The 72,089-nt window shown below is 36.9% G+C and overlaps 1 protein-coding gene across 1 annotated transcript; it reads left to right on the top strand.

Moving 5' to 3' along the window:
• Positions 1-13,648: 13,648 nt before the first annotated feature.
• On the top strand, positions 13,649-54,705 carry LOC131034992 (eukaryotic translation initiation factor 4G). Its single transcript, XM_057966624.2, has 7 exons — positions 13,649-13,989; positions 25,105-25,235; positions 47,562-47,702; positions 48,197-48,288; positions 48,939-53,719; positions 53,810-54,004; positions 54,127-54,705. The coding sequence occupies exons 1-7, from the start codon at positions 13,841-13,843 to the stop codon at positions 54,509-54,511; spliced, it is 5,874 nt and encodes a 1,957-aa protein (XP_057822607.1). The 5' UTR covers positions 13,649-13,840; the 3' UTR covers positions 54,512-54,705.
• Positions 54,706-72,089: the final 17,384 nt, after the last annotated feature.

Genomic DNA, 72,089 nt, shown 5'->3' with positions numbered 1-72,089 from the left:
AATCCAATGAAAAGAGAGATTACCGAGATGACAGACAGAAAGATAATCATTACAGAGGACATCGAGACTTCAGAAGAAGAGATAAAAAGACATGTCTAATAGCTGATGAGGAATCTGATGATGATAAATCAGATGAAACTGATACAGAGGAAGTTTTTTATGTGGCTATCAAAGATGGATCAGATGAAGAAAGGTACGAAGAAAAAGCTTTAATATCTCACATAAGTACTAATGATTCTTGGATCATAGATAGTGGATGCTCATATCACATGACAGGTGATAAACACAAGTTTGTTATATTAGAAGATTATGATGGAGGTTATGTAAGATTTGGTAATGATGCACCATGTCCATTGAGAGGTAAAGGATCTATAACACTTCTTGACAATGCTAAATGTAATGATGTTTATTGGGTTGAAGGTTTGAAATAAAATTTGTTGAGTGTAGCAAAGCTAAACAATACAGGATACCGAATAGAGTTTCAGAAAGGAATTGTCAAAGTTCATGACAAGCATGGAAAGTTAGCAGCTATTGGGACACAAACAAAAGGTAACACATTTCACCTTGACTCAACTCGGAATAAGTGTCTATATGCAAAGATAGATGATACCTGGTTATGGCATAAAAGGTTTTGTCATGTAAATTTTGATAATCTGATCAAAATAAGCAAGAAGCACCGAGTAAGAGGTCTACCGAGTCTTGAGAAACCTAAGAATTCTATGTGCCGAGGATGCCAGATGGGTAAGATGACAAGATCAAGCTTTACAAGTAAGTCCTACACTTCTAAGGGAATTTTAGATCTTGTGCATACTGATCTTTGTGGTCCTATGAAAGTTCAGAGTTATTATGGTGATAAGTATTTCATATTATTTGTGGATGATTACTCAAGGATGATGTCAGTAATGTTTTTAAAAGAAAAATCAGAAGCTTTTCAAATGTTTAAATGGTACAAGGCAAGAGTTGAAAATGAAACAGGAAGACAACTAAAATGTCTTAGATCTGATAGAGGAGGAGAGTTCACTTTTGATGAATTTAACTTATACTGCAATGATCATGGTATAAAGAGGCAAGTATCTGCACCGAGAACACCCCAGCAAAATGGGATAGCCGAGAGAAGAAACAAATCAATTGTGGATTGTGCAAGAACCTTGATGATAGAAAAGAAGGTACCTCAAACATTTTGGAGAGAAGCAATCAGCACTGCAGTTTACACCCTGAACTGAGTACAACTGAAGAAAGGAACTTTGAAGACACCATATGAAATCTGGTATGACAAGAAACCTAATGTAAGTTATTTTAAAATCTTTGGAAGTAGATACTATGTTCACAAAGATGACAAAAATGGTAAGTTTGATCAGAAAAGTGAAGAAGGAACATTTCTTGGTTATTCTTCTAGAAGCAAAGCATTTAAATGTCTGATCAAATCATCTAACAAAATAGTAGAAAGTGCAAGTGTGAAAATTGATGAATTTGCAGAAAGAAATGATGAAGGAAACTCCAAAGAACCAGAAGATTATGAAGGATTTGTATACATTCAACCGAGAAGTCCTACCGAGAAAACCACTGAAGGAAATGAAGAGAATATCCAGTTACCGAGTGATGAAGAAGATCATACAGAATCTACTGAGCCTATATTAGCCAAGTATGTTAAAAGGAATCATGCATCAAGTTAGATTATAGGAGATAAGAATGATCCAATGATGATAAGGAATAAACTGAGACAGAACACATGTCTAATATATGAATTTGAACCAAGGATAGTGAAAGAGGCATTTAACAGTGAAGATTGGATAAATGCTATGACAGAAGAGATTGATCAAATTAAGAAGAATGACACATGGATACTGGTCCCAAGACCAAAGGACAAAAATGTAATCAGTACAAAGTGGATTTTCAGATACAAGCTAAAAGAAAAAGGCGAGGTCATTAGAAATAAAGCAAGACTAGTTTGCAAAGGTTATGCTCAAGAAGAAGGAATTGATTATGGTAAGACTTTTGCACCTGTGGCAAGACTTGAAGGAGTAAGAACATTGTTGGCATACGCTGCTTACAAGAATTTCAAAGTATATCAAATGGATGTCAAATCTGCATTTCTGAATGGTATATTAGAAGAAGAAGTTTTTATTGAACAACCTGAAGGATTTGTTGAAGGAGAGAATAAAGATCAGGTATGTAAACTGAACAAAGCTTTATATGGTCTGAAACAAGCACCTAGAGCATGGTATGAAAGATTGCACTCTTATTTAATCAAGATTGGTTTTATAAGGACAAGTGAAAACAACAATATGTACATGAAGAATGATGAAGACAATGGAATATTGATCTCAACCATATTTGTTGATGATATTATCTTTTGTGGAAATGACTCTTTATGCAAGAACTTTGGAAATGAAATGAGCAAAGAATTTGAGATGTCATTAATCGGTGAGATAAAGTATTTTATAGGTCTACAGATACTGCAAATGAAAGATGAAATTTTCATTACTCAATCCAAGTACATAAAGGAAATCTTGAAGAAATTTGGAATGGAGGATTCAAAACCAGTAAGTACTCCTATGACTACCAATTGTAAACTATCAAAGAATGATGAATCTGCATCTATTGACGAGACACTTTACCGATCTATGATTGGAAAGTTGCAATATGTTGTTCACAATAGGCTAAATATAGCACATGCAGTAGGTATAGTTGCAAGATTTTCTGCAGATCCTAAGGAAACACATATGACAACAATCAAGAGAATTTTCAGATACTTGAAAGGCACCGAGGATTATGGCTTAGTATATCAGAAAGGAAATGACTTTGATTTAAAAGTTTATACTGATGCTGATTGGGCAGGCAACATAGATTATAGGAAAAGCACAAGTGGTAGAGCTTTCTTTTTAGGAGAAAGACTAGTGAGTTGGCTTAGCAAGAAACATGGATGTATTTCACAGTCAACAACAGAAGCTGAATATGTTGCTGCAGCATTGAATTGTACCAATATAGCATGGATCAAACAACTATTGGAAGGCATAAATGAGAAAGTTACCGAGCTAGTAACTATATTCTATGATAATACTAATGCCATTAACATTTCAAAGAATCCTGCTATGCACTCTAAGACAAAGCACATCTCTATCAAATATCATTATCTTAGAGAAGAAGTTCAAGAGAAGAAAGTGGTGTTGGAGTTTGTTAGCTCAAAGGAACAAATAACAGATATTTTCACCAAGCCACTACCAAGGGACACTTTTGAGTATCTCAGAAGTAAGTTAGGGTCCTACCCCTATCTTCTACTCATTGATCGAGTTTGGTGAAAGCATCAATTCGATGACTCTAAAGAATACCTTTTAGGAGTTGATGCTGATTTACATGCTTTAGGATGTTTTCTAAAGGTGTGTAGGAAACAAAAATAGGGAACAGGAATTGAAGACAAAATGCTCTAACCGAGACTGAGTTGATACCGAATAGCAAAGGAATTACTTCACATGGGAAGAAATTATGTATTAGTTTTCTTTTGGCATTGTTGTCAAAGGGGGAGAAGACTAATGACAGGGGGAGAGCATTTTAACAATCTGAGCAATCACAATCACAACAATATGAATTCGAATCTTTTAGGTCAAATCAATTGGTTTTGCCATCAATGCCAAAGGGGGAGATTGTTGGCATTATAACAGACAATAAGAGATTGTTGGCATTTCAATTAGGATATTGAGAAAGTTGTTGATAATTATGGATATAACTGATTAAGGATGTTTACTGTCTTCACAATATTGTTTTGTCATTGATTTCAAGAAATTGATTTTCTGATTTAGTATGATGTTGCCATATCTTAAGAAGTATGTTTTGAAGAGAATTAAGATGTCGGTAAAAGACACAGAAAGAATGTGATGAATAAGGGGAGTAATAAGTTATTCAATGGGCAACTATTACCGAGTTAGACAATGATGAGATCATGTTGTTTAGATTGTTTTGATATCCTACATATGCTATTGTTTGTAAGGTTAATACTATACTATGTTGACGAGCAAGGAACCTAGTCGGTAAACCCTAAGGTTATCGCTATCGGTTAATGAAGGCAGAATGTCTACTGAGTGAAGTTTAGTATTTACCGAGTTGCAACCGAGTAATCACAGAATGCATTGGATGAATACATGCGTTATTTAATGATGGAAGCTAATGAGCTAGTTATGATTAAATGATTGATACAATGTGTATGAAGTTTGTTAAGGATCTATGGCAATGGAAGATCGACAGGAAGATCTACATCTCAGATTGAACCGCAATACCCTAGCACAAGTTCCAAGGCGAGGTAAAACATTTTTAGATCGAAGGATACATTGAACCTGGTCAAGATTGTTTATAAATAAGGAACTATTGATAAACAATGTATGCAGGCAAGTGTAAGCATAGGGATGCTACATAGTGATTACCGAGCATAGAAGCTTGAAGACCTGTTTGAATAACAGAGTAAGGAGCCCATCAGAGGGACAAGATAAGTCCTATGACTAGATTGTATTGAGCAAATAAGAATCTACTTTAGCATTTTAGATTTAAAGTTGCAGACATACTCATTATTGTTATTTATTTGTAAGTGACAGAAAATCTCTTAACCGAGTGGACTTAAAAGTCTTATGTGTAAATCCTCTAGCAAGGTGACATTCTGATTGAGTGTTTGAAACCCTTTAACAAGATCACCTCTAACAAGGTGAAGATCCTAACAGATCTGAGGGAAATCCCTTAACCGGGTCACATCTAGCAATGTGTTTGTAATCTTTAACAGGATTTTCTTTTAACCGAGCATACTCTAGAAGAGTATATTTCTTAGTGGACTTAATAGGTGCCTTTTGTAAAATCCCTTAAGTGGGTGACATCTCAATTGATGTTCTTAAGTCCTTTAATCAGGCTACCTTTAATAGGCTAAAGGCACTAACCAGCCTTAAACAAAATCCCTTAACCAGGTGGCATGTAACAAGTGTCTTTGTAATCTCCTAGTAGGGATGGATCCTCACTGGGCGTACTCCAGAAGAGTACAAATTTTGTGAGTTCCTACTCACACAGTGGTTTTGTCCCATTTGGGTTTCCACGAGATAAATCTTGGTGCCACTATCAACTTTTCATACATGCATATTCTACTTTAGTGATTAAGTATATTGATGAATATTAAATAGATGCAGATTAGAGTTAAAAGTTTTAATTGTGAAAAATTGATCAAGAGCTGATTAACCCCTCCCAAGTTAAAAGTTTTAATTGTGAAAAATTGATCAAGTGCTGATTCAATCCCTATAGGTTTGGCCAACTTCACTAATTCCCTGCTAGAATCATCATGCAGACAATACCTGATCCCTGCAGGACCTAGATTCCCACGAGAAGTAGCATCAAAGTTAAGCTTGGCCCACCCTTTTTTTGGGACCTTCCATTTGCAGGTTTCTCTTAACTCCTTTTTATTAGAATTGCTTACTCCTACAAAGGGAGGGATATTTAGACCTAACCATCTGCCTCTCATTTTCTCATCCCAGTATGTCATATCAGAAAGTTTGCTAGGAAATTTAGAAGTCCCACTATTAAGGGTTTCTACTATTGAGGCTTCAATTTTATTCACAAGTTGGAGCCAATCCAATTTCTTATCCTTAAAGAGTCTCCTATTGCGTTCCTTCCAAAGTTCCCAAATAAGCAAAGATGGGGCAAGTTTCCATAGCCCTCCAAAGAGGGAGCGTTGATGTAGAATGGGCCATGCTTGAAACATTCCAAGAATGGAATTAGGGAGAGTCGAGCTCCATCCTAATTTGTTACATAACCAGAGCCAATAATTGGAGGCATAATTGCAGTTAAGGAGGATATGATCCTTATCCTATTCTGCCTTTTCACATAAAGGGCATCTACTGGGTCCCTCAAAGCCCATTTTCCTAAATTTGTCCGTCTTTAGAATCTTATTTTGGAGAGAAAACCATGAAAATAGTCCTGCCTTTGGCAAACACATCTTATCCCAACATAGGACTAAGGGGACATAAGTTCTTGAGGAAAGCTGATGACTAAGGAGAAGATTATAACCATCTTTTGATGTGTACTATCTCGATTTCGATCCATCCTAGACGAGTTTCTGATCCCATGTCGAAAGTGACCATTCTCTTTTTAAGGATGTCTTGGAGCATCTATTTTTCCCTTACGAGGATATCCACATGATCTAAAGATTTCCATTTCCAACCCTTAACTAGGTCCTTGTCAATTGGCAATATGTAATCCTTAACATACCTTCCCCATACGGATTCCAACATTGCTCTGAATGACTCCAGATCTGCACTCTTATGAAGGGCCTTGAAACCTCCCCAAGAATCTCTCCAAAAAAGGATTCTTCACCATTGCCAAAATTCCAAGAGAATTTGTCTAAAATTATTTTCCTGCATTCCAACATAAAATTCTAAATGCGAGAACCTTTCAGCGGAGAAGATTCCCTAAAGAGGCTAGTATGGTCCCTACCGCTAAGATATTTGTGGTATAAGATTTGAGCCCACTTGAGGTGGGGGGATCTAAACATTCTCCAAACTAATTTAGCCCTTAGCGCTCTACTCTGGTCCTTGATATTCTTAATCCCAATACCCCCATCTGACTTAGGCCTACAAATCTTATCCCAAGCCATAAGGGAGATCTTTTTCTTCTCCTTAGCCCCTTGCAAAAAAAAGGATCTAAGATGTCTATTCAATATTTCCTTTTTGGACCGAGGGAGGTTTATACATGATAACTGATAGATTGACATCGCTTCCAAAACCGATTTGACCATGGTAGATCTCCCAACAGAGGATATCCACTTACCTTTCCAAGTTGCTACCTTATTCCTAATCTTATCTATCACTGAATCCCACAAATTTGACGAACCATTGCCCTTATTTAGGGGTAGACCTAGATACTTGCAGGGAAGCCTACCCATATTAAAATTCAAAAATCTGTAGATGTCATTTTGTAGGCAGACCTTAGTATTAAAAAACAAGACCTCAGATTTAGATGGATTAATTTCCTGTCCAGAAGCCTTAGAGTAAGAGTCTAGGATCTTCTTAAATGCCTTTGCTTCTCCTAAATCACTGAGCCCATATAACATAGTATCATCCACAAATTGTTGATGCATGGTAGGATCTAGGTTGCTAGTAATTCTAATTCCTGAAATCTGACTACTTTCCCTTGCTCTAGAAATCACTCTACCCAATGATTCCATCATAATGATGAAGAGAAAAGGGGATAAGGGATCTCCTTGTCTTAGCCCCCTAGAAGAGCTAAAAAATCCTTCAGGAGTTCCATTAACTAACACTGAGAATTTAGGCGTTGAGAGGCATTCAAATATCAAGTTAATCCACGAAGAGGGGAATCCAAAGGCTTCTAAGCATTTGCACAAGAATCTCTAGTCCACCTTGTCGTAGGCTTTACTAATGTCTAGTTTTAAGAGCATACTAGGGGTTCCATTCTTCTGAACAGAGTGAATGGCTTCCTGAGCTATAATAATCCCATCATAAATAAACCTCTTAGGAACAAAACCTATTTGTTCTTCGCTAATCAAAAGAGGAAGGAGTTTTTGAAGCCTATTAGCTAAAGTTTTAGTAAAAAGCTTATAGATGGTGTTACACAAAGCAATGGGTCTGAACTCATCAAAATACTCAGGCTTTTCCTTCTTGGGATGAGGGCCAAAAAAGTATTATTAATTTCTTTGAGGATATTACCCGAGTTCTTCATGCCCTCAAGAGCACCCGTCACCTCCTCCCTTATGAAGGACCAACATTTTTGAAAAAAACTAGTCGGGAAGCCATCCGGACCAAGGGATTTGTCTGGATTCATCTGCATTAGAGCTGCTTCTACTTCCACTAAAGAGAATTTTGCAGTCAGATTATGAGTTTGATCCTTACGGAGTAATTTTAGAATACATTTTAGAAACTTGTCTTGGTCCGAGCAAAGAGAACTCCAATCAGAGTTGAGAATATTGGAAAAAAAGTCTACTGCCTCCCTTGAGATGATCTTAGGATCTTCCACCTCAGATCTGTTACTTATATTAATCTTAGAAATTCAGTTAATGACTCTTTTAAGCTTCACACTATTGTGAAATAATTTAGCGTTCTTCTCTCCCTCATCCAACCACAACTCCTTGGATTTTTTTTTCCAAAAGACCTCCTCTTTTGCAAGAATATTTTCTTGTTCAAGAAGGAGTTTCTTTTCTCTAAGAAACAAAGCTTCATCCATCTCTTTTCTCATCACTACTTCATTTACCTCCACTAACTCTGCTTCCACCTGAGCCTTCTTGTCAAAAATATTACCAAAATGCTCCTTATTCCACAAAATGAGCTTCTGCTTAATTATCTTAAGCTTATTGACTACCTTATAGATCCCAGACCCAGAGATCTCTGCCTCTTTCCACCATTCCTCTAATAGCCTAAGAATATTATAGTCTTTCAACCACATTTGTTTGAATTTAAAAGGACATCTTCTTGGTCCCGAGTCACCAAGAATGCTAAGTTGGATCAGAAAATGATCCGAGCCTGAGAAAGGTAAAATTGAGGCTTCTAAGGTATATGGAAAGCTGGTGAGACTACCCGTTACAAAGAACCTATCTATTTTTTCTTCTATATTACTAAAACCTAACCTTCTATTGTTCCAAGTAAAGGCATCCTTAACCATGTTAATCTCTATCAAGACACTACAATGGACCCAATCTACAAAGTCTAAAGTTTCTCTAGAGATTTTACCTATGCCTCCTTGTTTCTCACATTGATTCATGATAGCATTGAAGTCACCTCCTAAAATGCAAAACTGACTCAAGGAGTTTGTGGATTCCTTGATTTCCTTCCAAAATCTTCTTTTATCCTCATTTAGGGTTGGCCCATACACATTAATAATGGGAAAATCTAGTTTGTGTTTCAAGCTGGTAACCCTGCCACTAATCCAATTGCCTCGAGACTCTAATAATGAGAACCCAATATTGCGTGGGTCCCAAATAATAGCCAGATCTCTAGAGGGTCCAGTGGCTGGAACACTTATAATATGTCTAAAGCCTAGTCGTTTACCAAAGGAGGCTAAGTCAATTTTCTCTAATTTGGTTTCCTGTAACATAACTAAATCAGGACTATAGTTAGATAGACAACGTTTAAATATTCGCTTTTTGTTAGGGGCATTTAAACCGCTAACATTCCGTGATAATACTTTCATGGAGCTATGGGAAGGACCTTCCCCTTCCCTGCATGAAACATATCCATGAGTTTAACCTAGCCTTCAACTATACCATCATTAGCTCTAAGCTCCGATAGGAATTTCCTGCCTCTCTTTTTGCAGATCTTGGCACAATCCGGAGTGGCCTTTTCCCCATCCCATTGTTCAATTCCTAAGGCTTCAAAAGTTGCACCATTTTCTTTGTCATCTAACTCTATTATGAGGGCTTCCATATCCGTGACCTTAGGGGAATGGGTAAAATTCATAATCCCTTTCCCCAGCAACCTTTTTTGTAGTTCTAGCTCATCTTTGTCTACTATTTCATCCAGTAAATTCTCCAGGATATCCTCAGTGAGTGAATCACATAAATAATTGATAATATAGTTTACCTCTTCCTCTTTTCGAACCAAAACTACCTCTTGTTCAACCTTATCCAAACTATTGGGAGCTCCTAATGGTTGGGAGGAACCGTTTTCTCCCAAATTGCTCCTGCCATTCGAACCAACATCTTGTTCAGGGATAAGAGTCATATCTTCCTCCTCCCTAGCACCCCGATAAACAGTATCAAGATTAATTTCACCCTTTCTATCCTGAGATAAATTTTTAAATTCTTCCCTTACGACCACTTCAAGGGAACAACAGTTCTTCACTTCCTTAGAGTCAAAAACCCTCCCCTGCTTAGCCTTCAAAATATCCTCCTGGGATAGCAGGGGAGAGGGATTCATCCCCTTATCCATACTCTGGTCACCTATAATTTCCCCTTCTTCTACCCCATCATACTGCCCTGTCGCCGAAGGGTTATCCTTAATCACAAACCCTCCCTTTTCCAAATTGAAACAAATATCCAGCTTAGGGATTGCTCTAGGGTTTTTATGAGAGGAAAAAACTTCTAAGATCGGTTCGGATGCTAAGTCTAGATCTAGAATCCCTTTATAAAATTCAGGGCAAATCAGGAAAGATGATTATCTAGTTCCGATTTCAATAGGGCTGAGTGAATTCACACTAATATCCATATTAATTATCAATACACAGTTCAAATACTTCCTATATTTGTCACTAATCTCTACGAATTTTCCTAAATGATTGCCTATTTTCCTAATAATTTCCATATCCATTAATTCTACTGGTAAGTTGGGGATCAAAACCGATCTATCTACTTTCAATGACTCTAATTTTTTTGGATTGAAAGCAGGTTGCCATTCTAAAAATTTAAAATCAAAGCCTTTAAAAATCAGAGATTCCTTTGTTAATAATTCATTCTTATGCCTGGCATTTCTGTAGTCAATATAAAGAAAATCCTCGGACAAGATAGCAATACTTACTATCCAATTGAAGGAAGACTTGAACTAATCTGCAATTACCTCTGACGGGACTCCAAGTCCGCACCATCTAGCAAAAACCCCAAATATTTTGCAAGATTCTTGAATCCTTTCAACCAAACTGTCATTGAATTCCAACACACTCTTCCCTTTTGAATTAGGGTTCGACATCATATTCGGCTTAACCTTCGTGGGATTGGGAGGAGACAATGTTTTGAGATTCTTGCCTCCCTGCACAAAAATCTTAGGTCTGGCATAATTACCACCCGACCTCCAATTATCCAAATTCCCTTTATATTTATTTTTATATGGATTGATCCGGGGAACCGGTCTTACAAAACCTTCCTCAAGATTTCGCAAATGGGTGAATCTGTTAGAGATAGACGACATAATAGAGCCTTCCTGGCGAAGGGTATTCTGTTTGCCATGATCTCCATTTCTAGAAGATGGTAAACCTTTCATGGCAGCCCTCTGAAATCTCCTTGGTTTCACCATCTTCCATTCTGATTTTGCTTGAGGCAGGGGAGCCCAGTTCCCCGAATTGCAGGCCGAAACTGCATATTTCGTTTGCTCGAAAAACCATTTCTGCCGTTCGAGGTCTGGATGTTTTCGCGAAGGAAATCACAGAGCCATGTTTTATTCAATATTTGAGTTAATTTTTGTTAACAATTTTTATCATAATAATTTTACTTTATGTAAATATTTTATAAGTAAAAATATAATAATTTTAAAAAAAATTTTGGTGAGAGACTTTAATTGAAATAAAGTTAAATATAAAATGGGTTTGAGCAATCATAAAATAGAATATGGGTAGAATATTAATGAATATATTTTTTTATTGTTTTTAAAGAATGTGTAGAAGTATAATTAAACTTGATAAATAATAAAATAATCAACAATTTATTTGAAAAGTTACTAATAAAAAATTGATTATAAAACTTAGTCTAGTGAGTGAATGTTAATGAAATTTTAACTTAAAAAACCATCTAAATATGCCATATTCATTAGAAATAGTTAAATATTATTATTTTATTATACATATGAAATTTGTTATCTAAATTTTTAATAATTTTTTTAAAATTAAATAAATTATTTGATAGTTTTAGATATTTTTTAAAACTTAAACAAAAACAAAATAAAGTATTTATTACAAAAGTGTTAATTTAAACTAAATAAATGACATAAAGCTAGTTCATTTATTTATTTATCTTCTTATTTTATTCTAATAGATCAATACATTATTAAAACAAAACAAAAACTATGTTTAAATAAGAAAGTCCATGTGAACAACAAATACAAAAATATAATTCATTTAATTTTTTTATATCTATATCTATTATTAAATATTATATTTACAATTTGAATACTTTGGTATTTAAATGATTTCAAATTTAAAATAAAAGGTAAGTGTTTTTCTTAACATATTCACATTCTTATACTTCACCACTTGTTGGCATTGTGGAATGCCTATAAAGGAAATGATATAACTTTAGTTTATTTTACTTTAGAACTAATCTAAAAAAATGATAGCAACCTTTATGTATTTTTTTCCCTCTCTCCATCTCTCTACTTCTCTCTATATATCACCGCCTATATCTTTACCATTCAATCTCTTCATCTCCCCCTCTCTCATTTTCTCCCTCTTTCTATCTCTATTTATCCATATCCATCTTATTCTCCTCTTCTGGACATCTTTCACCTTTACATATTTATCCCTCTCTTGCCTCTTCTGTGAACACTATTGCAAGAACATGATGCATTGCGTCCCTTGTCATTGTTTGTTATGTTGTTGTTTTTCACTTCTTGTGTGTTTAGACCATAATTGGTTTGGGTCTTATTTCTTGATGATACAAACTAAGATTTGTAATATTTTCTTTAAAGACCTTTGAAAATCTTTTTTTAATCTTCTAATAAAAAAATCAGTTTACCCCATCCATACATATATATTAGTTTATTTTATTTTTTATATTTAGTTACATCGAGAGGCGTTCTTACAACCACAACACATCTGTGTAAACAACAACTAGGTAGGTTTAAGTTGATGTGCAATATGTGACCAACAAAATGGTGGTTGACAAGGAAGAAAGGGACGATAATGGTGTGAGTAACTGACATTAATAAGCTAGCACCAATCCTTTCAAGCACTCTGCATGATAACCATTTTAAAGAATCCTTGGGTTGCAGCCTTACAAATTCCATGCAATGAAGCTATATCATATGTATTTTGGTCGAAGATCTCTTACCATTGCCATTGCCCTCATGTTTCGCTTTCTGTACAGGTGTGCTTCGTTTTTTTTGTGAGGCTTACAATTACTGTCTCTATTTGTTTTACTTTCTATTGTTAGCTCCAATAACAAATTTCCTTTATGTCTTGACAATTTTCCATATTGCCAATGACAATTGTTCTGTGTGCTCATTGAGGAAAGAAGTAACTCCAAGTTTACGAATTAGAGGCAAGCTACCAAACCTATTAAATTCCTTAGCATTGAAATGGGGAGGAATTTTATAGAAAATGCATGTTCTGTTGAATCAAATGTTAATTTGTAACCCAAATTTTATTTATATCTAATCACTTACACATTTCTAAATGCATAATTAATTTGTATCTGTCTTGATTGTGAAATATTTAATTTGTATTATGGGAGATCAAGAATATACGGGTTCAGTTGAATTAAATCTTTAATACGATTTTTGAAATCTTAAATGTTAAGTTCCCAATATTTCATTCTTTGTTACATTAGTGTATAAGCTTATATATATTTATTTTTATAATATGTATAAAATATATCGAGAGATATCCTTTTCAAGACGTCTATTTTTCCACCTTAAATTCTAATAGAAAAAGATATCTCTTGACGTATTTTATATTATAAAAATAAATATATATAAACTAATTGTTTCAATTAAAATAAGATTATACTTTATACTCATAATTTTTTTTAACTAAATCAAAAAGTGCTCCTTATTTTCCTATTAAAACTATATTACAATACTTGTACATCTAAACAAACCCCTTGACAATATTTTTAAGTGTAAGAAGAAATCCAACAAAAGTGGACCATTCTACGATATGGAATTCGGGTATGTTACATGGTCTAGCGAGAATAATTTGAAAGGGAAAACAACAGTATAGCAAAAACGTTTCTTAAAAGCGAAGGAAAAGATGTCGACATGGCAGGCACTATCGGTCAAGAAAAAATTGTAACGACTTCTTTCCTCCCAATTTACATATTCCTCAATGTTTTCCACTGCATATCTTCAATAAGAAGGTAACATGGCAATTAAATTTGGCTACTGATATTGGGACTAATCAAATTTATCCCTCAGTGGAGTGGAGAATACAAATTTCAGATTTTATGTTCCTTGGGCAAGAAGAAACCAGAGGAGATTATGCAGAGCAGGGTGGCAGAAGAGAAAAGAGAACAGACACTACTGGTGAGGGTGAGGTCAGAGGAATCACGGGTGGTGGCGCTGCAGCCGCCCCCTTCTACAATACCAATGCATGGTCAGTTACTTTATCTTCACCTTCATCTTCATCCTCATTTTTGATATGTGTGAACAGTGGAACTTTATGTCTGTTATGAAGTACTCTGTAGTCTTTTTGGTTTTAAACAGAAGTTAACCTTGGTATTTTGGATGAATTTGTTTGGATGGTTAAATGCTTTTCTAGTCTGCTTCCTCGTTATAAACCAATGTGTACCCTTAGTTGGTTTAAATGTCTGGACATTGGTGAACTTTGTTTGGCTTCGAGTCTTGATCTTCCCACTTGTTCTGTTCCAAAAGCAGGGGATGGGGTCGTTGGGTAGAACTTATATAGCCAAGATGTTATGTTTTTGGTCTTGTTTTTGATGACATGTATGCCTGAGTTTATAGCAGAGTCCACAAGGCTGATTACTTGTAAATTGGAGTTCTGGTTTTGTGATTTATTACATTTTGGGCAGGCTGTTTAATGTTGCTGTATCTATTGTTTATGACTGCCCCTGGTTAGATACCCAATCGAGAATGCTATTGTTATATGACATCATAAACTCGTTTATTTCTATTAATGGTATAGGAATTATGCAATGTGAATAAGGGGTCTGAATTATGTAGTGTAAATAATCTCACTTCAGTTTCTATGCGAGCTTCGCAAGATACCCTACAAACTATTAAGTATGCTGTTGTTGTATGATAATGTGAACTTATGATTCTATTACGTGATACAGGAATCAAGAGTCAGAATTACGAAGTGTGAATGTTTCCACTTCCAGTTTAGTTCTCTTTTTAGGCATGTGCATCTGTAAGTGGCATCTCAAGCATAACCGTTGAAACCACCCTAGTGGGGGTGACCCAGTTTCAAACTAACTTTGAATAAGCTAATATCAAACCAAACAGCTGTATATGCACACGGAATTTAATAGAAAATTATTGGAAGCAACAATCGTCCACTCAAGTTTGTAGCGAAATTGAAATCTTTAGACTGTGGCAGTTACGCAATTATTATCTGGGGGCTGTGTAATATAAATAATCTAAAATCTTGGATTGATTCTTGGAATGTGAGGTAAACTGGGAAGATGAAGGGCTAACGGGGAAATGTAACAGGTTCATGGGTTTTAACTTTTAAGTTTCACAATCGGATGTTCTGAAAGATAGGTTGCATAGTAGGAGTGGGAAAAGGGTAGATGTGTATGTTGGCTGCTCTTTGTCATTCTGGCAATGGTGTTCGGCACTTCATTCTTTTTTTTATACTTAGCGAGCAGATAATAAAGGAGATCTTTACATAGCTGTGTATTTCTATGTGAATCCACGTAAACAATTTTTATTTAATTTAATAGTTAACAAAGAAGATATTTATTTTATAAGTAATAATAATAAGATGTTTAATCTTATTTATTAGTGAACAATTTATTTAGATAATAGAATTCAGGTAGACAAATAGAACTGAAATTCATGCTATAAATAATTAGGAGGATATCCGTATTTATCTTTTATTTTTAATTTGGTATTTGTATTGACAAGGAAAAGGAGTTAAACAGATTTCATGCCAATACTAAGACAAATTGAAAATCCCATTGCAAGGTTGTTTTTAATGAAGTCTTGCAATCTTACATAATGTATTAATCGTATTACAAATCCATAAGCCATTTTTCTGAGGAGAGAGAAACCTCCTCATGCAACTGGTCCCCATGCCAACTGTTCTTCAACAAAACTTATTGGCAATGATTTAAATATTCAACCAACATTAACTTAAATGTCAAAATCAGAAAACTCATTAATACAACTCAATAATACAGAAAAAGCTAAACCTCCATGGTATGGATGAAAACAAGTTTTGTTGCATGCTAACTATTGCCACACTTAGGAAACTTGTAGAGACTTTGAGACATTTCCCCTTGATCATCTTTATCGAAGAAACTTTGATTATAAAGCCTTAATTGGATAGACAACGAGTCTATCTACACGAAAAGACTATTACAGAAGCAAGATAAAAAAACCATGTCATTTCAGAAGCCAATGCTGAATGCCTTATGTTTTAAAACCCATTGCTTAACTATATGCAACCTATGCACAATATCAAATCCAAACATTATCTCAAATCAGATACCACCAACCCAAGATGTTTGAGTTGGAAAAAGAGTTTGGGGTGATGAAAAACATATAATTGGTCGCTTTATGAAAATCATTCGTAACATGACAACACATGTCAATGTAGCTAAGATTCAAGACATGAAAAGGAAAAAGCATTAAAAACTCAAGGACAAACCTTGCAGTCAAAAGTGATGAATTCAGAAGCCATTAAATCAGGACAGGCACATTTGATAGCATTCAAATCTTCCCAGAATTGGAAAATGATTACTCAGAATTATATGACTTATAACTACTTCCCTAATCAAATATACTCTTTTAATTATTGGCACCCCAGATATACTCAGCCTAAGTCAAACCCATGAAATATTAGTGATTAATTGAATTGGATGCATTGCAAAATATCTTTTAGGGAAATTATTAAGGTAACTGTTTATCATAGACAAGTAGTGACTATTAAGGTGTCTGTTTATCATAGACAAGGTATCTCTACATGCCAAACTCTTCCCCCCCGTATAGAGGTCAGGAATGATTGCACCGACTTCACTTGAAAATAAGCAAACATAGCATACATTAATTCAGCAGAAATTCATTGCATTACATTGTGACATTTGAAAATTCAGTTTCCTGTGAATCACATGATTCTCAAAGGAATATTATTTAAAAAACCAAAGCTACCCACTCTTTATTAGTGTTATTATTGGATAAGGTAATTTCAAAAGAGCTTTGGTTGATGAAGGATCTGGCGCTTTCCTTCAAACGCACTAGATAATCTTGTCAAGGATATGAAAGTAGAAAAACAAACACCTACTAGGTCCACTTTGTTAATCATCAAAAGTGGTCCAAGAGAGTATGAGTCAAGGTCATTTCTTTGACGTTCCATTGTCATATAACATTCTTCTTGGTTAACCCTGACTTAGGCTGGTTGCAGGGAGATCATTATGATATGAAGGGTTAGTTTCATTTTATACTGGATGTATCATGCATTTTTGCTTTTGACAAGCTGTCTCAGTAGCTTTGACATCTATTTTCAATCAAAGACTTTACACCTTGGTCAACAATGTTGGAGGATGACAGTGTATCCACTTGATACTAGGTTTGTACTTTAACAAAATCAGTCCATCAAAGGAATCCTTTATTGCTAACTAGGCAGGTATATCAAAAGAAACAAATTTTGATTGAGTGACAATAGAGTGCCATTTCAAATTTGTTGCCTTCCAGGATTACATCTCTCTATTAGAGCAATATTTGGAAAGGTCCAAAAGGCTATTAGCATGAATGCCCTTCCTTCGTGACTTTGATCATAGGTGTGGCTTGTTGGCACCATTTTGATACCTTGTGATATGTGAGTGTTGCACCGTATTGTAATATGTGCACTTGACTAGATTCATTACATTGGAGAGCCTCATATAACGTCAAGCCACGTAGGGAAGATTATTTGGGAGGGAAGATTAGTTTTAATGCCAATTATGATAATGTGTTAGGTATTCCTACTATGAATGATGTGTTACCTACTTCCTTCTATAATCAAGACTAGTGCACGGTAGATGGAGATACACAAATTTCGTCAGATTTGTGGCTTGAACTAAGCATCACCATAGTGTGCAAAATTAACAACTGGAATAGAATTCTGACACAATAATATAATTGAAATCCCAAGGCATGGTCTTGCTGTTAGTTGATGTGCTTATAAGTGGCATGATCAACAACTCTTTCTTGGAGTTTGCTCTAATGACCTATAAATTAGTGGATGAGGCACCTTGATTGAGTTTTTGCAATGCCCATGAAAGAAATTTCTTTGGCAGATGCTCCTTTCAATTCAAAGATTGATGGTTGATAGGTAAAAAGGTTCATCATCTTGCTATGGAGTAGGGGCTTTCCACAAGATGCAACACATGATTGGTTGTCTTATAAATGTCCAACATGCACCACATTCTAGGTGACAATGAGATAGAGAGTGTTGGTCAGCTGTAGAAACCAGCAATAGAGGGTGAAGAATGGACGTGTTTTAATTCAAAAGGAACTAAGAAGAATCTAGAAGAAGTTAGGAAGGGTTTCCTTAATGAGTTTGAATATTCTCAGCTAGAGCATTATAATATGGCAAAATTGAAGAAGATTCAACAAGTTTTTGGAGAAATGATTTTCTGTTATGAACAAAGGTTTAAGGAATAGTTGGCCATGATGACTTACAACCTTGATTTGATGTTGCATTGTGAATGGTTTATTTGTGGGATCATCAAGTATTTAGCACGAGTTGATGTAGCACAATTTCTCTGCTCTGAAAGAGGCATTTTTGGCTGCTTTGCAGCTGGAAGCATTGGCTGACTAACAAGGGATTGGATCATTATTGGAGGAGCAGATTAATCATATGACTACCGAGTTGGAGCAGATAGCTAGTACATCACCAACACAAGGACATTGCAGATTATGTTACCTTAATTGCACCAAACAATGATAGATCTGAAATTATCTATGTAACCGAGGGACGTGTCCCTGGGCTAAAATCCCCCTTCCCCATACCGGGGACGTTTCGGGGACTTGGGGATGGCTAGGGGACGTCCCCCCCGTCCCCTAACCATCCCAGGGACGGCCAGCCATCCCCATTTTCCCAGCATATTTAAAAAAAAAAAGACTCAAATGCTTAAAAAAAATATTTTTTAATTTTAGTATAGGTCTGTAAAAATGGATTTTCACTAATATGATGGGTAAACATGTCTGAATCACTTCCAAAAGCACTTAGAAATAATGGGTAGCAGCCTGGTAATAAATTTCACAAATACTTAGAACTCGGTAGTGCGTAAAATAGTGGTTGCAGGTCTGCAATATTGGACTTTTCACAATTATGAAAGGTAAACAGGTCTGAATCGTAGCCAAAAGAACTCAAAAATATGAATAATAGCTTGGTATAGAATTTCACAAACACCCAAAACTTTGTAGTGCATAAAGAAGTGGTTGTAGGTCATAATAGAAATGGAAGACTATCAAAATATCCTCCAACCAGAAAGAAACAATGAACTACATGCAAACAAGTGTTGGCATATTGACAATGTATTTTCAATCCTACTCTTCCCTTTATCACTTCTTTGTTTCTTATGTTGAGAGTTCTAGGAACTCCTCTTTATTGGGTTTGTATCTAAGAATCCCTCCATATCTCTCGAGGGAGAAAGAGATGATGTTTTCTGGCTTATCTAAATTTTGGTGGCCTTCCTTCTAGCGTGAAGTTCTGTTGATGGTTGTTTTAGCACAACCAATTCTGAGTAAATGGGAAACACTCACTCCTCTTGAAAAGGATCCTACTCCAAGGTTCCTTTTAAGCTAGGTCTTGACTGTGTGAGATAGCTAAGTGGTCTATGTGACTTGTTCATAGGGTGGCCTTTGTTGGTATGATCTGGGTTAAGCTGAAAGAATGATGAAATTCAATTGAATTATTCAATTCTATACTTATATATGTCACTAAAAAGCCCTTCTAACACATCTATAAATATTTCCTCAAGCATGTGCTGAAAATTAATTTGATCTAGACATTTAATTGCCCTTCAATCAAATTTAAATGAAGATCAAAAGACAGTTAGGGTTGAATGAGATAAATTCAAACTAATCAAACAATGACAAATTGCATTCCATTCATCACATCTAATCAGTTAGATGAGGCCAAGAACCGGTATTATAATGATTAGTATTCACACTATCATACACAAAACTGATGCAATCATTTAAGAAAATGTAACCATGAGATTTTTAAATTGCATGCAATCAAACCATCATATTCTTTGCACAAATTTGAGACACAATTTTGTGTGAAAGCATAGTGAATCACAAATCTCACGAATTCGTTCAATTACAATAAACAAAATGAAGCATACCATCATCAAGATCAGAACACCATTTTCAAAACAGTGGGCATTATCATTCAATTTCAAATTGTTGCTAAAAAGTTAAGTAGAAAATGCACGCTGAAAATGTATAAGTTTGATGCTAAGAAATGACTTTCTAACCTCTAATACCATCGCTAGAAGAGATATAAATAACTATCCGAGCATCCAAAATTTGTGGATCTGATAAAGAGTTTTACTAGAGCCAAATGGATGATGCAAACCTTAACTGCCACTAATTGCTAGTTACATGGCAAGTGGGCAATTTAAGCACCACTTTTCAAAAATATCAACCTTTTGTTGATTTACTACTTGAAATAAATAAAGAAACTAAAATAAATGGAATTAAACACCTAAAACCACTGATTGACAGGAAAATTGCTTAAGAAGGCATTGATGACTTCATTCAAGTCACTCATGTTTGGACCCCTTTGGTACTTCAGCTTAACTATTTGGGAGATAGTTGATTCTTCAAGATTTTCTTGTAGTTCATAAAAATCAGCTAATCCTTTCTGGAGCTTCTAGATCATCACGTTTTCCTGCACCATCTTTTCTATAGATTCCTCAGATACCAACTTGTGCAATGAATCTACAAACTCCTTAATTAACTTGGAAAGTGATTGGAGCAAAGAGGCAGTTTCCCAAAATGTACAAGAAAGATCTTTGATGAACATTTTTTGCCTTTGTTATGGCCTAATTGGCTAAATTCTTGTTTCTTCTAAGCTTATCTTTACACTTCCTAAGCAGTTTGACTTTCAAATGGTCATCTTTTAGCCATTCTTTTGAGTTATCTTGATCAGTTTCTTCTAAAATGGTTTCATTGATCAATTCTTCAAAAGGTGTAGACTTAATCTTCTGCAAAATGGGGCTGTAATCCTCCCACATATGGAGATATTTGTCTACTTACGACTCCATCTGATGAGCTAGGGTAGCTTCATCACTAATGGAGTAATATGCTTTTATTGCCTTCTTTATCACTCTACTTTGCAGCGATTGCAAATTCTCTCTCCATCCTTTTGCTGCTGAGAGGATTCCTTTTGGGTTTGGATGTTGAGAATCCTTATTCAAAGCTGATTTAAAATTGACGTGGGTGCAATGGACTCAATTGGTCCGACCAAATGATTAACATATTTAGTTAACTATGCAACTTGAGTTTTCAATTTTTCCTTAGTATACTCATCCTTCTGCATATGCTCCAAAATTGTAGAAACAACAAGTTGCAATGATTGCTTTTCTTCCTCCCAAGTTTGAGTACCCAAGTTTATCTCTTGAATTTGATAATCTTCTGGCTGCATATCAGCCTCTGGTTTGTCCACTGCAGGAATAATGAGTTGTGCTATCCTTTGTCCCTGTTCATCCATAATTATTGTTGAGAATCTTCTTGCTCTTCCTTTTATCAGTTGGAGTTGTGAAAACCTCCACAAGAATTAAGAAATCCTCCTTGGTCTGAACATATGTTCTTTTCCTCATTTTCACAATATGACGTAACCACAGTTGGGAGGTTAGATGTCCTTGCTTGTGTTTTTTGAAGGGGAGAGGGAGGAGGTATCCTTACTTCTTCGGACTGTACTTCTTGTTCCTATTGATGTTGTGGGGGAGATATATGTGGAGATTCAATCTTCTACAAAACCTATAGTATCCTGAGAATCTCTAGGATTGTCTTCTTCTAACCTCTCTTGTTACAACACCTCCACATTGCCCACATTTTCTTTCTCTACTTTTTCTTAAAACTGGGCTCCATCACCAGGTAGTACTTCTACTTGCTATGATGAGGAGGTGAAGGAATGTGGGAGTCATGAGATGGAGATGGAGGAGTTGGAATTTGAGGTGGAGGAATAAAATTTCTCTAAGTATTGTAGGATGGATGCAACCTCTTTCCATCGTCCCTCATCTCTTTGGGGAATTTACAAACATTGCAAGACCTTATTAATCTCATTGATAACTTGCAATGTTCCATGAATCTTACTTCATACTCATCTATATAGTTGGCCCAGTGATCCTCTAAATCTGGCGCATGCTTGTAGTATGCCCCTATAACTAGCATGATTATTCCAAAGGGGTCAAACTTGTTCCTAATATCCCCATATAGGTCCATGGCTAATGGTGCCATCTCAACTTCAACTGTATTTGTTGTTTGCATGTTGGGACAAGAATAAACCTCTATCTTGATAGGGAAAGAGAAACCCGACTTGTGTTTACCAACTATCCTCTAAATCTGGCGCATGCTTGTAGTATGCCCCTATAACTAGCATGATTATTCCAAAGGGGTCAAACTTGTTCCTGATATCCCCATATAGGTCCATGGCTAATGGTGCCATCTCAACTTCAACTATATTTGTTGTTTGAATGTTGGGACAAGAATAAACCTCTATCTTGATAGGGAAAGAGAAACCCGACTTGTGTTTACCAACTATCCTCTAAATCTGGCGCATGCTTGTAGTATGCCCCTATAACTAGCATGATTATTCCAAAGGGGTCAAACTTGTTCCTGATATCCCCATATAGGTCCATGGCTAATGGTGCCATCTCAACTTCAACTGTATTTGTTGTTTGCATGTTGGGACAAGAATAAACCTCTATCTTGATAGGGAAAGAGAAACTTGACTTGTGTTTACAAACTATCATTTTATGTACCTCTCATACTTGCTTGCAAAGTTACAATAGGATCAACTTATCACCTAGATATAGTGGCAGTTTATAGGGAGCCTAATGAAAACCTGCTACCCTAATATGAGTGAATATTTTTTAAATTGGATGTACCAGTTACCCTAGTTTTTCAACTCAAAGGTTGCCTCCATGGAAAGCCTTTTGGCAAAGTCATTCCCCAATTCCCTAATGATTGCATACACAAATGCATCATTCACTTGGCAATAATTCTTTTGGCTGTCCTTTAGTTCTAACTGAGGATAGCGATGCTAAATTCTTACTACATTCTAGAGGGAGCTTGCTCTTGTTAATCCAATAAAGGTGGCTTTACAAGCCAACAGATCCAATAGGCTGTCCATACTCTTACATGAAGAAGGTTATCTTGTTCGTCTTCAAATCCAATAGGCATATAGCAAAGATAGTAGGTGTTTGGATGATTTTTTGTGATGTGTGGCAATAAAGTTTGAAATCTTCCACTTGTGATTCCTTGAGATTCATCTCACCTTTGGGTATAGCAACTTTGACTGTTGTTTGACCTATGGGGCCATCAAATTTGATTTGGGTTATTGTCAGTGCCTTCAAAGGTTCACAATTAATAGGCATCACATCAATTAAGTCGGGGATGAATTTAGGGAACCTCTTTCTCTTATCTAAATCTGCTTGCAATAAGTCCTCAACCATGAATGTGATAGTTTACCCTTGAGACTCAAGAACAAAAGTAAAAATTCCAGCTACATGTGGATTTGAATTAAGTAGATTAGTGATATGATGAGATTGGATCTTTCTCAATAATATTTTCTTGTGCTTTCTCTTCTCTTCTGACATCTTAGAATCTCTCCAAGGACTAGTAGGTGGAGATATTTTTACAGTAACAAGGTTAGGGCCAACTAAATCTACAATTTCATCATCCACTACCATGAGATGGTCAATGCTATATGTGATTCTTGTGGGGGTTGTGCAAGACCAAGGGGAATCAACTGGGCATTCGAAGGAATAAATATATCCTCAATGGAATCTCTCAACACCCAAGGTCAAGAAGCCTAGAGGTGGGGAAAAAATGAGTAGTGCATTGGTAGGATCTCATCATCGAATAAGCTCCAAAAAACCAAAAACGAGAGTGAAGGGGTGGATGGTTTAGTGATAACAAGAAAATAAGAATGTAGGGTGAATGGGTTGCATCTATTTGTGTGAATTTTCAAAATATAAAGGGCATGTAACACATTTAATGTATTTGATGGGCTTCAAGGCAATCACTTTAGTAGTTTTAGGGACCCTCTACAAGGATTTATGCTTTGACAGTGAGATCTAGTTGAAGAGATAGGGACAGGAACCTCATATTAGGAGGAAGAACGTGGATAGAGGATTTACTTTCTATAGACAATGATATATTCCTTTAATTTCATATTAGACACCACATTTAAAAATATAGTGTATTTGAAGAGGCAATAGAGAGTCGGGATGATACATCTCGTCACCACATGAAATGTGGTTTTTTTAATTAACTAATAACTGGTAGGATTTTACTCTTAGCTGTCCAAGGGGGATCCTCAAAATGTGTTGAATAAAGCTGGAGATGATTTGAAATGCTCAACATAGAAAGTTAGTGTGAGTTTGAGAGGCTGCAAAGGAAAAGTCTGAGTGACTTTAATGCATTTTTGGTATATATATCCTCTTTGAAAACTCTATTGATGGCCTCCCTCAAGGAAAGAAGGTGAAGAGGATCCTTCAAGGATCCTTCAAGAAGTATCCAAGTGAATAAATCTGTTCAAAATAGATGATGATGAATTGATGGATGGTATTGGTATCCAAATACCAACAACATGGACACCTAGTAGAACCCAAAGAGGTCTTTGAATATGATATTTTAAAACATTTTTTATCAATTAAAAAATAATGAATTACACTTTCTCTGCCCACCAAAATTTAGAATATCCATTTGGTGTGAAACTCACATTCAAAGAGTACTAACCCATCAACTTGCCAAATTGATTTGTACAGATTCATCAGCTATGGTATCTTTATGTATTATGAACTAAACTTAAGTAAAAGAATATAACTCAATATTTTACTTATAAATTTAGACAAATATAATCAATTTAGGAAAATTCTATATAATTATTTGACTACATTATTTTGGAAATTTCACTAATTACCAAATATAGCATCTGAAAAGAAATTCACTAAATTTCACTGTAGTATTTTGGAAAGTTCACTAAATTCATTTGAGTTATCTTGGCTATAGTCTTTTCCGTATGACAATTTAATGTCCCATAATCAAACTACCCATGAAGGAAGTTAACTGCACAAGACCAGGAGTTTGAATGGCTTGTTTTGATTTAAGTTATGACAGAATTGTAGTGGGTATGTTAATTTTGCATTGTTTGATAAATCTTAATGGTGGTTTTCCTTCAGTATAAAGAAAATTGATGCTGGTCTCATGTGAGGGCATTCATGGAAAATATATTTTTTAAGACCAGTGTTTCAAGTTTGTACCATTAACAATTTATCTTTTTTTTTTTTAAATTTGTTAATCACAGTGCTATTAAACCAAGTAGAGGTGGGGAGCAACCAATTGAAAGCTCAAATGGATATCATGGGCCTTACATCAATTGCGAGAATCAAATTGAAATTACTTCACAAAGCCTGCATGAACTGGCAGTATCATCAGGTCTGATTTGATGCAAACATTCTATGATTTTTAATTTTATAGCTGAACTCTTCTTGATTATTGAACATAATGTTAATTGTTAGAGACAATGCATTAAATGTAATTATAGAATGAAATTTTTATTGTTAGAGAGGATGTGTTACTCAGGCTGAGTCTTTACTGATATTATGCTATAGACTGACATTTTTGTTGAAACATGCAAGGTTTCAAGAATAAAATTTTGTTTCCTTATTATCCTTAAAAACAGGCATTTGTTCTTCCTAATATTTTTACAGTTTGTATTGTATCAATTCCTCTCTTTTAGAAGCTTCTATTGTAGGGAAATGTGTACTGGATACTATTTATTGATTGACTATTTTTTCCAATGGATTGGCAAAACATATTTTTGCCAATTTAATGTGAAAAGTTACATCAATTTCTATAAAATGTTTTTCCTTGGAAAAATTGTTTTTAACTTTGAATTTGAACTATATAGCCTATTGTTAGTGTTTTAATCCGCACATTTCAATGCAACACAAAATGGAACAAATGTGCAATAGAAGCACTCTTCAAATTAGAAGGGAAGCTCTATGTAAACAAAATCAACTCAAAAACCCTAATCTAAATAGTATGTACTTGATATTTACAATCTAAATAGGTGTGTTTTTTGGGATGGTTCATACATATAAAACAAAACAAAGGTGTGTCTTTAAGCATGTAATACAAACAAAATTAAAATAAACCTGTGACAACTGCCACATTTACATTGTGCAAGTAAAGGCAAAGACTCAGTAATGTGTAACATCCCCTTATTAAATTCATAGTGTTGGTTGAAAATTTTGTACACCTGGGAAGATGTGCAAAATTGTGGTTTCTGCCACAGTGTGTGAGTATAAAACTCTCCTAATTTAGGGAAGGCTCCCCCTCTAATACTACTAACACTAATCTAATTTGGGTGGGATGACATCTTATTCTCTTTCTTCATAACATATGATATCCTCTCTTATTTCAGAAAAGAAGTTACAGCAACAACGGTATATACTGAAATGAAACTTTTTTGTAGGATTTTTAGAACATAAAGGGAAGAAAAGTTTCCATGAAAGCACAAAGACTTTCATCACTTCTCCGGGACGGGAAAATAGAAATGAAATCACAAAGTCTTCAGCACTCTTACTGCCCATAACGGTGTACAACACATAGCAACTCAAAGTCTGTCTATATGATGCTCTTCACATTACATGCACAAGCCTCAAAAATAAAAGCAGCAAAAAGTCTACAAATTATCTCCTTACTTGAGCTTTCTACATTAGCTTCAAACATGATAAGCAACTCAAAGTCTGCAAGACCAAGCCTGAAAACCAAACCTATAACTCTAAATACAATTAGCAGCTCAAAGTCTACAAGATTGAATTTAAATCCCTCTTGAACAATATAACAAAAATCACAATCAATTCCAGAAAATGTCGTCACATAATAACTTGAATTGGCACAAAGTCTCAACACAACTTGCCTCTTTTATTGAAAGCAATTTGATTTACATCTAAGCTCAAAGTGAGTGCACATACAAACTGGCAGAATTTTGTTGCATTGCCAAAAGATAAAAATTACATAGAGCACCCTCGTCTATATATAGGAGAGGGTCTGAGAGCAAAATGTGGGAGAAGTCTAACCAACTGAGACTTATTCCACAACTAATTAACTAACTATGACTTATTCAACATTGCAAGTTCTATTGCATTTCGACTTGCAATGTGATTACATGTAATTACAAGTTACAACTTTGCAAGTGATATGATCTCCTGCAATTACAATTTCTGTCATTACATGTAATTTGTCAAAATGAAATTAAAAATGCATAATTGAAACTAAGTGTCCAGAGACACGACTCTATTTACATTATCCTCTATTTGATCTTCATGCTATTATAAGACACTCTGTGATTGAAGTACTTAGGTTTGGGAATGGCATCTTGAACCGGAACAATAACTTGCACCCTTGATAGTCTTTGTGTCCTTGGCCAACGAACGTCAACCTTATCACATGCTTGGGGTAGTACCATTTCTTTAGGAGAGAAATTCTTCTCTTCATTGTGTTCCTTCTCCATGCTTGATTCACTTTGTCACTGGATGTTTTCTATGACTTCATGAGGATTATTGACCCTCGGGCTGTCCCATGAATCACTGTTGTATCTATTCTTCCTTTGTTCACTGATGAAGAACCCATAACAACTTATTCAAGATGAAATTGCTATAAAACAAGGCCCATGCCTTGATTTGTTGATTTGATAGATCATGTGGGCAAACAAGACTAGCAAGGGAAGGGATAAATTGATGCAAAAATGGGCTCACAAGTGAATTTCGGGTTTTGAGGACTGTATTTCATGTGTGGAAAAACAAGAGCATTTACTTGTAATTGTGGAGAACGAACATGCAACTTCATATGTGTAATGAGAAAATACAAGTTTGCACTTGTAATTGGATCCTAGAGACTCATTTTTAAGTGTTTTTGAGTGCATTTTGGACCAATTTCGGGTTTTGGAGGACTGATTACAAGCAACTAATATGCAATATAACTTCTTGGAAAACACTTGAGTATGGAGAGATATGATTGCAAATGGAATGAACTTGAGAAGCACAAATGGGACAGGCAACAACTTGTGAAGAGGAATTGAAAACCAACCTTGTAGTTGGGTCTTCAAGACCTGATTGCAAGTGTGTATTGCTTGCAAGCTTGAAATGCAATGTGAATAAGCAAAGTAGAGATACAACAAAGGCTTATAATTAGATCATGAGGATCCGATTCCAAGTTGTATTTGGAACTTCAAAGGCGAAAATATGCAACCGTTCTTGAGGAATCTGAAAGGCCTCTTATGATGCTTAATATGAGACACATTCTACTTGCAATCGGGTCCTTATGACCCGATTGCAAGCATAGTCACAATAGACTTGCAATCATGAACTTGTTTTCCTTTTCTTGAAACCCGACAAGCAATATGGAGGAATGATAAGAGGAAAATATAGCAATAAGTACTTGCAATTGGATTCTACAAGCTCAAGTGCAATGATTATGGGAAAAACTTGAAACCTCTTACTTGAAATCGGGTCCCAAGGACCCGATTGCAAGTGTTTTTAACCATGTGCTTATAAATGACTTGTAATCATACTTCACAAATCCGATCATAGCTTGAAGGCAAATTGGGGGGGAAAGATAACCATAAGCACTTGTAATCGGGTCTCTAGGACCCGATTGCAAGTGCTGAATAAGATTGCTAAGGGAAGAACAAGCTTGCAATCGGGCCTTAGAGACCTGATTGCAAGTAAAGATAACTTGCATGAAAATGTATACCCTCACACTTGCAATGTTGGACATAAAACCTGACTTGACTTTGACAAAACTGCACAACTAAAAGAACTTTAGTTGCAGTCGGGTCTTAAAGACCTGATTGCAAGTGTTATAATACAACTTGTAATGATGCTCTAGAGACTTGACTTTGCAAGTAATTTGACAATTACAACAATGAACTAACTTGTAATTGGGTCTTAGAGGCCCGATTACAAGTAAGTGTATTTACTTGTAATGTCATCCAAAAGTTCCTACTACTTGCAGTGAGGTCAAAAAGTTCCTACTTGCAGTAACTGATTTGAAACCCGAAATTGCATAGAAAGCTAGGAAAATGAAGCAAAAACTAACCAAAACTTGAACAACTATGGCAAACACACCCACTAATGATTTGGCATTAACAAATATGAGTTTTGCACCTCGTAAGAGACAAAAAAGACACATTTTGAGTAAAAATTCATAGGGGTTGTCAATTTTTTGAAAATCCAAAAATTGGGACAACAGCTGGCTCTAACTGGGTAACTTCCTTTGATTGTAGGAACGATTGAAGGGAGAAGAATCCAGAACTCTAAGTGCCTTTATCATCCATTGGGCTATAGAGTCAAGCAACAAAGACAAAGATGACAAGGAGGATGATATGATTGACGCAAAGAAAACCAACTAAAAACAAGACACAGACTTGTGCAACTGCACTTATTGAAAAGGAAACTAACCTAACCTAAACTAACTGACCAGAAATCCTCCTAAATGAAACCATTCATGGGCTCACCAAAGTAGCTACCTTTCTTCAGCAGCTTGCATTACCTTGCATGATCATAAGCAGCCACAACCAATTGAAGCATGAACAAGTGTACCATAGCTTGATGCACCACTCCTTGAAAATGATGAACAAATTCACCTGCCTCCTCAAATAAATCACACAAACTGCTGCTCCAAAGTGGATCAATGAATTTGGACTGCCCTTGCGCAACCATAGATGCATCCTTTATCCCTTCCTCCATTATATCTTCATGCTTAGGAGCAAGTGTGACTTTTGAGGAATTGTCGGCTTCCAACCAAGCGAGATGTCTTATAGGACATCCTCTTGAAAGAACAAAAACATGACTCTTCTTGTTGATTACACCTTTATTAGCTGCTTCTTCAACCATAACCTCATGCTGATTGGAATGAGTCATCTCAAAGGGTTCAAATGAAAACATAGCTGCATTGCTTACCTCAACATGACTGGAATGAGTCATCTCAAAGGGTTCAAATGAGTAGAATATTTTTGGATGAATGCACAAGATGACTTTGAGATAAAGAAGAAGATGCACTCCCGGCTGCCTCTTGATCTCATTAGGAAATGCAAAATCTATAGAGTGGCCGATCAAGCACAAGATAGTGGTAGATATATCCAATCTACCTATGAGATGGAGGATAAAGAAATAAAGATTGATTGGGATGAAAAAGAAGTCACAAATATGAGGGAATTAATGAATCAAGTTTTAACTTGCACACGAAGATGGGTAGATATTCAATATCAGAAATTGAAGGAGCAAGATGTGACAATGACATTCAATTTGGCGACAAGGACAAAAGAAGAAGAAAGGGCCAGTGTCAGTGAAAACACCTCTCATTCCAAAGGATCAAAAAGGAAGAATGAACAAGGAAAGAAAGAAGCATCCAAGAAGAAGTAAAAGACAAATTCTGATCAGCTTCCTAGCGCTTCTTCTAGACATGAGAAAGAAAATCAAGGCAAAGATCAAAAAATAGATGAAGGCATGATCCAAGAAGTACATGAATCAATAGAGTCTACAATACAAAATGACAAGTATGATAGGCAAGATAAAGGAAAAATGCCTCAAGAATCCTCAAATCCAGATTTGTGATGATGAAGAACAAGGAGACGATAATGAAGTAACTTCCCCTCCCAGGAATGAACTATTGCCCGAAGAAGTGCAAGTAAAAGAAGGAAGATCTTCTATCCCTGAATGGCTCAAAGAGAGGCTTACCAAAGAGGTAGTAGAGGAAGAAGAAGAACAAGGATTTGATTTAGAAAGTCTTCTAAATGGACCTCAAGAAGTCATTGACAGAAAGGAAGCTCCAAAGATGTCTAAAATAATAAGAGATGATGCAGGCTCTAGAAAGATACAGATTGCCACTCCAGCGGTAGATAAATATGAGGATGAGATTATGGCAGAGGAATATGATTTGGATACATTTGACTTAGGTCCACTCACTTTTGAGAAAGCCACGGAGGAAGCAACCGACTTAGTGAAGGCGGTCAATGGGAAGCTGCCGAAATAGAGAAGAACAAAAGGTTAGAAAAGGAGGTGAATGCATGGTGGTGCAGGGGCACCTCATCAACAAGCAAATCATGGCTCTGAGGATGAAGACTAGGATCATAGTGGTTAGTCTTAGTTTCTTGTGTTTATGCAAGTTTCATGTATTCAATAAAGACCCCACCATGTAAACCCATGTCACTAATTAGGCAATTTGATAAGCCATTTGGGACAATGTGGTCAATAGGGGTAGTAGAATGTTTGGTTTTGTGTTTGATAGGTTTTTAGGATGTTTTAGGGGTGTTTGGTTGATCCAAGTGTGTGGATCCCAACCTTAGAGAGTTTGACAACTTTTTATGCAAAAATGCAACTTTTGAAAGTGTGACTTTTGAGTGCAAAAGTGCAACTTTTCAAAATGCGGTTGATGTAAGCCTCTCGATGGCTCCAACCTCTTCCAAATTCGGTTGGAAACTATTGGGGAGGTCTATAAGCCTTTGTGGACACGATTCCCAAGGTTGGTGATGTTGTGATTTGAAGTTGGAAGCAATAAGACAAACAAAACTGAGTTTTCCCAAAATTTTTGAGTTTGCAGAGGTTGTACGTCCTTGTACGGAGTGAATTGAGTCACACCATTCATGGAGTAGATGGAGGAATGAATTAGCTTTGATTTGGTGGTGGTCTGAGGTTTTGATTGTCTCTGTGTAGTGAGAACCCTCCATTTTTCTGACTGTAACCCGGAAAGTAAGGGTTTGGCTAGGGTTTTAGCCAAAAAAGGCCATATCTTGCATTCTAGTCAACTAGAAGTTTCTTCCTTTGGTGGAGTGCAAGATTGGCCTATGTATTTTAGGACTTTCATGGGTTTTTGCAGGGGAGACTTGGTTGTGAGGAGAAAGAAGCAAAACTAGGTAGGCATCTCTATGTGACTACCTTAAGCAAATTTAGGACAATCATCATAAAACCTTATAACGGTGGATTCCAGGCGTGCAACCCTGGAATTAGAGGTTACTCACCATCCCCCACATGCTCAGGAAGTTGATTTTCCAGTTTGGATTCAAGAAATGGTAGTTGCTTTGTAAAATAGGCCTAATCACCCTAATTAGGTCTCTTGGCCTCTAAGGGGTTCAGACCCTGAAAGTGCATATCTGGTCAAACCATTTTGGGGATGAATGTAACTCCCTAAAGGGTGTTCGGAATGTCAAGTTGTTTGTCAGAGTGTGTGGAATATTTTGGAGTTAAGGCCAATTCAATCGCTAAATAGGGCTACTAGCCTAGGGGGTAGGTTTCCAAAGGAGGTATAAGGATTTGGAGTCTAAACCCAAAACCAATGCTTGGACCAGTCTTTAATGGCCATGAATGAACCAATTCCAAAGCCCCTAGGAGCAGGATGTCGTGGGATGGTGTATTGTAGGTGTTGAGACCTTTACTCATCTTGAGTAGGCATAAGCCTAGTGGATTTGTGAGTTGTTTCACCCAAAGGTGTGGAGTCCTTCCTTGTAGGACCCTTGTGGTCATTTCAGGGGTTAGAAACCTAAACCTATTGGACTCATCCTTAGGTGTGTGTGGAGGGATCTGCATCAAGTGGTATTAGAGCTTAGGAGTGTTCTTTGGATAGAAGGAGAAGACAAGATGTTAGAGGAAGAGGGATCCCAAGATGTCCCATCAAGGATGACCAATGCTGAGTTGAATGTCCTGGTGAAGAAGCAGATGATAGAGAGCAGAGCAGTCAGGGCTGAGAATCAGGCCTTGAGAGATGAGATGGACCGGTTGAAGGAAAGAGTGGAGAGGGGAGAAAGAGACTCTGGAAGTGTTGAAGAAGGGGATGAAGAGGAGATCCCTAGGAAGGAAGAGCTAGAGGTTCCTGCAGACCAGAGACCCCTGATGAGTGTCCTCAAGTCCATGGAAAGAAGAACAATGGATGTGAAGTTGGATTTGCTAGTGTTTGCAGGCAAGATGGAGCCTGATATAGTGATGGAGTGGATAGACTCCTTAGATAATTTCTTTGAGAGTGAAGACATACCAGAGCAACAAAGGGTGAAGATGGCCCAATCCAAAATGAAAGGGGCTGCATTAACTTGGTGGACTTTCATCCTAGATGAGAGGGTGAAAGAGGGAAAGAGAAAAGTGGCTACTTGGAAGAAGATGAGGGCTTTGGTGAAGGAGGCCTATGTTCCAATGGACTATAATGTCCAATTGCACAAGAGAAGACAGAACTTGAAGCAGAAGGAGATGGACATGAGTTCCTACATAGAGGAGTTCATGAAGTTGTGTGTAAGGACCAAGATAAAGGAGAGTGAAGATGAGAAGGTGGCGAGATATCTCAATGGGTTGAGATTTGCCATCCAAGAAGATTTGAATCTCCACACCCCGGAGACAATCCAAAAATGCTTTCAATTGGCACTCAAGGTGGAGGAGAAACTAAAGAGAAGACAAGATCAAAATAGAAAAGGCAAAGGGAGACGACAAAGAGGGGGAAGAGGCCCTTTCATAGGTAGAGGAAATGGTTTTGGATACCAAGGTGAGTCTAGCCAAGAAGGCAATAGAGGAGAGAGAAGTTACAACCAAGGAGGAGGCTACAATCCAAGAGGGAACTTTAGGGGAAGAAGACCACCCTCTAGAGGAAGATCCCAAGGTAGAGGACCTCCTAGATGCTACAACTGCAACCAAGAAGGGCACATGGCCAATAGGTGTCCGGAGAAGGCTACAAGCTCCATGGGAGAAAGGAGGAGCAATTTGGTGCAAGAATCTGATTGCCAAAGTGTGGCAAGTGCAAATACCTACCAAAGTGTTAATGCCCCTGATAGCTATGGCTACCCTGAAAGAGGAGAGGCTCTGATGACGAGGAGAGCAGTAACCACCATGAAGGTACTTGACAAGGAGCCTACACAAAGAAAGTCTCTTTTCAAGACTACCTGCAAGGCAGAGGAAAGGTATGCAAGGTCTTGATAGACTCCAGGTCTAATAAAATTTTTGTATCACTTGAAATGGTAGAAAAGCTTAAGCTAAGAAGGTTGCCTCATCCTTACCCCTATAAGGTCTCATTGCTCACCCAAGGTCAGCAAGCAGTGGTAGAAGAGCAAGCTTGGGTAGAGTTTCAAATTGGATCATATAAGGACAGATTGCTATTTGATATAGCCGAGATGGATGCATGTCATCTCTTATTTGGGAGACCATGGCAGTTTGACTTGAAGGCTTACCATGATGGGGTTAGAAACACCTATTCAATCACCAAGGATGGTAAGGTGATAGAACTCTTACCTTTGATAGAGGAAGAGATGGAACCAAAGGGGAAAGATGGTAAAGTGTTGATGGTAGAAGGAAAGCAATTTATGAAGGAGATTGCAGAGAAAGGTGCAGTTTGCTATGCCCTCATGCCCAGTCACAAGGTGACAAAGAAAGAGCAGTTTGCAGAAGGGAAAGAAGAAGGACAAAGACACATAGACCCTGCAGTCAGACAATTTCTTGACAAATACAAAGGCATCATCTCAGATGGAATGCCAAGATCCCTGCCACCGGTAAGGGACATAAGCCATTGCATAGACCCGATCCCTGGATCTACCCTACCAAATAAAGCAGCATACAAACTCACTCCAGATTAGAATGCAGAGATGGCAAGACAAATTGAGGAGTTGCTTGAATCAGGGCTAATTGGCAAAAGTTTAAGCCCATGTGCAGTACCTGTTGTCCTTGCACCCAAGAAAGAAGGCACTTGAAGGCTATGCACAGACTCAAGGGCCATCAACAAGATAACTATAAGGTATAGGTTCCCAATCCCTAGGATAGAGGATTTACTTGATTGCTTGGGGAATGCAAAGTATTTCACCAAAATGGATCTAAAAAGTGGATACCATCAGATTAGAATAAGGCCAGGGGATGAATGGAAAACAACTTTTAAAACCAATGAGGGGTTATATGAGTGGAATGTCATGCCATTTGGGTTGTCCAATGCCCCTAGTACCTTTATGAGGTTGATGAATGAGGTCTTGGTGGAATTTATATGCAAGTTTGTCATAGTATACCTAGATGATATCTTGATCTTTAGTCACACAAGGGAAGAGCACCTCAAACACATAGATATGGTCCTCAAGAGGTTACATGAAGAGCAACTAATGATAAATTTGGATAAGTGTTTTTTCATGCAAGAGGAGATCATTTACTTGGGCTTTGTAATCTCACAAGGTGAGTTGAAAATGGACCAGGAGAAGGTAAGTGCTATACTATCTTGGCCAAAACCTAAAACCATGAATGATGTCCGGAGTTTCCATGGTTTAGCAACTTTTTATAGGAAGTTCATAAGAGGATTTAGTCATGTTTGTGCACCAATGCTTGACACCATAAAAGGAGGACAAAAGTGCAGGTTTAGTTGGACCAAGGAGGTAGATGATTCATTTGAAACCTTGAAGAAGAAAGTTGCAGAATAACCAGTCCTTGCCCTACCAGACTTCAACAAGATATTTCAGGTGGAATGTGATGCAAGCCACATGGCTATTGGAGTAGTGCTCAGTCAAGAAGGAAGGCCAATTGCTTTTTTAGTGAAAAGCTAAATGATGCCAAGAGGAGATACTCATCTTATGACTTGGAGATGTATGCTTTGGTTCAGTCATTGAAGAAATGGAGGCACTATTTATTGCCTAAGGAGTTCATAGTTTTTACTGATAATCAAGCACTCAGTTTCATAAACAGTCAAGAGAAGTTAAACCACTGGCACATGAAGTGGGTAGAGACCCTACAAGCCTTCACCTTCACCCTCAAGCACAAGAAGGGGGTCAAGAAAAAAGTTGCAGATGCCTTGAGCAGGAGGGTCTTAATTGTTAATCAAATCAAGATGGAGAGTGTTGGTATTTATTCCTTGAAGAATATGTATGATGCTGATGAAGACTTTGGAGAGATCAACAAGGTATGTGAAACCTTTGGTGAGAGGTATCATGTTGAGTTTTCTGAATTTCTGATACAAGATGGATTGTTATTCAAAGGTGGACAGTTATGTATCCCTAAGTGTTCTATGAGGTTGAATATCATTAGGGAGAAGCATTGTGGAGCAATGGCAGGTCATTTTGGCCTTGACAAGACCCTAGACCTTGTGAAAAGACACTACTACTGGCCTAAGTTGTAGGCAGATGCAAGGAAGTTTGTGGAAGCATGTGTAATCTGTTAGAAAGCCAAAGGGAAGTCCACTAATGCAGGTTTGTACCAGCCCCTACCCATTCCTTCTAGGCCATGGGAGAGTATAAGCATTTTGTGTTGGGTCTGTCTAGGACAAGGAGGGGATTTGACAATGTCTTTGTAGTGGTGGACAGATTTAGCAAAATGGCTCATTTCTTACCATGTAAAACCTCTTGTGATGCCTCATATGTTGTAGACTTGTTCTTCAAAGAAATAGTCCAGATACATGGGTTGCCTCTAAACATAGTTTCAGACAGGGATGTGAAGTTCGTAGGTCACTTTTGGAGGACCCTTTGGAAGAAGTTGGGAACTAACCTAGCTTTCTCATTAGCCTACCATCCTCAAACGGATGGACAAACTGAAGTTGTCAATAGGTCATTGGGAAACCTATTAAGATGTTTGACAAGGCAACATGGACAAAAGTGGGACAATATAGTGTCACAAGCAGAGTTCTCATACAATGACACCATAAATAGAAGCACTGGGAAGTTTCCTTTCCAAATTGTGTATGGCATCCACCCAAGGGGTGTATTGGAGTTAAGAGATTTGCCCAAGGAAGATCCCATTAGTGCAGATGGTGAAACTTTTGCATCAGCCATCAAGGAGGTACATGACCAAGTGAAGTTTCATCTCCAACAATCTGCAGTGAAGTACAAGGCTTATGCTGACAAGAAAAAGAGGGATGTGCAGTTTAGTGTTAGGGACTTGGTATTGGTACATTTGAAGAAGGAGAGACTCCCAAAGGGTAAGCACACCAAGCTCATGCAAAGGAAGATTGGACCATGTCAAAGTTTGAAGAAATGTGGGCAGAATGCTTATGAAATCCAACTTCCTCCTGATCTTGGATTGTCACCCATTTTCAATGTGTGTGATCTTACACTTTTCAAAGGTGATAGCAATGAAGTGGAGGAACCAATGCAGGTTGCAGCAGACAATGATATTCCAAGGCATGATTCACCAAAGTTGAGCAAGGTTCTAGACACCAGAGTCACAAAGAGGACGAGGAACAAGGATTACATTGAGTATTTAGTGGCTTGGCAGGGCAAACCAAACTCTGAGGCAGTGTGGATGACATATAAACAAATTTCCAACCATGGTGCAGACCTACAAACTTTGATCTCAAGTGGGCTTAAGATCTCTTCTCTCGGGGAGTATAGTGCAGGGGCACCTCATCAACAAGCAAATCATGGCTCTGAGGATGAAGACTAGGATCATAGTCGTTGTCTTAGTGTCTTGTGTTTATGCAAGTTTCATGTATTCAATAAAGACCCCACCATGTAAACCCATGTCACTAATTAGGCAATTTGATAAGCCAATTGGGACAATGTGGTCAATAGGGGTAGTAGAATGTTTGGTTTTGTGTTTGATAGGTTTTTAGGATGTTTTAGGGGTGTTTGGTTGATCCAAGTGTGTGGATCCCAACCTTAGAGAGTTTGACAACTTTTTATGCAAAAATGCAACTTTTGAAAGTGTGACTTTTGAGTGCAAAAGTGCAACTTTTCAAAATGCGGTTGATGTAAGCCTCTCAACGGCTCCAACCTCTTCCAAATTCGGTTGGAAACTATTGGGGAGGTCTATAAGCCTTTGTGGACACGATTCCCAAGGTTGGTGATGTTGTGATTTGAAGTTGGAAGCAATAAGACAAACAAAACAAAGTTTTCCCTAAAATTTTGAGTTTGCAGAGGTTGTACGTCCTTATACGGAGTGAATTGAGTCGCACCATTCATGGAGTAGATGGAGGAATGAATTAGCTTTGATTTGGTGGTGGTTTGAGGTTTTGATTGTCTCTGTGTAGTGAGAACCCTCCATTTTTCTGACTGTAACCCGGAAAGTAAGGGTTTGGCTAGGGTTTTAGCCAAAAATGGCCATATCTTGCATTCTAGTCAACTAGAAGTTTCTTCCTTTGGTGGAGTGTAGGATTGGCCTATGCATTTTAGGACTTTCATGGGTTTTTGCAGGGGAGACTTGGTTGTGAGGAGAAAGAAGCAAAACTAGGTAGGCATCTCTATGTGACTACCTTAAGCAAATTTAGGACATTCATCATAAAACCTTATAACGGTGGATTCCAGGTGTGCAACCCTGGAATTAGAGGTTACTCACCATCCCCCACATGCTCAGGAAGTTTATTTTCCAGTTTGGATTCAAGAAATGGTAGTTGCTTTGTAAAATAGGCCTAATCGCCCTAATTAGGTCTCTTGGCCTCTAAGGAGTTCAGACCCTGAAAGTGCAGATCTGGTCAAAACATTTTGGGGATGAATGTAACTCCCTAAAGGGTGTCCGGAATGGTAAGTTGTTTGTCAAAGTGTGTGGAATATTTTGGAGTTAAGGCCAATTCTATCGCTAAATAGGGCTACTAGCCTGAGGGTAGTTTTCCAAAGGAGGTATAAGGATTTGGAGTCTAAACCCAAAACCAATGCTTGTTGGACCAGTCTTTAATGGCCATGAATGAACCAATTCCAAAGCCCCTAGGAGCAGGATGTCGTGGGATGGTGTATTGTAGGTGTTGAGGCCTTTACTCATCTTGAGTAGGCATAAGCCTAGTGGATTTGTGAGTTGTTTCACCCAAAGGTGTGGAGTCCTTCCTTGTAGGACCTTTGTGCTCATTTGAGGGGTCAGAAACCTAAACCTATTGGACTCATCCTTAGGTGTGTGTGGAGGGCTCTGCATCACATGGAGGAACTATGTTCAATAATATAAGCAACCATTGACACATCAAAGTCTGGCAGCCACACCACCTCCCTTGCTTCCCATAGAGTTAGTTGATCATATGGAGAAAATGAGAAACTAAGCACAACTTCTAGAGGCATGGATGAGCAAATCCTTCACGATGGCCAATGAGTTTGTAAGAAATATGATGAAAATACTTGGTAGAGCCATTTGAGTTCTTGAGATAGTTCATAACCTCATGGTGATAGTTGATGCTTTCTCTCATACTAAGGACGTCACCATTCCAGTATTACAAGCAATAAGGAAAGCACCCAGACAAATATTGACACAAGAAGGGGTAATTAGAAAAGAATCAACTCCTAATTTGTTACAGTGGTCGACCTTGCTTCAAATGAAGAAACTCCTTTTTGAAGACATTAGTAACAGATGTAGTCAAGTTGAAGATACCGTCCATCCTATTCATGACAAGATAATTGAGGTGATGTGCATCATTCTTGACAAAAGGGCAGAAATTGAAATAGATGTGGACATTCAAGAATTGGAGGACAGGATAAAAGTTACCTTTCAGGGAGAAGGTGGACTGATCACAGAAAAACAGTTTGATCTTATGCATGCCACTATGTTCCTTATTGATAAGACAAAAGAACTTGAAAATGGATGGGAGATAACACTTCTTGCAGCTTTTGATGAAGTAATCCACTTAGAAGAACGTATGAAGAATCTACCCGAGATTCCAATTTTTGAAGTTGAAGGTATGACATTCAGATTCATTGAATATGCCAGAAAGGAGAAGGAGAAAGGAAACAAAATTCTAGAAGAAAGTTTGTTATGATTCCACTTGGCATTTCATTTCCCCATTGGAGGATGCTTCCTTGATTTCTGTGTCGGCACATGTTGTCTTCTTATTGGTTGATTCATGATGATGATTATCTTGATAGGGTTTTCATTTGTATTAAACCCTAATTAGGGTTTAGGTGGCAAGATCTTGGCCCTTCATTGTATTTGGGAGTCTTATATAAGCTCCACTCATTTCATTTGTAATGGTTAATATCAATGTTAATGATGTTTGTAATAGTAATAGAGTAAAAGAGAGTAATAGTGTTAGAATATTGGCAAGAGAAAGACTTGAAGAATTGTTGTTGTTTGGCTATTGGATCAATGAAACATTGAAGTTATGGTGTTTTCGCTCAATCCTTGAAGCTTATTGCATGATTCTTTTGTCATCTCAAGTCAATCTTTTATGTTAGTTTTAGTGTTTAGATCAAATGATGGAATGTTGCACTTGATATATTGTGAAACTCGTTATCCATACCACTAGCTTTCTTGCTGATTGTAAGTGGGCCTTTTGTGGTCAACTGGAACTCTTGAAATTGTTTAAGTTCGATTAAAACTCAATCATTGATATGCATTCAACTAATGGTGTCTATGATTAGTAGTGATTTGAAAATCTTCAAACATCCTTAGAAGATTGCACTAGTTCTAGTGGAGTTGTTCAAGTATGGCGATGCACTAGTTGAGTTTCACTTGTGTCATTTCTTCATTCATTCATTTTAGGATAGCTTAGAACTTCTCTAAACCCCTATCTTTTGCCATTTTTTGATAATCATTTAGTAGTCTTAGGAATAAATTTCATTGCATATCATCTGCCAGTCACTTCATGAAATCTTTTTGAACCATAAATGCCCCTTGATGAAACAACAATCACAATGACCAACTAAGCTTATCCACACGTAGTGACCCTACATTCACGAACCTTGGAGTCTTTTCAAGTGATCCTTAAGCTAATCTTCAACATTTGAGAGATTTTGTTCAAGAGAGGATAAGATACTTTAGGTATATTATTATGTGTTTGCATGTGCGTAAAAAACACATCAACAGAAGGGTGTCTTCAAACATTGAAAAAAGAAAAATCAGACCTTTCACACCCTTTTCCAAGCATTTCCAGATTTGTGGTATACTTCCGGACACTAAATTCAACATTTTTTTGAGTATATCACATTTGTCTTCAGACTTTATTTTGATATTAGACCTTATGCAAGTCTGATACTTAGGGTTTTATGAGGGTTTTAGACCTTGTTCTTGTCAAATTTCCATTCTATTTTCAAAATTCATAATTAATATGCATAAAATTCTTGATTTTAGTTCCTAATTTGTCTAAATCATGAAAAATCAGAACTTGTACAATTCTGAAAATAGGTTATTCGGATAAGGATATTGATTTCGAGTTTCATACAGGTACCATGTCTAAATCCGGAATCGGCATGAGGAAAGAGCAATTGAAGATAGTGCAAGAGGAATTCTATCTGGATTCCTAGTTGTCCTCCTGATGGAAGGGAATCACAAACACGAAGATGGAGTACATGAATATGGAGCGGATGTGGCATAGAATGTTTGGAATAAAGAACAAGCTTCCTTCTACTTATGCCAATATCATGAAGAGTGGCATATACCACACCGCTGGATTCCCTCAATCCATACAATGCAGTGAGCTTGTTTTGGAGTGTACAAGGCATTATGATCCAATTTCCAGGATGATCTGATAACCCAAAGGGGTAACTCTTGCCTACCTCGCTGAGGATGCAATTGCGGAAGTATTTGGAATTCCCCGGAGTGCAGATATGAGAGAAAGAACAATGGATGAGTATGAAGCAAAGTATAAAATGAAGGCGGATGCATGCAAGACAATTGTGAACAAGGAATGGATGATTGAGCCAAGGCCTCATCATTCCAAGGCACCTAAAAGACTTATGTGTACAGATTTCAAGGATGAATACAACAACCTGATATTCCTGCTCAATCGAGTGATGGGGATGCCAAAGGGTGCCTTATTCGATGGATGGATGTTCTATTTTATCCAAGATTGTATGAGAGGAACAATGATCAATTGGGCAAAGATTATCAATGACAATCTGGATTTTTAATTGAGGAATGTGGAGAAGACTAAGTCATTCGGCATGACTTTCTATCTTGTATACATACTTGCAAGATTTGTCACATACAAGGGATTGGTATGCAAAGGCGAAGTCGGGAATGGACCAGGACAATATAGAAGTTATGAATGTTATCCACAACTTGATATGCATAGAATTGAAGACCATAGGAGGGTGAACGATGCTTTCACCATGTATATTACAAGAATGTTGCAAGGCAAGATCCACAAAAGGTTGTCCAAGGCGGCAACGGAGCTAGTTGAGAAATATGGATCGTGGTACATACAGTTTCCCACCTTCACATACCTAAGGATTCAAAGGTTCAGATTCGCATCTTACAAACTTCGTAGGTATCCTACAAACAGAATGATCTTACTTAAGGTAGTGAGACAACTTCTGGAATTTGATGCAGCTAGTTCAATGGTTGATGAGATTGCATTTTATCGCCTTGGAAATTACAAGAGCAGAGATAGATTTGATCTGCATAAGAGTGTTGAAAGGATCAAGAGAGAAAGATTCATACATAAGGTTGTTATTAAAGATTACTAGGCTAATCTCATGGATGAATAGGCAGTAAGGAGGAGGATTTGGTCCAGAATGTCAGTTGATTTCATGAGGAAATGTGAACCTTTTTTTCATTCCGGATCAAATAGTTGATGATAGTGATCATACTCATCCACAGTATGAAAATGAAGTGAACAAACCCATCCTTTTTCCTAATCGGTCACAATCAGAAGTAGTAGATTTGAACATGCTCATGAGAGAAGTTGTTGATTTCTCTAGAGAATAGGTAGACAAGTATATGAACAAATTGATAGATATGGGCATTGTCTTCACTTATGAGAAAATGAAACAAGAGGAGTCCTCTCTTGAAGATGATTAGAGAATAGTCAGTGATGTGAGGATGCATGCGGATGAGGAGAGTCACGCTCCTAAACGAAGGAAGAGTATGCTTGGAGAATCCAAGACGTAGGGGAAGGAAATTGATAAACAACAATCAAAAGAGAAGAAGAAAAAGCCTAGCACTCCTTTGTCTCCCCTTAGTTCCTCATAAGTGAAAGAGAACGATATGCCAGAGAGGAGCAAAGAGTTTGAACAATGCTCGAATACAATTATTTTGCCAGAGAATATTTAGGAGTTGCATGCTACATCGGCATCGGCACCATGACATGACGATAAAGAGCAGCTGGGATCTCCCACTGTCCAATTGGAGGTTAGTTTGGGCAACAATGTTTATGATTTGACTAAGGACAAGGAAGAAGATGATGATGTTATATCCACATTGAGGGGATTTGATTGGGAGATGTGTCTTGATGATGGGATGGAGATTTCCACCATTCCTGATTGGTTGCTACAGAGCATGGAGAAAATGAAGAAGATGATAGAGACTCATCCCATGGATGACATTGATGACTATTTAGCTAGGAATAATAAGGAGAGAACCAAAGAAGGCTAAGATATTTTCAAATATAGTTAGAGTTGAAACAAGTATGCATATTGCACAAGTAGCTATCCTGATGGGTGATGTGACTGGAGATGTGGCTACTCCCATGGATTTCTAGATCACTTTGGTTGCCCTTGGACAGACTACAAAGACACAGGAGTTCCAAGAACTCGATGATACAGTCTAGGCAATCAATGCGAGATTGGATAGGGAGATTGAAAAGAAAGATATGTTAGAGGCCGAGAACATGAAGCTTAAGGAGCATATTGCAGGGATGAAGTGTGAAGATCCCACTTTTGTCTCACCTATTGTAGTTGATCATGGATTTCACTTTGACCATGAGGCGGCAAGGAATACACATGCAAAATTTAGGAAGTGGATTGAAGATGTGACAAAGAAGGCAGATGATTTCTTAACTCATTTTGTCTAGGCATTTGACAAGACGTTAATGCTCGCATTCAGGATACAATATTTGGAAGGAGTTTGGGATGAGTTCCAGCCGATCCAGAGAAGACCATTCCCCGCCTCACAGTGTTGAAGGAAATTTCGATGTCTACGTTGATCCATGAGGGAGTTGTGCATAAGGGAGATATCTATGATTTCTAGGGTTGGTATTGTTCCTTAGCTATGAGGAAATCTACTTATGAGTATGCATGAAAAGATTGTGCAGAGATGTAAGGATCAATTCAAGAGATTCAAGAAAAGACCCTTACATCCATTGAAGAATTGTTAGGGGTAGATGTTAGTGCTTTCAGCGGTCTACACTTAGAAGAATTGAGAGATAAGATGAAGTTCATGTACTTCAACCAGTTGGATTCTTTGAAGAAGAATCAAATGGATGATTTGGTTTCCCTGCTGATCCATGTCCATAGTTCACAAAAGCTTATGTTGGATTGGGAGAATACTTTGGATGCTTGTTCCAATGTGTTGGATGTGATAGATGCTCAGCGGGAGACTTTGCCCAGCATTACCATGGAGGAGTTGGATTTAGTTTTGGGTAGATTCTTGGAATATGCTGCTAGAGAGAGGGATGCAAGCCAAAATCTTCTAGAAGATTCCTTATTTGATGACTAGGAATTATTCTATTGGATCACATGTTGGTGATTCCTTTTTTGATGTAAACCCTAATTAGGGCAACTTTAGGGTTGTGTTGGCATGATCTTGGCCCTTGATTCTAAACGAATCTTGGCCATTTATTTCCTTTGAGACCCTATATATACCCCAATGCCTCTCATTTGGAAGAGAGATTTTTGAGAATTGTTGTCTACATGCTACAGATTCGAATAACAATCATTGAAGTTTGGTGATTTTTTTAAAGTGTTGTATGCATTTGTTGTTCTCATTGCCTCCAAGTTAGATTAGAATTTGCTTTCAAATATTTTAGATTGAATGAAAGAGTTGTTGAATGCATTTGTGTAGAATCCATCTAATCCATACCACTAGCTTCTTGTTGATTGTAAGTTAGCCTTGTGTGGTCAACTCAAATTTATGTGAACTTAACTTCAATTGTTGCGCATCCATTGTTATGCATTGTCTTGATGGTATCGATGTTTGATGGTAATAATTTGAAATCTACCTTAGATGATTGCACTAAGCTTGTGTCAAATTGTTCATTGATGGTGAGACCTTGCCTAGTAGGATTCCATTGAATCGTTCATCATTTCTTGCATTCTAGGTTAGAATAGAATTCCTAAACCCTATTCCTTTTGTCCTTTTTAAAATTCCTTGTTAGAATAGATTGAGCTCAAATTGCAAAATCTTAAGTCATTGGCATAACCTATTCCAATTCCAAATCCATGAAAGATCTCAGCAAACTTGAACAATTGTGTAAGTCCCCAAGTGAAAACAGCATATCACATCAAGCCATTGAGTTACCCACATGTCAAGAACTGACCGTAGAAACCATGGAATTGTCTTAGTTGATCAGATATTTAACATCTGAGATGATTTTGTTCAAGAGAGGGTAAAATACTTTGGTATTTTATTTTGTGTTCGTATGTGCGTAAAACACACATCAACACCTATATATCAACTTCTATGCGAAATCAACGTGTCACAATGTGGTTATACCCTTGTGTAATCAATCCATGATGCCACCACCTTAGAGCTATGCCCTCTAAATGAAGAATGGAAAACTTGATAGCTTCATCATCTGTTGTAGGGCTGAGTGAAAGATATGTATCCAATTTTTGAACCCAAGCTCATGCAGTGACCTTTTCAGAACAATCAAAAGTTGGAAGTGTCTATATACTCACCTTTTTTGTAGATCTCTATTAAATAGTTGCATAGTTTATTTTCTTTCACCCCTTGATCCACTTCTTGCCTTAGCATTATTGTATTATTCAAATGGGATTTGGTTTCCAACATCTGGATCAAATCTCTACTCATCTAGAATGGTATTGAAGTCATTTACAGCTTGGTTTAACTTCTCCTTTCCTGGTAGTGATTCCACTCTAGGCAAAAAGGTAGGCTGGAAGGGTCTGGGGGCTGATCCAATTGGGGTTTTTCTGTTATTAGTGTGATTTCCAGCCCCATTCTGATCGGAATTACTCCCTTCTACTTTGTTTTGGGCAGATCTGGTGTGATTAACTGTGTTGATCAGGTTTTGTATCATTTGCATGAGCTTTTGTGTCATTTGCTCGTCTTCTCGGCTAAGCTTTCAAATCATCCTACTGATCAACCATTCTATTTTTACGTTGGCCTCCCATTCCATTGTTATCTTCTTGTATGGCTGCCTTTAATCTTTTCCTCTCTCTCTCTCTCCAAAGCCCTTTGGTCTCTTGGACTCAGCTACATACACAAAAATAACCTAGCAGGTTGGCAGGATTACCTGCTCTGGTACCAACGTAAGATCCCTAGGATTGAGTCTCTTCACCAACCACAAAATCACAAATTCAAACTCAAATAGTAGTAACATAATACTTTCAGTTTCCCTCAAGATTGACAAATAACCCGAATAGAAAATTTAGCCACAACAAATTACATTGCAAATGTTTAATTTCAGTTGGCAGTTGATTTTAACAAGACATATGAGCCCGATGTATTTATAAAAGAGATCCCTACTGTACAAACTGCTTAGTTGGGATGGCAACAATAAATTCTCAAGTGTCTGGTGTAGGTACCAAAGGGATCATGCTACATCTGCTTCTTAAATGGCGGGATACTTCAGGCCTTTGTAGCTCTCCAGTTATCTGTCCTTCAACTTGCTTGGGTAGGATGGTGTGGTGATCCAATGACTTTTTTCTCTAGGTCTGTAAAACGCCTTCCCTCTTATTAGTTTGAGGCTTAAGAACCTTAAACCCCAATGATGGATTGCGAACCCTAGCTCAGAATGTTGGATGAATGAGAATGTATCTATTCACACATAGGGTCCAATTTGATGGAGAAATTTGTTCTGGGCATGTTTCAGAGGGTGCTCATTAATTCTAGGCTCGTCTGCTATGCTATATCTGCAAAAGAGGCACTTATACCTTCTGTCAATGAACTGTGATCTCTGGCGTTGGAGTGAGGACTCATTTGCCTACTCTGTAGGGAAATATTTGGGACTCAGTCAACACCAACAGCAATCAGATCTGGAGTTAAGCTTGTTCATTAAGCATGTGGGGTGGCCTATGACAGATGCACTCAGTTTGCCTTCAAAAATACTCTAGATTTGGTACCATCCTCCAAGAAAATGCCTTAAAAGTAATATGGTGTGATCTGCCAAGTGCCTTGCTGCCAACAATGGTCTGAAAGAGCTAGTGCTGAATTGCTAGGTGTTGATCTTGTCCTGTTCGCTTCACCTGTGTAATAATTGGATGTAATCAGCAACTATGATTGTCAAAATTAGAAGTCTGCATTCAAGAAAACAATATAATGATTGAAACAATAGGCAGGGGTTTCATGCTGAGATCAGGGCACTCAATTCAGATATTTTCATCCCTGTTAGAGCAGGGTGATCTTGTTGCAATAGTAGAAGTTCAATTCCAAAAAGTGCCCCCAAAATGGCACCTAAACCTACATCTATACATGGCCAGGAAATAGGATTCATGAACACAAAGTTTGGCACCCCAATTCAAATTTAAATTTTTAATAAAATATTTTATATTTAAATATTTATTATGATTTGAATATGTTGGCAGTGTTGAGAAACAATTTTTATTTTTTATTTAAGACCAAGTTGGGTCAGCCTAAGGGAGGGGCATGACAAAGCAATCTATGAGATGCTTTGGAGGGGAACAAACAGGAGTAAAACATATAACATGCTCCTCGAATTATGTTCACATTTGTAACTTTACTGATAAGGGTATCGAGCTAATTAATATCATCTTTTCAATTTTTTCCAGTAGTCAAAGCCATTGTTCAGCCATAGAGAGCTGAATGCCAAATGGAATACCTAAGCAATGGATATTTTCACTTTGTTTTATGAATTTCCATTTACATAGTGGGTCAGCTTGCCCAATAAGACTCAAGTGCAGAGTCCTTCCATTTTGACAAGCTTTGTTGTTTTAGTTCAATTTGATTATCATTTCTGTTCATCATACTCGCATTGATTAAATTTTTGCAGGGATATTCAAGCTACCATCTTCACCTTCAGCAATGCAGCCTAATGCATTTGGTCTTGGAAGCATTGGGGTTTCCCCAAAACCAGCTTTTTCAAAGATTCCCAGTCAAATTTCTCAAGCAGGATCACCTATGTTGATAGGAGGTGAAATGTTTACATTATCACTTGAAATTATGTTTTTATTGATTGAAAGAGTTGGAGATTGGAGATTCATGTATGGGATGTTTTTATTTGGCTTCATTCTCTAACGTGATGATATTTTTATTGGACTTTCTCATAGTAAATCTTCACTTAATAGCTTTCTTCTTGATGACAATATGCAACTTAGATTATGGTAAAACTTTTTATTTTTTTATTTTTAAGGCCAAATTGGATTTTGTGACTGATGATGCCCAACATTGGTGGAACTTTATGCAACTTGTTGAAAAAATTGACAGCAATATGGTTTACCAAGTTCTACAAGAAAATTATAACTGTCCTGTGATTACTGACATTGTAATACATTTTCATTATTGTGTTGTTAAATTAAATTGTAAAATATGAGGAGTCTGATTCACCCTGGGATTAGTGCTGCTAAGTAGCCTTTCTCATTATTATAATAGTTAATACTAATCTAACAGCACGCATTTATGATACAGGTACTTCTCAAGAGGTTTACGGAGATGCAATTGAACCACCATTTGCATTTCAGTTTGGTAGCATATCTCCTGCATTCGCAAATGGCATGCAGGTTTGCTTAGAATTTGCGGAAGATTTATTTTTAATCTGTATTCTGTTTGCATAGAATGCATTTTAGTTTGTGTTTTCCCTCTCTTGCATTCTAGATAGCCATAAAAAGTAGCTCAGTATGTCATAACTTTTGTGAGTAGAAATATAACTAGGATTTTTAAGTTGCTTTTTCAACAGGCTATTGATTATTTTCTGTTTCATGTGTGTCCCTTGAGTGATGATGGCTTGTAAGCTTCAGTTTTTAGTGATATCAGTTTTCCACAATGCATAATATTGCTATGTGCTGTTTCTGGATTTAGACTGTGTTTTTATTTGCATCATCATTTTCTACTCCTGAGCTCTCTTTCATCATGTTGATGAATTAGAGTGTGATCTGGTACATTGATGCAAATAAAAACACACAGTCTAAATGCAGAAACAGCACATAGCAGCTTCAGGTTTTACTGATTGAGAAAGCTAAACTTGGCATTATATTTTATTGTTTAGTTCTGGCATAGTACGATGCTGCAAATGTTGCGCCCCTAAAAAACTTCCATTTAGTCCTCTCTAAACGAGTGTAATTTGAGATTGATTTTTGCATTATTTCCAAGTGTCTTAATATCTTATCTTAATGCTTCTCCATTGTTTTACTTGTTCTTCTCCTGTTTGCAGAATCCACTTCAAGAGTCTCAGGTTCAAGGAAGAAGATATTTACATGCAAATGGACTTCCTTTCCCTTCGCCGAACCATTGTCTTATAGCCAGAGCTGGAAATCCAGTACAGTTTCAACAGACTCAGACTCAGTCTGTTCCAGTACAGATGCAATATTCAGTACCTACTTCACAAGCACAATTGTCAGGTGGTACTCTGGAACCATTGTCATCATTACAGCCAACTGCCTTGCATTCACAACAGGCAATGATGCTGCAGGGGCAATGTTTCAGATTACAACAGCCTATGCTTCTACACACATCACATGGTGTGCCTCAGCATCTTAATCCCATTCCTTTTCGATTACCAATGCAACAATTGTCACAGATAGCCCATCCTGTGAGCTCTAGAGCCATTGTTAGTATTGGAAGTAAGCAACCTAGTCAGATCCCTGGTACACAGTCTGGGCCTCCGGTTGAAGATCATTGCATTAATCCACATCTCAATAGGGCCATTAAGATCACTCATCCTGTGACTCATGAAGAGTTGAGGTTTGATTCGAAGTGTAAGAAATCTGAGTCATATATGGATACTTGTATGCTTTCGTTCCCAGGTTCCCCAATCATGCCACAGAGAACAGCTGCTAACCAGTCTCCTCAGTTATGCCCTCCAGTTGATTTTCAGACTCAGAATTTTTACTCAGCACAGGAAAGATCATATAGGCATGCGTTGCCTACATTTTATCAGCGTCCGAAGACTTCTCTTCCTATGGGCTCATTGAGGGTTCCTGAGCAAAACACGGCATTCTCTGCATGGAGCACCCAGCCTCTTGCTCCCAGAGCTAGTATTGGGACTCCAAGGATTAGTGTTCTTCCTGGCCATGCAGTGCCAATTTATTTGGCAACAGATAATGAGAGAGTACAATCTGTTGTTTCTCTGCCTGCAGAAAAGCATATAATTACCTCTTCATCTTTTATTCAGGTTGATGACACTTATCTGCCAAACAGTACATCTGTCACATGCAGTGGAGAGTTGGATTCATCAGAAATTCTTTCTCCAGGCAATTGCTGGAGTTCAGCTACTCAAAGTGGTTTATTGTCTTCTTTAGCAAGTGAGACATCAACCCTTAGCTATGATAGAACAAGATCTGTAGTGGATTCAGCTACTTGTGGCATTAAACAATCAATTCCATGTACATCTGTTTCCATAAAATTGACTCCAGATGTTGATATGGCTTCATCCGATGCTTCAGTTCCTGAACCAACAGGAGGACCAAAAATCTCTAACCATGGACTTCAGAAAGGAGAATCTGTCAAAGCATCGAGCCCAACAACAGTGGAGCATTCAAACAAGAGAAACAAAAAAAAGATTCAGCAGAAGTCATTTTCTGCATCAAAATTTGATGACCCAAAGGAAGCTTTAGTTAATTCCTCTTCTGTCATTTCCTCACATTCTTTTGTCAATAATTTATCTGGTGATGGAAGATCATTTGTATTACAAGAATCCGGGAACTTGAATGAAGTGGAGCTATTCAATGCAGAAGAATTTTCTGCAGACAGAACTACAGTGACTGCAGGACATGTTAATGTCTGTCGAGTTAGCGATGATAAAGTAGTTAATGAGATCATTGAACATCCAAGGCCAATGGATGTGGCACAAATTACAGAAACAAATATTAATTTAGATGCAAGTACCAGAAATTTCAAAATGGAAAAAACAGCTGAAATGGTGAATCTGGATAATTCTTCTGTGAACTCCATAATCAGTGACAATGACGTTCTGCTAGTTGGAAATCATGTAGTTGATGCATATGAAAGTCAAAATAATGGCATTACAAAGTTTGATTCAACTTCTGCTGCTGTCTCTTTGCATGGAAATTCCCACATCATTACTAAATCTAGGGCAGTCTTTAATTCTAATACCTTCCTTCAAAAATCCCCTCCAACTGCAGAAAAAAAGACCGAGGAATCATTTCCATCAGTCGTCTCAAGTGAAATTCCTGATGGATCAAATAGGAAGCAAATAGGTTCAGATGTAAGCATGTCTCAAGAGCATTCTTTGGAAGCTGTGGATGAACAATCAACATTACAAGAGCCTTGTACAAAGGAGAATGAAAATATTATTGGAACTACTATTCAATTCAAGCAAGGTGATTCTTCTCAGGTCAAAGAAGTTGCAGTGCATGATATGAAGACCCATTGTGAATTTGGTCACGAATCAGGAGAAGCAATGCTTATGCATGAGGTATCCTTTGTCACAGAATCAGAAATGAAGAAAGTTTCAGAGGGTGCTAGAAAAAGGGCTAGTGTCAATTTGAAAGATAAGCCTGTGGGTCTTACGCCTAGTGCTAAAGAAAAGGTTGAAAGTGTCTCAGTAATAAGCAATTCTCAGGCTTCACTTGGTTCTAGAATGAAGCATAATAGTAGCAAGAAGAAGAAGAAGAAAAAGAAGAAGAAATATCTAGCCAGAGCAGATGCTTCCAGTTCAACTGGTGACTTGTATGACTTGTCTAATGCATATAAAGCACCAGAAGAAAAGAATGATGATGTTAGTTGTCTAAACACATCTAATTTTGCCAGGCTTTCTGTTAAGGGCAAACATTCAGTTAGATCTGCCAAGAAAATCCAAATAAAATTAGATGATAGCGAACGCTTAGCAGAACTTCCAACTGAAAACAATTTGATGGAAAACAGGCTCATTAATTTTACAAAAACAGTGCAGGTGGATGTCCCAAAAGCTAGAAGTCTGGAATACAGGAAGTACACAAGAGATTTCTTGTTAACATTTATGGATCAATTCAGAAATCTTCCTTCTCACTATGAAATTCAACCTGACTTAGCAGAACATCTCTTCAAATTTTCACGATTTTTTAGTCATTCATATGAAACACACACATCTGTCAATATTGGAAGGGCTTTTGATTGTCCGCTTAATAGTGGTGATCAATCTGAGCATTTAATTAGCAATTTAGGCAGTGATAATAGAAGGATCAGGTCAGGTGGATATGTTTCTTCAGGTCATGATATTCAAAAGGTAGCTGGTCCTGAATGGCCTGCTGACGGCTTTCGACCTGGGTGTGGTTTGAATCCTGGACTTAAAAGGAATGTGCATGGAGCAGCAGTGAATCCATCCATTCCTGCTTCTATTCCTGGAGATCCTTTAAGACAAATGTCTGTTCCTTTGGGTGACAGTCGGAGGAACACATGTGATGCTAATAGGTGGAAGCATTGCAAGCACTCTTCTGTTTCTTTCCAAAAGGGTTTTTTTCCTACATGGAATAATTTACCTGCAATACACAAAGCCAATAATAAGTATGAAATTGGCAAAGTTTCTGATGAGGAAAACTCAAAACAAAGACAAATTAAGGCAATTTTGAACAAATTAACACCTCAGAATTTTGACAAACTTTTTTATAAGGTTAAAGAAGTGAATATTGATTCTGCATTTACTCTTACTGGGGTGATATCTCAAATTTTTGATAAAGCCGTAATGGAGCCCACATTCTGTGAGATGTATGCAAAGTTTTGTATACATCTTGCAGCAGAGCTGCCAGAATTTTATGAAAATAATGAACAAATAACTTTCAAGCGAGTCCTTCTCAATAGGTGCCAAGAAGAGTTTCAAAGTGGTGAAAGGGAATGGGAAGAAGCTGATAAGATTGAAGAAGATGTTGAAGTGGAACTATCTAATGAATCCAGAGAATATAAGCGAATCAAGGCACGGAGACGGATGCTAGGAAATATAAGGTTCATTGGTGAACTATACAAAATAAGCATGTTGAGTGAGCGTATCATGCATGAATGCATCAAGAAGTTACTTGGAGAGCATGAGAATCCTGATGAAGAAGATGTTGAAGCACTGTGCAAATTGATGAGCACTATTGGGCACATGATTGATCAGTCAAAGGCCCGAGAGCACATTGATGTTTATTTTGAGATAATGACCAGATTATGTAATAATCCAGAGCTACCTTCTAGGCTGAGGTTCATGTTGAAGGATGTGATTGATCTTAGGAAGAATGGATGGCAACAAAGGAGAAGAGTAGAGGGTCCAAAAAAGATTGAAGAAGTGCATAGAGATGCAGTTCAACAGCGTCAAGCACATAGTGTCCGTTCAAAACGTGGGCATGCAAGTGGTTCTTCAGGAAGAAGGATCCCTACACTCAATGACTACGCTTCATGGAAATCTACATCCATGGAATTTTCTTCATGTCAACCAATAGGTTCGGTTCAGAAGATTCGGGAAGCCCAGCTTCACAGGGGAATACATGCTTATGGTAGGCAAGATGTAAGATTAGAAAGCAAGCTTGTTTCAGAAAGGAAGTCCATACATAAGAAGTCAAGACACAGACCATCTGAAGTTCCTTTGACACTTGGACCTCAGGGAGGTCTTACCAGGGGAGTGATAAATAGGAAACAACCTGTTTTACTTGTACAGAACGATGCAGCAGATGCCCGCCAAGTTTTTCCTATGGATAACAAACAAGCAAACTTGAGACAAATGATAGGTCAGAGTAATATTATTGATTGTGAAGGGTTGGCCGCAAGGGGTGAATATATGTTAAAAACTGTTTCTGTAGCAATAACTCCAAATTCATTTGAGCAGTCGCTGATGCCATCTGTTCAGGAAAGAAATTCTATCACTCCCTTGAGTAAAAATTCTAGGAAGCAAGAATGTTCTGTTGGTAATTCTGAGGTCATAGAGAATAATGGAAACCAACTGCAAGATTCACTAGATAAGATACCAATGGCCAAGCATTCGCTGAGGGAAAAGTCAGATTTGGCAATAAAGGAGTATTACAGGTATGCCATTTTTGAAAGAGCACTAACAGTTACTGCATTGGTTAGTTTTATGTTTCTATAATGTTTGTTTGGCATTTGTCTGCCCTGCAGCGTGAGAGATATGGATGAAGCTGCTTTGTGTGTGAATGACCTTAAGTCAGCATGGTTTCACTCAGATATGGTGTCCCAATGGGTGATAGATTCATTTGACAGGAAAGATGTTGAAAGGGATTTGCTTTCAAAGTTACTTGTACACCTGCACAAGAGAAAGCCTGCCATACTAAATCGTGAGCAACTCATAAGAGGGTCAGTGCTAATTTTTTGCCCAAAAGTCTCAGACAAAATAAGCATTTTTTTGTTTTGACGTTCCCGTGACTTGTTAAGTGATAATTTTTTACATGAATTGAAAATTCATAATTTATTTTCAGGTTAGCAATCTCATTATCCTCCTTGGAAGACCGTATTATTGATGCTCCCAGGGCACCTGACTTCTTTGGTGGGATTCTTGGCAAAATGGTTGTAGCAGAAATCCTTTCATTTGCAGAATGTACAAGGATAATTAAGGAAGGGGGGATAGAGCCGGGGAATTTATTAAAAGTAGGCCTTGCATTAGACATGGTTACTAGTGTCTTGAATATTGTAAAGAGGGAAAGGGGGAAGGCTGCCATGACTGATATGTACAAAGCATCAGAATTGCGATTGAAAGACTTCATGCCTTGTGATAAGAATCAACACTATCTTGAATCTCTTCTTAAGAAGAAGAACTTACAGTGTATGTTCAGTAAGCATTGGAAGGCGTCAGTAGTCAAATAATGTTCCAAAGTCAAATACGCCACTGTTAATTTTGCAATATTTGTTTATGATGCATCTATCCTATACACCTCTGGAACAGACTTTCACGTGGATAGAGGGTGCTTAAGCTGTGCCATTACTTAATTATGAACTGTTTGTATTTTCCTGTTAATTAGCTGCATCTATAAAATAATATATAGTTAGAGTTCTATCGATGCTAGTTTCACTTATATGAGTATATGAATCTATTTATATGAATATATGAATCTAAATATATAAAATTGTTAGTGTTCTAATTTCTCACTTTCATGGCAACACAACATAGAAGAGTGGATGAGGTAATCCTTTTTCAAGTTTGCAAAGCTAGCTCCTTGATTTAATCTACTCTTAAATTTAAAACAAAAGCAAGCTTGCTAATATAAACATCATAGGATTTGTTTTTTGACCTATCTAATTTTTTAATCTCCAAGGTTAGCAGGAAACTTCGAAGAACTCCCATTTCACTAATGAGTTCTCTCAATTATGTTATTGAAACATAAATAATAACACTTATCTAAAGATTACTCCAAAGATCTTTGGAGTTGTATCAATAATCAATTTGATCTTGAAGAAACTGCAACATATGAAAATAACGACATATTTATAACCTTTAAGCTATAGTTCTTTGTAGCTTCAAAAATAATGAAAAAAAATTACATTGAAAGTAATTATATCTTTATCTTCTTAAAATAATATAAAATATTACTTTTTTTTAATTCTCTTCTAATTTTGTTTTCAATTATTTTTATCTCTTAAAAAAAAATGTTATACTTTATATTGGGTATCACTTTCAATGAAGGGCCCACTTCCATAGTTTTTCCTCTTTTGTTTCACTTTATTTGATGTTCACCTTTCATTTTACTAAGTTTAGTGTCATGTTTGCTATATTTTCACTTTGTTTTGGCAAGAAAAACATATTATCTTGGTGCCCCATGGAGTGTAGGCACTCATTTAGTTTTTGGTGGAAGTGTTGGTTCATTAACTTCAAGTGGAGATTTTATGGCATTAATGAACAAGGAAAATGAAAAAAACAACTGTTATAACTTGGGGCTAGGTGGATATTTTGGGCATTAGATATCAAAGAGTGGAACTATTTCATGATTGGTTGAAGAATTGTGACACTAATGGCAAAGTAAAACTTGGGCACTCATTCTTTTGTTAAATGTTGTTTTATGGATGCTTGGACATGAAATGGATCATTGCCAATAGTTCGTCAAGTTCATATAACACCTTGATTTCAAAATACCCACCTTGATTTCAAAATACCCCCCACTATCACAACATATGAAAAATAATTTTGCTTGTATGAGATCACTATATCAAACTAGAAAAGAATATTTTATAGGTACAATCATTGTAGTAGTGATTTGGCAAGCATGAAATCACTAGAAATAGGTATAATTGATGTGGAATGCACATTAAAATATTGTTGTGCCCTTTTGTTTGCTTGCATAGCATTGAAATTCAAATAATAAACTTGTAAACAATCAAATTTGTGCTTGAAGGATAAAGTAGACCAAGATTTTGATTAGGAATGATCTCCCTAATTGTTGTGTACCCTCGGGTATGCTTGAATGGTGCTAAAATTTACTAGTTTAAGTGTCATTAATTAGACTTGTGCTTAAAAAGTGATGCAAAATACTATTATTATGGAAATTTGATCAAGAAGAAGCCTCAATCATTGGCACCTTAGATTTCTAGAATGAATGGCTTCTCAAGCCTATAAAAAGACTAGATATGGCAACTCTTTATGACGTCTTAGCAAGAAGCTTTTGAAATTGTAAAATATGAAGTGAAGTTTCATGCCTAGATAGGCAAATTCTATGCTTTAATATTTGTTTTCATTCTTTCTTGTCAGCTAAGCAAACTTGTGTGCCCAATTTGTCTTCATTCTATCTTTCATTAACAATTAAATACTATATTTTAATCCTTGACGAATCTTGTCATCCATAGGTGCCAAGTAACTATCAAAGTTGGCACTAGGTGGAAGTTTCTCCACTTGGGTGCTTAATTTGTCTTCATCCTATCATTGATTAACATTTAAAATATTATATTTTAATCCTTGGTGAAGATTTTTAGCCATAGGCTGAAAGCAGAGGAAACAATCAAAGCCGGCGCTAGGTGGAAATTTCTCAACTTACACCAAGTGAAAATTTTGGTCACTTTAATGCTAGGTGGATGTTTCCATAACTTGACACTGGGTATGCAAATTGACCTTTAGGCACTATAAACTGATAATTGTGGTGCTAGCTAGAAATTTCTCCACTTGATGCTAAGTGGAGTTATAATCACTTAATGCCAAGTGGAACTTTTAGGCACGTGATGCTCATTTGAATTTTTTTTTGAATGATTAATTAAACTTTTGAATTTCCTTCAAATTTCTATCAATTTTTGTTTTCAAACACTAAATTTTATAAAACTTCCAACAAACTAAATAAAGAAAAATTTACAACAAACTAACAATTAAATAATTAATTATCAAGTGTAAACAAATGTTTGATTATAATATTAAAATATTTTCTTATACCCCTTCTAGTGATGGTATTTATAAGGATTTGAGGTTTAGTGATTAATATGGGTTTTTAGATGTTTAGAAACAAGAAACAACATTCATTATTGTACCTTAGAGAAATTTATGCCGAAAAAGAGATAATTAACCTATCTTACTATGGAGTTATATATTGATTTCCTTGTCTATTGAGGTGAAACTTTTGATTTGGCGAGGTCATAATTGGGCTAACCTACAACATACATACCAATGAGGTTTAGGTCCCAAAACCACGAGTTTATAATCCTGGATTTTTACTCCACCCGCAAGGCCAATGATTTGTCTTCAAGAAGGTAAATAAACATTCATCCACAAATATAGGATGGTTAAAGGCTAACAATGAGTGGGTAATCTTTCATACACATTGAACTCAATTTCAACTCAAGAGGGTCTTCCCCCATGTCATCAAAATAAGAATTTGAAATAACTAATTAGTGTATAAAACAACAATAATACTCAATTTCATTCTTGACCAATTTTTATAATAACTAGTATTAGTGTATAAAACAATGATAAAACAACAATGATACTTCTTGCAAGGTGTGGCTATAAAAAGGTCTATTGCAACTAGTATTTTCCTAAATTGGTGACAACAAATATAGTAACTAATTAGTATTTTCTTGCCTAAAAGTAAAAATGGCAAAAATTCAAGTTCCATTGAAACTACACCTTTGAAAAAAAAACAGTTCACCTAAAAAACTCTACAAAACTTGATGCCCATGGAATCCCTAAAATAATTTTTTTCTCTCAATGATTGAGGAAAACAAGGAACCTGTAACCTTGTCAAAGTTTGCATGAGAACCACGTCAGGGTTTGACGAGTTTTTTGGAACCATACAAATCCCCAACTAGCTCTAACTTAGCCATTTTTCAATTCAAACTTCAATACCAAGGTCTAGAAAGGTGAAAGGAAGCACATTGGGAAGGGGTGAGGAATAGATGAGGCTCGAAGATTGAAAGCCTAATGAGTTAACATTTAGGTTCTTTTAGGCTTGGTGGTTCTTTAAGAATCAATGAAATGGAGGGGGTAGTGTGACCAAAAAGGGATAAGGGAAGGATGAATTTTGATGGAAGGAACACTTAGGCATTTTTATAGAGAAGATGCCATGGATTGGGGAGGCGAAGGAGAAGGGAACAAAATGGAGAATGAATGAAAGGTGGATGCAGGTTAAAAAATTAATAACTTTTATGCTTAGCCAAATTTTCAAAGGGAAGGATGGAGGAACAAAGTTAATAGTGATGCTATGTGGACATGGAGATAAACAAAAGTTTGAAACCTCAACAGTGAACACTTAGTTGATATTTTTGGTCTTCTCAATTGGTGGAGATGGCTAAGGCGTGAACAAAATGGGAAAAGCAAGGGACTCTCATTCAACAATGTTCAATTAATACCACTCAAATCAATCATCATCGATGGGCTACAAGGGGGCATGAAATGCCAACAAAACTTGAAGGAATTATAGCACGAGGGCTTCACTGGCTATGAAAAAATATATATCTCAAAAATTAAAAAACAATGTATTGATATTTGGTGAAAATAGGGGGGTTTTAGTTTGGGCAATGAAAAAATACAATATCTAGTGAAAATGGGGGGTTTTTAAATTCAGGCTATGTATTGGGAGGGGGTGACAATAAAGGACTTTAGGGCAATACTTTTTGAAAATAAAAAAATAATGTATTGTCTATTTGGTGAAAATAGGGGGGCTTTTAGTTTGGGCTATGAAAAAATACAATATCTAGTGAAAATAGGAGGGGGTGACAATAAAGGACTTTAGGGCAATACTTTTTGAAAATAAAAAAATAATGTATTGTCTATTTGGTGAAAATAGGGGGGTTTTTAGTTTGGGCTATGAAAAAATACAATATCTAGTGAAAATAGGGGGGTTTTTAATTCAGGCTATGTATTGGGAGGGGGTGACAATAAAGGACTTTAGGGCAATACTTTTTGAAAATAGGGAGACTTTTTAGTGTTCCATGAACGCACATGATATAACCCAGGTTCACTAAGTGAAGCCCCCATGAGTTATAGAAGACCTAGTAATGACATCGGATTCTTGGGAATATCTTGTGAACTTTATGGTTCTGCCACCAAAAGATAACCTAGGAGGGTATCCTCTCATATTAGGATGACCATGGTTGTCAATAATAAATACATTCATAGGCTATACTTGGGGGAATATGAATATCTCTTTAATGAAAACGTGACAAATAAATTAGTTCTATATCCTCCATCACAACCATTTACTGAAATGGGTTAACTAATTTGGCTTGATTTGGGGGATAACTATCTGAATGCACTTTAGACATTAATGAAAATTGAGAAAATATTTATGATTAATCTATAGTAAAAGGATACATTCCTCTCAAATGTCATACAAAAAAACTATAGGAGGGAGACATAGTAGAAATCTTGTTTAGTGTGACTATCTTGCTCATCGCATAATATTCATCTTGCAACACACTCACCTAATTACACTCTTATGGCATGAATTATCACATGATTTATTACTTCATAGTTGTAGCCTTAACATATCATGCTTAGATTTAACTTCTATGATAGCAATGATGAAACAATTTTAAAATTCACTTGGTAGATACCATAATATTTAACAATTCATTGACCATGCAGTAGTAGACCGATTTGATCTCCATGTTGCAAGGTCATAAAATAAAATCTTCATAAGGTTACCATGATATGAAAAGAATTGATCCCAATTTGTGCACACACTGAATATACATTGTGGAAGGATGTGAACATATTAGACAACCCCAATGAAGAATGAATCCTATTGGCCAAGAAATTGTGAAAATAGAATTACAAAAACTCTTGGATGTTAGATTCATCTATGCTATAATAGATAGAGCATCTCACCTCTAGTGATAGTACCTAAAAATGGAGGAAAGAGGCATGTCTATTTGAATTACAAATAACTTAATACAGTTCCTAACTCCCTTATAGGGAAGAAATACTTTTCCTTTATGGGTGGGTTGAATGGCTATAGCTAGATCAAAATAGCGACAAAAGACTAAGATAAAATGAATTTCACTTGTCCTTGAGGCACTTATTCTTATTCAGTCCTCTCATTTGGGCTATCTAATGCCCTTGCCACATTCTAACAAGTTGCATTAAGCATCTTTTAACCTTACTTTTTGAATGTATGGTTAATTTTACCATGTATGGAAACACTTATGATGAAGCATTGAAAAATATTAAAAAATATTCAAAGGTGTCAACCTATCATAATTTTCTTTCAAAAATGAGAAGTGTTACATGATGATGGAAGGAGTAATATTAGGAGACTATGTCTCACAATAAGTCATTCAAGTGTATACCCAAATAAAATCAAAGTGATCATAAGCCTGATAGTCCCTCAAAAGAAAAAATATGTAAGGAGTTCATTTTGCCACAAAATATGTTATAGGATATTCATTAAGGACTTTAGAAATATTGCATCTCCTTTGTTTGTCCTATTTACCAAGGATTTTGAATTTAAGTGGACAACATATTTCCAATAAGATTTTTAGACCCTTAAAGACTCCTTAACTAAGGTCCATGAGTTAAGAGGATCCAATTAGACCATAACTTTCCATATTCACACAAATGTCTGACTTTGTAGTAAGAATTGTCTTGGATTAAAAGGAAGTAATTCTAGAATATGCAATATATTATATTAGCAAGAGCCTTCAAACAATTGAATTGAATTATATTATCACTTAAAAAGAAATGTTGGTTGTGATCTATGTTATCACTATTTCTTTCCATTATTAAAGGTTGTCTAGTTTTTTCATAAATTGATCATGCAACCATTAAGTATCTAATGAACAAACTAGTTAGTGGTCATTTAGTCAAGTGGCTATTGCTCCTATAGTAATTCTATATTATAATAGTGGATAAGTCTGGTCAAGCAAACATAGTTTTTGACTTTCTCTCAAGATTTGTCACTCAAATAGATGAAGCAATTATTGATGATTCTTTTCTTGATGAGTACTTTTTTGTATTGGCTAAGCACATCCCCTAGTATGTTGATATTGCCAATTATCTAGTCATAGGAAGGATGTCATTCCACTTATCACCAAGAGAAAAACATCATCTAGTGGAAAAAAGTCTCCCGTTTTCATGAATAGTTGGATACCTTTTTTTACACCAAACCAAATAATGTTATGCACAATTGCATCAAAGAAGATGTTGTAATTTTTATTCTAAATGTCTTTCATGATGAGCCCACAATGGACATTTTATTATAAAGTGAATAGCATTGAAGATATTGACCATTAGCTACTAATAAACCACATTATATAAACTTATAGTCAAATACACAAGTGTGATGAATTTCAAATGATAAGTCATCCCACCCACAATAATGAGATGCCCTTGTAGCCATATTTTATCATTGTAACTTTTGACAAGTAAGGCATTGACTTCATAGGCTCAATTGATCCTCCATTTAACTTGAAGGAATATATATTTGTATTTATTGATTATTTTTCAAAATGGATGAAAGTTAGAGCCATGGAACATGTCAATGACAACAAAGTATCCAAATTCTTATATGAAGAATTTGTTACTTAGTTTGGAGTAATCAAAGAGATTGTTATAGATCAATGGCCCTAGTTCACATCTTATTTGATTGAATCATTGGTTAATGAGTACAACATCGGACATAGGAAAATCCAATCCATATTACCCAAAATCTAATGCTCAAGTAGATTTCACAAAGAAGTAATTTGAAGCACTCTTGACTAAGAGAATTGTCTCGTATCACAAGGATTGGGTGATTCACCTTCTTAGACTAGTTTGGGCATACATAACTACCTAGAAAACCACAATTATTTTCACACCTTATAAGAGTTTTTGGAATGAAATTTTTACTTATGATTGAGTTTGAATGTAAGACCTTACAAAAAACAATTAGACATAGAATTTTCTACAACACAATAAGAAAGGATCATGCAACTTAATTCCCTTGATGAGACGAGAAAATAAAGTATTCATCGCATTGAAATATTTTAGAAGCAGAGAATAAAGTAGAATGACAAATTTATCAAATAAAAAATGTTTGAAAAAGGTGATTGGACCCTACTATATGACTTAAGGTATAAAAATCATTAAAAGAAACTACAAACTAGATGGTTGGGACCTTATGAGATTGAAGAGGTTTATCAATGACCACTTAATTTAATATCAAAATCCACTTGATAAAGAGACCATTCTATAACAATCAACCTCTTCAATTACTTCTAGTCATGTAACATCTTCAATACATCTACATGAAATGTTTGGGGACAAGCTTATTTTCTTAGAGCCCAATGCTCTGGATATATGATTTCTTTCTTTTCTATTAAAAAAATCTTACTCAAGTGAAAAACTTTGGGCACTTTTGACTCATCATCCCAATAAAATTTCTAGGCTTGATGATCCAAGCAACCACTAGCCAAGGAAATTGAATCAAAATCACACCCAACAATTACTAAGAGACTTGTAGCAATGATATATGTTGCCACTGATTGAGTGACCTATAGGTGGTGTATGCTAGCATTTCCAATAAACTTGTAAAAATAGTACATATAGTTGTAGTCCATGGAACATGTCAGCACAGTACACATTACCACTATTTTCAATTATTTTCCTTGGTTTTATATGCATCCATTGCTTGATGCACCTATAGTCACACTCTTCCACAATCACTACCAACTAAATTCCTAGGCATTATCCCACATGCAACATCTCGCCATTAATTGTCATGACTACATCAATTATCACTTATTTCTACAATGATACAACATCTATGCCATTTAATTTTACACATAATGAATTATTGGCATCTCACCCATTCATCTTGCATTTCTTCCTTTGCTACAATCATTTCAACAATATTTTCCACACGTAGTGAATTATCTTTATGATTTCAAAGTTTTTCTAACCTTTATCACTTACATTAATTGATTATATATGCATTGCATTTACTTGTCATAATTACCATAATTATTTTTAGTGCTCTATTTAACAACCCATGTTACCACCCCTACTCTTGGTTCTACAACCACTTTCCATTTGAAGACAAATTACCTTTTAACAAGGGGAATGTGAATTTATAATCCAATATGTGCCGCCATTTTACATTTATGGTAATCCACCATCTTACATTTATGGAAGTTGTATCTCAAAGTATATATTTAATACCATATCATTGGTTATCTCATTCTTATGAATTATACCAACAATGTCATGTCCCCTTTCTAGAGTGGACAGCAGAGACATGTGAGTTAGCCTATTATGGAGTCTTGTAGGCTGGCAATGGTGGATAGAGACTCAGTCAGGATATTCAGTGTTTGGATTTGGTGTTTCTGGCAGTAGTAGACCAGTTTGGAGCAGTTCCTTGATTTTAGGAAGCAGTTCCTACATTTTAGGAGGCAGATCCTACTTTTTAGGAGGTTGTGACAGCGTCCAGGGTTAGGGTTCCATGAGACCATTCCTTGGTTTTAGTTTCAAGAGATTTGGGTGTGTTTCCTAGTTTCTAGGAGCATCCCTAGATTTTAGGGATGAGACTGCCAGTTGATCCACGATTTCCGACATCAGTCACCGACAGGTGACAAGTTCCGTTCCAGGCTTTTGGAGTCATTTGAGCCTTCTGCAGCTATTTGGGTTATATTTTTAATATATTTAAATATTTCCTAAGTTAGCGTTTAATTAATTAAATAAGGCTATGTTTATAGCCATTTTGGAGTAATAAGGGGTTTTTGGCCTCATCTGGATACATATGCCCATGTGTTATAGCTCGTTGGAAAGGTCTTGAACTTTTCTAAATGTTTCCCATTTGTCAGGGACTCTTTTGATGAATGGAATTCCTTTATATTAAAAAAGTGGCATTTTCTCTATACTTGGAGACTAAAAATGAGAAATAAGACTTTATGAGCCTAAGCGCACTTTTCATACACTTTTAGGGTTCGAGCTAGAGGGAAGGAGTTATAAGGAGATGGTAACCTAATTATCATCCATCTTTTTACACATTTTCATCTTTGATTTGGAGAATTTTCTCTGGAGAGCGATTCAGCATCTGGGACGAAAACCCCAGGGTCTTGCCTGTCTGGGACGTAGCCCCCAACACAGTGGTTATTTGGTTCTTGCATTCAGTTTTCAGTGCCTTAGAGTTTGTACGACATCTTTTCTGGAGGATTCAGTGGACAGAGTTAGGTTTCAGTGTGGAGATTGGGGTTTCTAGCTTGGCATCACCTAACACTCGTACGATTGTACTTTGCAGCCATTTCTCTTCCCACGTGGAGCTATGTAAGAGATTTGGACATTTGTCGTAGCCTCCTTCTTTATTACAGTATTCACTCTTCATCCAGGTTGGACTCATTGCTTATTGTAATCTTCCTAGAATTGTTTGGAATCACTATCTGGATAATTATTTGATTTAAATAATCAAAAATCTGCTTGGTACGATTCTGATTTGGCTGTGTATGAACAATTATTTCCAGTACTCTTTTCATGTACTTGTTCTTCAATTATTACTTGCTGAAAAACTATTAAAACATAAAAATAATTCAACCTTCTGCAACTTCTATCTATTTCTGGAAGATTATAGTAATAAACAGGAAATTCAATTAAAAATAATTAAAAGAACTACAACAGATCAGCAAGGGGATCCATCAGGGATCTTTCAGTGGTATCAGAGCCTACATTCTGCTAGCCTCTAGGGTTTATGAGAAATTGTCACATCTGGGTATTTGATGAAAGGTTTTGATAATTCATATCAACAATTGGGTAGTTGTCAGCCTACACATTTATGACTACAGTTGACAGCTCGTAAGACAATACGCTGGCCAAAGTCCCAAAATTGTTGAGAACAAACTTTTATTTCGACCTCCAGAATCTGTTGGGATATCAGTTTAGTTATAGGTAAATACCATGGCTAGAACTAAAATTGGGCACTCAAAAGTTTCATCTTCTCCAACACGTAAAAGTAGGATGCCTCCTGCCAAGATATTTAATGATACAGTTATGAGCAGCTATCATCAGTATTGTTCTCTTCCTAAGATGATACATGAGCTCCTTTCCTTCACACAATTTATGGGTGTACCCAGAGCAGACGAAGATAACCTGGTAGCTACAAGTTCAGATCAGTGGCAAAGAAGGAAAGAAGAATCAAGGGTGCAGGAATCAGGAATGGACAGAGACCTTTCATTTAGGGGTAATATACATCTACATAAGAATGTTTTGGTGCCCTCAAGTTCCGATGAGTGGGACAAGAATTTATGTGATGGTTTTGTTAGACATGTGGATTCAACTCAAGGAGACATTAGGACAGCTTTGGAAAATGAATTGTCCTCACCTTCCATGCAGGGGATTTCCCAAGAGGCAACTGATTTAGAGGTTAGCAATTCTGATTTTCATGACAGAAGTGAGGTACCTTTGCATCAGCTTGAGGTATCAATGTCTACACTTGTACAAGATGGTGCTAATGGGCTGTCACATGAAGGTATTCAAAATTCGGGTACCAATGATGCTTTGAATGTTGAGAACTCATATCATGATGATTCTGATTTTTTAAATCAAACCTTAGAATCTAGCCCAGTATGTTCTCTTAGTAGCATTGGACCCCAGGATCATGAGCCAATGGGCTGTGCAGACACATGGGATGTAGAAGAGAGTGATGACAGTGCATTTTCAGCAGTATCATCATTGATGAATGTGGTGTTCTCAGAGGCACAAAGCAGCAGTACTTTGGATGAGGTTGTATCCATGGCCAAGTGCATACATGATGTTGACTACAGAGAGGTACAAGATACAAATACAACTTCTTTCCACAATGTAGATTTTGAGTTTGTACAGTTACAGGAGAGCCAACATTCTCAGACTCCTCATCACCTGATTGGACAACTCAAGGTTGATGACAGTAGTATAGACACAGTTATTGAGCATTTCAATGTCGCTCGCCAGTTGTTGGCTACACATAGCTGGAGCACCCTCATGATTGATGAGCAGGGCAACAGTGATTTTTCCTTACCAGAGTTTCATGCTCTTTATGGAGCCATTGGGATACTGAAGCATGAGTATTTACAGTTAGTGGCTGACCGAGATTATCTCCTTCAGAGGGATTTTATTAGTTATGGTGCTTTGTTGAGGGAAGAGGAGGAAGTTGATATCCTCTCTCAGGAGCTTGAGGCGACTGTTGTTGCATGGGAGGATACCCAGTTGTCCCTTCAGGAAGTGAACTCCAGATTGGAGGAACTTTCTGATAGATTGAGAGTGGCACAGACATCATCAGTGCCAGATACAGTACAGTGCTCTATTGTGACACTGCGAGATTCACTAGAGAGTTGTGATTTGACTCACTATATTACTCCATCATTATTTTCATAGGCGACTAGTAGTTTGTCAGCCGATTGGGAGTATGATACTCCTGTTGACTTGTTTCCTTCTTTGGAAAGCAAATCTTCTTTTACACCTCTTACAGCTGACGAGGGAAACCAGTATGTTTCACCGCAGAGCCACAGTGCTCAGTTGAGATGTATTTTGGATTTTGGATCTCAGACATATGAGTTGTCTTTGGATTCAAGGTTTGAGAGCAGTGGGAGTGATGATGAGTTTGATGGACAAGATTATGACACAGAGCCATTGAGTGAGCCTACGAGAGTCCATTTAGATAACCTCACGAGGAGTGCACTTCATTTCTCTTTTAGTCCGATTGTAGATGATTGGATGGCTCGCAGATGTGAGTTGGTTCGGGACTTATACTATCCGTGTTGCGATAGTGCTCTTCCATCTTTAGAGGATAGAGATATTGATTGCAGGCACTTGTTCCAGCAGTTTGGGATGGATTGTTTGCGGGATCATCAAACAATCAACCGTTATGATGAGCAGTGACTGTCAGAGTTTTTCATCTCCTTGACATAGAGACTTCATCCAGTATCATGGGGGAAGGATAATGCATGGATTAGTAGGTGTGTTGTTGTGGATGGTCATCACAGGTGTGAGAGTTTCACAGTGGCTGTAGAGAGACACGGTATCGAGGATGCCTCTTACTATCATTGTCTCTTCATGACAGGTGGATGTGGATTTAGTTTTATTTGGGATCCAAGTGTTGATTCATTTGATATAGCATCTTATAGGGATTATAGTATGTTGCTCTAGATATTAAGATTATATGGCACTTATATCAAAGGAGAGCAGCAGGAGCAGTTTATGTCCTACAGGTGGTTTGTGTGGGATCATGGTATAGACATGTGTAGTACCTTTCTTTCGTGGATCCTACATGGGTTGCTTCACTTCAAATGTATAGATGTAGTCATGGGTGTACAGTGGTTGTTGACACTTGGACGGTATGTTCAGAATTTCACGAGGATGGAGCTGGAGTTTACCCACTATCCATCTCAGTTTATCGAGCAGAGTGGGATGACAGTTGATCCACGGGTTGATTGTCATCAGATAGTTGACTTGGATGAGTTATGTGATGTTACTCCTAATGAGTACTTTGAGTTAGTTGATGTGGCAGTTTCACTTGAGTCTCTAGACAGGGTGATTGTTTCATTGTTGGTTGATGATTACATATTTTTAGATGCCAACCTGGACAGTGATGAATTTAGTCAGTATTATATATTGTCTAGTGAGTTGGCATTAGATCTTCCGGCACATCAACAGCAGTGTCTGGCAATTGTGTGTCACTTGTGTCAGATGGGGTCAGATCACATAGGGTCTTCCATGGATTGGCATTCATTGGATATTATGACGGATGTTATGCATGTTGGTGCTCACAGAAACACTAGTGATCTTGGCATTTATGGATATTTGATCTATGGAGAGGATATAGTTTTCATGCTCACTTGAGGTATTCAGCAGGAGCTATGCTTCGCTCTGGGACCCAAGCAGTGTTGATTTGACAGCACAGGTGCTTCAGCGTTTTGAGGAGCCATTCCAGACCGGGGTATTGCATCTTGTTTATATCAGAGATGAACAGCCGTTACATGCAATGATTTGTTTATGTCTTATTTGGGATGGTGGAGGATTGGTGTTTCAGTTGCTTGTGGGCAAGCAAATCTGAGAGGGGAGGTTTGTCATGTCCCCTTTCTAGAGTGGACAGCAGAGACATGTGAGTTAGCCTATTATGGAGTCTTGTAGGCTAGCAATGGTGGATAGAGACTCAGTCAGGATATTCAGTGTTTGGATTTGGTGTTTCTAGCAGTAGTAGACCAGTTTGGAGCAGTTCCTTGATTTTAGGAAGCAGTTCCTACATTTTAGGAGGCAGTTCCTACTTTTTAGGAGGTTGTGACAGCGTCTAGGGTTAGGGTTCCATGAGACCATTCCTTGGTTTCAGTTTCAAGAGATTTGGGTGTGTTTCCTAGTTTCTAGGAGCATCCCTAGATTTTAGATGAGACTGCCAGTTGATCCATGATTTCCGACATCAGTCACAGATAGGTGACAAGTTCTGTTCCAGACTTTTGGAGTCATTTGAGCCTTCTGCAGCTATTTGGGTTATATTTTTAATATATTTAAATATTTCCTAAGCTGGCGTTTAATTAATTAAATAAGGCTATGTTTATAGCCATTTTGGAGTAATAAGGGGTTTTTGGCCTCATCTGGATACATATGCCCATGTGTTATAGCTCGTTGGAAAGGTCTTGAACTTTTCTAAATGTTTCCCATTTGTCAGGGACCCTTTTGATGAACGGAATTCCTTTATATTAAAAAAGTGGCATTTTCTCTATACTTGGCGACTAAAAATGAGAAATAAGACTTTATGAGCCTAAGTGCACTTTTCATACACTTTTAGGGTTCAAGCTAGAGGGAAGGAGTTATAAGGAGATGGTAACCTAATTATCATCCATCTTTTTACACATTTTCATCTTTGATTTGGAGAATTTGCTCTGGAGAGCGATTCAGCATCTGGGACGAAAACCCCAGGGTCTTGCCTGTCTGGGACGTAGCCCCCAACACAGTGGTTATTTGGTTCTTGCATTCAGTTTTCAGTGCCTTAAAGTTGGTACGACATCTTTTCTGGAGGATTCAGTGGACAGAGTTAGGTTTCAGCGTGGAGATTGGGATTTCCAGCTTGGCATTACCTAACACTTGTACGGCTGTACTTTGCAGCCATTTCTCTTCCCACGTGGAGCTATGTAAGAGATTTGGACGTTTGTCGTAGCCTCCTTCTTTATTACAGTATTCACTCTTCATCTAGGTTGGACTCATTGCTTATTGTAATCTTCCTAGAATTGTTTGGAATCACTATCTGGATAATTATTTGATTTAAATAATCAAAAATCTGCTTGGTACGATTCTGATTTGGCTGTGTATGAACAATTATTTCCAGTACTCTTTTCATGTACTTGTTCTTCAATTATTTCTTGCTGAAAAACTATTAAAACATAAAAATAATTCAACCTTTTGCAACTTTTGTCTATTTCTGGAAGATTATAGTAATAAACAGGAAATTCAATTAAAAATAATTAAAAGAACTATAACAGATCAGCAAGGGGATCCATCAGGGATCTTTCAAACAACTATCCTCTAATCAAAACACTTGCTCACAAACCAATATTTAATAGAGATAATAGTGAACTAGTAGCAATTTTAAACAAGTTAAATTCAGCTAAAGGAAGTGGAGGTGGTGGAGATTATTATATGAAGAAAGGGTAGAGAATTTATAGTTGAAGTTGCATTAAGAACTTTCTAAATTCACACAAAATGGCAGAAGATCCAATTCGCAAAGAACCATACGATCATAGAATAATTTTAAATTATCCAGATTATATGCTCATATGTCAGCATATGGAATGGCTAAATTACTTTCAACAATTGGTAGGTTATGATGAAGGAATGGCCTAATAATTTGTAAAAAATTTGACATATATTGTTAGTCATTGTAAGGGGAATTGAAATAGACACTTTAGAGGCTGCCATTATAGAGGGTACAAGGTTTTCTACATCAAGAGAACAATTTCCAAAATATAGAGATGTTGTAGCTCAAATAAAAATTTGTCATGAAGGATTTCTCCTCTCAAGGTATTAAACCCCTCTCCCTACCTTGGCATTGGGCATATGTAGCCATGTATATAGTTAGATATTTAACTTGTGAAGGTAATAATTTCCTATTGTACACTTTCCTTTTAGATTACTTGGTCACGTGCATCATAATAGACATGTTAATGTCCCCAAAATTGTGGCATATGTTATCACACATGGAAATTGAAATTAGAAAGGGGAAACCCTTTGGATTGTTGCATCATTGGTTAATCTATTTTTTGGTAAAAATAAGTTCAAGAACATTTAGTTTCAAGGTTTGTCTAGCATGGAATTTTCACCATGAATTTTAAGCATCATGGATAGCGAATAAGATTTAGGTGGATTACAAGAATTGGAGTTTGGGAGCTATAAGAACAAAATGAAGAAGGGGGGAACATGTAGTCTCTTCAGTGCATGCAACCTCTCTCAAACATGTAGCCTCCCCTAATTAGGTTTTTCCTACTTGTAGCCCAAATCCAAGGCATGTGCCACAACTCCTCTATGTGCAATGAATTTTGAACAAGTAGCATCCCCTACATGAGAAAATACTCTTGAGAAAGTGCCTTCACCCTTACACGATGTATCCTATCAAAATACAACCACAATTTTGCCTATATCTAAGAGAAGGAGATAAAATCTATCATCCATTAGAACTACCTAGAAATAGGGGGTTCCTTCAAGACGCCTTAGGCAATCACATCACTTCAAAAGGAAAATATCATCCGCAAGAATGGCTTCTAAGAAAACAAAATTAATTTGTATTCTCATATACAAGTTACAAGAGAGGATTTGTTCATCAAAAGAGGTCTCCCAAGTCTACATGTCTCCTCTATTGAATCTAGTCACAATGAGGACTTGAATTTTGTGCTCCAAGAAGCTGAATTGGAGGGACAACTTTAACTATACCAACAACAAGAGAGCGGCCTAGACCAACTACCCCAAATGGTAGCCATAGAAATAGAAACAAGGGAAGGGATTAGACCAATTCAATATAAATACCTACAATCAACCTCCCCAAGTTTATCATGTTGGTCATTACCCTATGGTTAAATAAGCAAACAGAACACAACAAATCAAAAAAGAAAGAATAAGAAGTGGAATAATAAAAAAAAAGAACAAGTGAGACATAATTTTGATATAGAAATGTATTAAAAAATAAGGAAATTAAAAGACTAAAGAGAAAGGATGGATATCATTGCTCCTTATCCAATTACAGACCACCGCCTAGGTTCTATGCATTGATTTTTAGATAGCAACTTTTGAGTTTCTAGTTCATGCAAACATACTATGACTTATCATGACCTTAGGTTCCTTCCAAAATTCTACCCTTGAGTTGAAAAATCAATTATGTGAATTTTATCTGCATAAGTATTCTTTTCCATATCAAACATAATGCAATCCTCTATTATAAACAGGGGATCTCCAATTGAAAACATTGACATCATTTATATAGAATGAGAAGAATAGGGGTTAACAAATGTAGCAATATAACATAGGCATGACAAATGTGAGAATGTCTTCCGCTTTGTCTCCCACTCGAACTGCATGCGTTTCATTTCAAAATGATCCAACGTCTATTAACCTGGTTGGAGTTGCAAGTTTCGTTTCTACCTTTATTCCTAGTGATCCCTTTGTTCAATAGGGTTCATTGGGGACTGCCATTGCCGCCACTACCCATGCCGTTGCTGCCTGATTAGTGTTACCTTTCTCTACAACTCCTCCTCATGCACGTACCCCTCATCCACTGGTTGTGGGTGGGTCTGGTGTTGTTGATGATGGTGGTCGGGTCAGGTATTGTTGATGATGGTAGTCAAGTCTGGACCTCTGTGGGTGTTGGGGTCCCCCCTCCTATACCTTCTTCTACTTCTAGTGAGTGAAGTTCTTCTCATGTGGCCAAATCAACTGCTCATCCTCCTAAGGGGAAATTTCATCCTTTTCCTTGTGCCAAGGCCTCTCCTGTGGTGGTTTGTGGCCAAGATGTGGTAGAAAATATTGTTTTCTACTAATGTTGTG

Source organism: Cryptomeria japonica, chromosome 4 (genome assembly GCF_030272615.1).
Source record: "Cryptomeria japonica chromosome 4, Sugi_1.0, whole genome shotgun sequence".
NCBI lineage: Eukaryota > Viridiplantae > Streptophyta > Pinopsida > Cupressales > Cupressaceae > Cryptomeria > Cryptomeria japonica.
Note: the sequence above shows the minus strand (reverse complement) of the source record. Positions and strands in the feature narration are given on the sequence as shown.

Bases quoted from the DNA above. Each gene is read 5' to 3' on its own strand.
- LOC131034992 (XM_057966624.2), top strand. From the start codon at position 13,841: ATGTTCCTTGGGCAAGAAGAAACCAGAGGAGATTATGCAGAGCAGGGT. The intron at 25,236-47,561 runs GTCTGATTTGAT...AAATTTTTGCAG, and splicing joins TGAACTGGCAGTATCATCAG to GGATATTCAAGCTACCATCT. The intron at 47,703-48,196 runs GTGAAATGTTTA...TTTATGATACAG, and splicing joins ATCACCTATGTTGATAGGAG to GTACTTCTCAAGAGGTTTAC.